General features: G+C 46.5%; 1 protein-coding gene across 2 annotated transcripts; it reads left to right on the top strand.

The window, feature by feature from the left end:
• The first annotated feature begins 2,903 nt into the window (after positions 1-2,903).
• On the top strand, positions 2,904-54,911 carry ESPL1 (extra spindle pole bodies like 1, separase). Of its 2 annotated transcripts, none has more exons than XM_066584232.1 (31): positions 2,904-2,967; positions 5,443-5,542; positions 6,333-7,409; positions 17,053-17,157; positions 19,028-19,148; positions 20,059-20,192; positions 22,308-22,501; positions 23,666-23,908; positions 24,870-25,014; positions 27,029-27,182; positions 27,262-27,401; positions 27,687-27,821; positions 28,482-28,601; positions 28,744-28,915; positions 29,502-29,630; positions 30,097-30,253; positions 30,849-30,958; positions 32,043-33,028; positions 33,156-33,534; positions 34,885-35,055; positions 35,284-35,497; positions 35,904-36,079; positions 36,154-36,281; positions 36,723-36,845; positions 37,318-37,473; positions 38,186-38,356; positions 39,516-39,620; positions 39,884-39,999; positions 44,645-44,728; positions 44,805-44,969; positions 54,263-54,911. In XM_066584232.1, exons 2-31 carry the CDS (start codon positions 5,462-5,464, stop codon positions 54,462-54,464), a joined length of 6,393 nt encoding a protein of 2,130 aa, XP_066440329.1. In that variant the 5' UTR covers positions 2,904-2,967; positions 5,443-5,461; the 3' UTR covers positions 54,465-54,911. The 2 variants fall into 2 exon arrangements, with proteins under 2 accessions (XP_066440329.1, XP_066440330.1); XM_066584233.1 differs by having other exon boundaries at positions 34,894-35,055.
• Positions 54,912-72,089: the final 17,178 nt, after the last annotated feature.

Here is a 72,089-nt window from a genome sequence, read left to right on the forward strand (position 1 = left end):
AGAGATGAGCGAGCATAATCGATAAGGCAAACTACTCAAGCGAGTAGTGCCTTATTGGAGTACCTGCCCGCTCGTCTCTAAAGATTCGGCTGCCGGTGCGGGTGACAGGTGAGTTGCGGCGGTGAGCAGGGGGGAGAGAGAGAGATCTCCCCTCCGTTCCTCCCCGCTCTCCCCCATCGCTCCCCGCCCCCTGCCGGCACCCGAATCTTTAGAGACTTATTATACTTACCTAGCAGGCTCAGTTCCAGTCCCTTCCACTGCTCTGCACAACTCCAACATGCTTTCTGCAGTCCTCAGCCGCTCATATAACATCACTTCCTAAAGTGATTCATAAATTCCGCCTCTAGGAAGCGATGCCTGTGATTGGTTCTTCGATCCCTGCTCAGCCAATCAATGCAGCACTAGATGAACCAGTCTGATGGCTGTGATTGGTTTATCCAGCACTGCATTGATTGGCTGAGCAGCGGTGGAAGAACCAATCAACAGTCATCGTGTTGTAGAGGCTTGATTTATGACTTGTCCGAGCCATGGCTAATCACAGCCATTGCACTGGTTCATCCAGCACTGCATTGATTGGCTGAGCAGTGGTCGAAGAACCAATTGCAGCCATCGCTTCCGGGAGGCAGGATTTATGAATCCAGAAATGAGTAAGTGATGTTGTATGAGCAGCTGAGGCCTGCGTGAAGCGCGCCAAACCTCTAGAGAGCAGCGGGAGGGACCTGGACCGAGCCTGCTAGGTAATGTGTTCTTTTTTTTGTAGCGTAACTAGGCCTTATTTTTGGGGAATAGCTTATGTTTCAAGTCTCCCTAAAAATTAGGCGAGGGATTTTCAGGGTAGGTCTTATTTACGAGGAAACAGGGTAATACGCAGTGCTGAAACTCCATTGGGGTATTGAAACGTGTGTTTTTCTCATGTGTAAAAAAAATTACAGCATATCCTATTTCGATTCCCATAACGGACCAAAATTGCTCATACATGAGAGCGTTAAAAATACGCAGTGAGTACGCATGACACGTGTGTACGTAGTGATTACTGTCTGTGTATGGAATCTCATCGCCGCAGCCAAGCGGACAAGGACTGGACGAGAGAAGCAGAGGGGCGGTGCTGGAGCCGGGCGGGAATCGGAGTGCTAAGAATTACATAGCTTGTTATTTTTTAACATATCCTGCCCCGTGTCAAATGTTTCTACAATTAACCCTTTTAAATTAAGTTTCATTTAGGCCGGGCTCACATGAGCGTTGGGTATAACGCTATGTGAGCTGGCATATGGCTGCGAATGGCAGCGATTTTACACTGCGCATGACTGCGTATCTCAAGCACGCGGTCATGCACAGTCTGACTTGTTTCTTTTTTTTTTTTTATTTCCCACCCTGTCGCTTCGCGATGTTGCACAAAAACACCGCACATATGCAATGTAATTGTCCATGTACACCGTTTATTACATGACCATAGAGAACAATAGCGATCTATCACGTGTAATACACGGCATAATAGGACATGCTGCGTGTTTTTACGCTCGTATTATATGTGATGTATATACACAAGTGTGAATGGATCAATGAAAATCAATGTACTTTCCATTCACCGCGTATTGTGCGTGCATACTACGCTATTAAATTACACTCGTGTGCGCCCTTAAGAAAAAATCCTCTCCTCACCCAGAAAAATAAAAAAAATAAACTTACTACTATTATTTAAAAAAAAAAATAAAGAAAAAATTTGCTATATGGTTGGTTCTGAAGGCCCTTTTACACGGAAGGATTAAATTGTTAAAGCGAGCAAAATTAGTTTGTTTTATGCAGACGTAAAAATCCTCATTGGCTCATTCACTAATCACTGAGTGAGTGAAGAACGGAACGATTTCGCATTTGAATGAGCCTACGACGATGTATCTGCCTGGATGCAGAGAGATAAACAGGATGACGCGTGAGCTGGGACGTCATTCGCTCGTTCAAACGACAAATCGCCAGGTCTAAACAGACCCTAATGGCTGCCTGTCCACAGGCGAATGTTCATTGCCCTACCCGCGGTGATAATCTGGCAGCCGCGGCATCCACGAGCGGAGAATCATAGCGTGATTCTCCGCGGTGAGATAGATTCACCACAGAGAACTGAAAGCGGACCCCCCTCCTCCCCCGCGGTGGAATATCGCTGGCGATATTCTGCAACGGCTAGGGACAGGGGGCTTTAGGGCTCCTTGAATCACGGCCCGATATCGCCCTCGCCATGCATGTGAAACCCCTGAATGAAAGGTGTTTTCATCTGAAAACAGCCTAGAGTCCCTGCAGTGCTGAAGACATCCTCCTGGCGCAGCAGCCGATCGCGGAATTCTCCCATTGTTGTCTATGGGGACGGCGCTGCTGCCGCCGGTCGCGTTGACAGCAATGGGCGATCTCGCAGAAAGATAGAACATGCCGCGATTTGTTTCCCGCATCGCAGCACCATGCATGAAAACATCGCTCATGTGAATGACCCCATTCCAAAGAATGGTGGTCATATCTCTACATCTTTCCATATCTTAGGCTAGCCATTTAAATCGCGGTGTGTTCGTCTGCCGCGTACGAATGAACATGTCCTGTGTGTGCAAAAGTATAGTAAAATACACCGATATGTGTGCAAAAATGCCTCGTTCATAGCGCTAAAACATATAGGCCCATAAGAAGGAGCCTTGTAGTTATCAGCTGTAGTCATCAGTGTGTGATAGGTGGTGAAGCATCACAATCAGTCAGCGCCTTCACCAGCCAGGGCACATAACACTATGTGCACACCATAGTCTACACATTGGCTTCCCATAACAGCTATAGCGTCTCAGACACTACAATTCCCGGCACGCCCCGGGGCTGGTCGCACAAGATGACACGCCGCCCAATAGGGCGCGCTGATTGGCTAGGGAGCGAGATTTGAAAATAGTGCAGGCGGGAGCCGGGACGGAAGTGAGCGCGGTGAAGCCTGCGGACCGGAGACCGGTATGGAGTATTGGGTTCGGCGGGGAGGGTGACATATACAATACAGATATACCGAGTGTATAGGTATTACTATGTATGTGTACACTGCTTTGTCCTAGTGCCGCGCTATACACAGTCCTGTGCCATCCGTCACTATAGTAACCGCTCGCGTGCGTGTCATCAGGGTGTCCATGTGAGACCAGTGACAGGGCCGTTACTGAGGGTCCTGAATGGGGGGAGGGGGGAAACCACGTTTAAAGGGGCCGTGTCATCAGAAACTGACCTCAGGCAGAAATGGTTCTCATGTTAAATTACTTAAATTATTTTTGGGGTTATTGTGACGTCATCAGCTTGTTCATGTTTTTACTGAGCAAAAAAACTCGGTAAAAATGCAGTAAAATGCTGCATAAAATCGGCCGTGTTTACATCAGGTCATGTGAGGGCGGCCCGCTGATGGTCTCCGGCCCCTCACACAGCGCGCTAAAACCCTGCGGCTTACAGTGACTTTGAACGTTGTTTTCAGCCGCATTCTACAGCGCTCTTTAACACACTTTATCGTGACGGTACGCATTAGAAAACGCACAAAAAAGGGCAAACGGCGCTCGGAAATTGAGCGTTGTACCGCAATTAGTGCGGCGTTTGAAACCGCTGCACTAATCGTGGTAAAAAGCATCGGTGTGAGAGCGGCCTGAAGAGAAAACGTTTCAGCAGTCGTCTCGTTACCAGAAGGCCGAGAGGAGACATAATAGCTGTCTACAAATATCTGAAGGGTTGTCACAGTGCAGAAGGATCAGCCCTATTCTCATTTGTACAAGGAAAGACTAGAAGGAATGGGGTGAAACTGAAAGGGGGGGGGGGGGGGGGGGAGAACATTAGATGTTAGACAGTGAGGGGGTCGCAGGCAGGAGGCAGACTTTTTCAGCCATGGAGCCCCAAAGCAGCACAGGGGGAATGGTTAGGGGAGGGGGGAGGGGTTAGGGGTGTGGCTTATTACATGGCCTATTACATGGCCTATTTTGGGCTAAAGGACGCAACGATTTTCGGCGGATTTTCTTCTCCATTTTTCAAAAGCCATAGCTTTTACTTTTCTATCGACGCGGCCGTGTAAGGGCTTGTTTTTTGCGTGGCGAACTGTAGTTTTTATCGGTGCTATTTTTAGGTACATAGACTATATTGTAAAACCTTTATTTATTTATTTTTTATGATAGCAGGGAGAGAAAACGGATCAATTCTGACAGATTTTTTTTTTTACAGCGCTAATCATGCAGCATAAATGACACAATAAATTTTTTCTGAAGGCCGGTACGATTAAGATACCAGAAGTCCTGTTTTTTTTTTGTTTGTTTTTTTTTAAATGTACGGAGCTCTATGTGGGCTTATTTTTTGCGAGACGAGTTGTAGTTTTATTGGTACCAATTTGGGGTACATACAGCTTTTTTGGTCACTTATTGCGTTTTTAGGGAGGCAAAATGCTAATAGCAGTTTTTTAGCTTTTTTAAACTTTTTCCGTGCGCAGTCAAAAGCATGCGCAACTTATTGTGCACGTATTTACGGATGCAACAACACCAAATATGTAGGATTTTAAATTTTTTTTTTTATGCTAATATGAGAAAAAGCATCAAAAGGTTTTTAACTTTTTTTTTTTTTTTTTTTTTTTTTTTTACACCATTTGTGTCCCTCTGGGGCACTTACAGCACTGATGATCACTGTGATAAGGCATTGCAGAGTTACTGCCCTGCAATGCCTATCGGTTATACAGCGATCAGTCTATGGCAATACAGGACGCCATATCTGCAATTATATCGCGAGAGCCCAGTGACGTCACAGAGGCAGCGCACTCCCTCTGTGAACCCCTCCCATGCCGTGATCCACATAGATCATGGCAGGGAAGGGTTAACAGCAGGGGGTGCATCTCCGATGCACCCACGCTGTTGCAGCAGGTGGCCGGCTATGACCGAGCTGGGTGGGTTATTGATATACATTATATTTAAAGTTAAAATGCTGCAGAATTAAATCCCGCATCTCATGTCAATAGCCACACGTTTTTTTTGCAGATTTTTTTTTTTCCAATTTTAAGCTGCATAAAATCCTGATCGCTCAGTATTAACAGCAGTCGTTCATTACTGAACGGCCGCAATGTTAAGTGAATGGTGAGGGGAGAGCGAGGAGTGAAATCTCCTTCAGCCGCTCCTGTGAGCACGGGCTAGTATGTGCGGGGACAAGTGTCTGCCATCGTTTGCCTGACAGTCGTCCAGTCTAAATGGGGGTTTATAGCGCAGAGGTGATAACTTGTATCCTCTTTGGGCAGCGGATGTGGAAGTTACAGCAAATGGCACTAACTTATTAGGAGGGAACTTTATAGTCAATGGTGAAAGAATAATTAGAGGAGGAAATGAATTCTGTTCCTAAATGATTTTAGTGTTTGCACGATTTATGTGTTTTCGCTCTGCACAGATTGCTGCTTGTTTTATCTACTTTGCTTTCTTTCCTTTGCAGATAACTATTTGGAGGATAGATGAAGGCCTTCAGAGCAGCAGATTTTATAAAGCTGACCTCCTCCCTGGAGGGGGTCGTCAAACTGCAAGCAGAACTAAAGGTACAGATTCAGAATATAGTTCTTCCTATTGTAGACAACGTCAAACAGTTATGGTCCTTTTACACGGGACAAGTCGTTCGGCAAACTATGCCCAGCAGCTCATCCCAGTATTGTTGGCATCACTCCCAGTGCTACCGGAATGGAGGCGTAGCAGGCTGCGGAGCGCTCCCCCCCCCCCCCCCCCCGCCTCCATTCACAGTAAGCAGACAGTCATTCAAAAGTGAACGACTGCTGTCTGCACTGAACAGCGATTCTTGATCAGTCGCTGCATGCGTTTTCATGGGGCGATTCTCAGAAATCTGCGGGAGTGCGGAAATCTGAACAGTAATCATCCCATGTAAAGGGGACTGTTAGACTTCCACTATACACTCAAGATTATCTTATCCTCTGCCTAATGTGTATGACTGCTCTCTGCTTTGTTCTATGGGAAGTCACCTTGGCATTTGGTTCTTACCTGCAGCCATCCTGCTGTTTCACTCCTCAATCCCTTATATTTAGGCGCAGTTATATTGTGAATAGAGATGAGCGAGCACACTCTGATAAGGCAGTTACTCGCGCGAGCATCGCTCTTCTCGAGTCACTGCAGGCTTAGGGGGGAGGGGGGATTGAGAGAGATGGTAATGGTCTCCAGCCTGTGGCTGTTGGGGCATTCTGGGAGTTGTAGTTTTGCAATGGCTAAAAGGCCGTAAGTCAGAAACAACATTTTTTATATATCTTTTATAGATTGTATATATTCTATTTGGTTCTTTATATGACTGGTAATACTTATACATCATGTCTTGCCTTCCAGTCATGTATGACAGATGTTCCCTGCGAGCCATCGTCTCCTGACCAGCTGTCGGATCAGCGCTTTGTCTGCGATCGTCTTCTGCGCGCGTGCAACCACTGGGCCGCTGAGTCGTCCTGCCATGAACATCTACAGAGCCTGGTGCCCTTGGTAGAGCTGACAAGTCGGGGCTTTTGTGTGTCGAGCCCCCAGCGAACGCCTTTCTATTTGGAGAAGATACTATTTCACCTTCTGAAAAATGTCTGTGCGCACGAATCTTCACATCCCATCTGTATTCAGCTCTCGGACCTCCTTTACTTCTACCTCAATGATTGCCCATCAGAGCAACAAAATAGTGGGGACTTTACAGCCGTTGCCAAGAGCAGCTTTGTGTGTCTGTGGAAGGTGGCAGGAGAATGGGAACAGAAGCAGAGTGCCAGCCCGTATAACCGGGAGTCGCTCCATCTTCGATTGCATGCAGCGCGGTTCCTCATGTTGGTGGAAATGTCGACTTCACATGCCGACTCTCCCATTACAATATTGCGGCATGTCAAGTATGCAACTTTGGCCTTTGATGCCAAAGGAAAATGTTGCAGCCAAAGTGATGGCCTTTTCCTGAGTGAATGCCTTGAGAATCTGTTAATTAAACCTTTGCAGGCACACCAGAAATTAACCCATCCGTGGACTTGTTCACTGGTGGAAATGACATTAGAGCGGTTACGAGTGCTCTGTAAAAGTAGCTGCTTCCGCCAAGCCAAAGAGGTCATCCAGCAAGCGACTAGATGTCTGAATCGGTCCACTGGGTGCTGCCAGTCTGCGCTAACTCTTTTAAACTTGACCGTAGAAATGCACGAGTGGATGAAAGCATCTCAGATTGTGAAGCACTTGATGCAGATGGCACAGAGTATTGATAAGGTCTGCTCCCTTGGTGATGGTTGGCAATGCCAGGCCCTGAGTGAATGCTGCCAGTTTACAGTTTCTTGTTTAGATGGCCACTTCAAGCACGCTTCAGATTTGGTTAAACAGGAAGCGGATGTCGTTCTTGGTCTGGCCAAGTTTTTGGAGGCGCATTTCAAACTTTTGGAGAGACAAGTTTCTGTGGTACGTAAGGGTAATAGGGAGACACTTTTACAACATTTAGCAATATGAACGCCGTGAATATGCTGATTTTTTTATATACCACCTTTTATTAACGACCCATACAGTGCCGCTTCACACATGCACACTGCCTTTCCATTCATCTCTCTGGTACTGCCAGATATAGGAGAACCTAAATACTCGGCTACCTCTAGCAGCCCCATAGAGATGAATGGAATGGTAGTACACAGGAGCAATCACAGCTTCAGCTATACATTGATACTCGGGACTCCTATTCTCATGATCAATGGGAGTCCTAGTAATTGGACCTTCACCAATCGGAGATTTTGTGCTCCTTTCCAGCCAATGCATTTAAAGGGTACTTTACATGGAGCCATTATCAGACAAATTTTTGCTGGAGGCAGGAATCCTTCCCGGTACACATGGCCGTCAGCAGGGCACTTGTTGGAGTCTCTTGGTTTTTCAAAAAACTAAAAACCCGAGCCCATAGACGCTTGCTAAGCAGGAGCTGCCTAGTGTTTGCTGCCTGTTTCCTGTGAATGGAGGCTGGCGGGGTGGAACGATCCCCGGCCCGCTCCGCCTTCATTCACTTGAATGACTAGTGCTCCTCTATAAACACAAGAGTGACGGCCGGTGCTTATGTGCCTGGCAGTCGTTCCCTTAACCCCTTCCAATCCACTGTCTGACCTCTGAAGACATTATGATTTAAGGCTGTACAGCTCCGATGTTGGAAGACATCCATCGGGGCTTCTCTTACTGTATATTGCCAGCCTCTCTGCTGTCGGAGCCAATCCACGTGTCACCTCATGCAGTACTGGCTTTAGTCAGCATATAGTGCTGTTTAACGGCAGAAAAAGAGTAAGCCCCCTAGGAAAACCAGGATACAAATTGGATTGGAAAGGGTTAAAATTAAAAAGGAAACAACTCTGCAAATATTCTCGAGTTAAAAAGTGTTAGAACTTATCCCCACGGGCGCATTTTCTGTCTGTGTATTTTATGGACAGCAAACGGATCCATTATCGCTAATGAGGGTCTACACAGGAGCCAGTTTTCACAGGGAGCCATGGTGTGTGCAGAAAAAAAATCGCTGCATGTCCTTTGCTGGTCTACATTCACAGGCAACAATAGTACATTTAATCTGTACTGTCTGTGTAGACCGGGCAGCAAACGGACAGATGTGAGTTGTGCCCAGACTGCTCAGGTGCAACTTGCACTGGCCCATGCGAGTAAGTCCTTACTCCGCTGACTGATCTGCATTCATACCCCATTCTCTATTCTCTCTCCCCTAGTTTTAACTTTTTTATTTTGGTGGGGTCATTTTACATTATTCTATTGTGATCTGATGATCAGAGAGATCGGCGCTGGTGTAACTGGCTTTCACACAAGCTGATTCTGAATGTATGATGGATGAACAATCTTGCATGCAATTGTTAATCCACCATGCAGATTGATCATTGTCACCCACACATCCCCCATTTACATGGAGAGGCATGTTGCGGATAAGGATGGCTTTTGTGGTTGCACTAAAGATTTGGTTAGCTGATGAATGATTAATCGTTTGTCATCTGTTAGTTGCCCTGCTTACATGGGACAATGATCTGATGAGAGAATAGTCTGAGCAAGGTTTGTTTACAATCACTCACTCATGTAAAGGCTCTTTGACACGGAACTATTATTGTTGGTGGTTGTTCAAAACCCTGCACTCCCGCTGGGTTTTGAACAATAGTTGTCTCGTGTAAATGCATGCAGAAACTGAACAAGAGTTGTTCAGTTTCAGCATGCCTGAAAACCGAATGACAAGCCGTTTAGTACTGGGAGAGAACGCGCCTCCAGCCGTCCCGGCACCCTGCTGGTCTCACGGAGAGCGATCCAGCAATACTCGCTCCTGTGTAATGTCTCCATATATACTTGATAACGTGCTAAGTGTCGGGTGTGGTTTGCTCGACACACGTCTCGTGTAAAGGCCCATTTACACACAATGATTATTGTTCAAAATTACTTCAAACAAGAGAAAGTGAGCGTTAATCGTTCAGTATAAAGCAAAAGCATTGCTCGCTCGCTTGCGGTTGTTTAAGCTGGCTTTTCAGTCAGTTTAAAAAACCTTGTCCGCATTCGCTGGATCGCGGGCTTCTCGTTTCGTATAAATGCTCCCCACTCAGCACTTCACATAGGAGGCGGAAGCTCTGAGCGAGCCGCCGGCGGGAAATTCAGTTTTAATGATCTGCACAAGCATGAACGACCTTAGCGGTGACGTCGGCGCCCGGGCTGTTGTCCAAACGACTGTCAGCCGAGTTAAAAGGTTATGAAATGGGAAACAGGTGTAGTATGACTAAGATAAGATTACACTTTGTAGTCAACAGATTCCAAAATGGGGCACAGTGTCCCACTCCCTAATGCCCCCTTTACACGAGCCAATTCTGGTTTGCACAAGTGAGTGGCGTCACTGATGACTCATTCACAGTTGTTTGCCCTCATGTAGCCTATTTGGACAGGCAGGTCATCACCGAGAATCGTTCAGTGCTTTACATTCCATGTGAAACACGGAGGGGGCAGCGTTTATTCAATGTAACGAGATGTGAACGAGCCGCCATCAATGTTTTTTGTTTTTTTCTGTTTAGTGTTGTTTTTTTTTTGTTTGTTTTTTATGCTGGCTGATACTGAATGACAAATGAAAACAGGACAATAGTTCACATGTAGACGTGACCATTATTGCTCACTTTCAGTTTTAACAAATTTTTAACGATAATCAGCATGTCTAAATGGACCGAAAAATGACAGAAAAAAATTCCTTTCATCCCTTCCTGCTCCACGGCGTAAGTTTACGTCCTAGCAGCGGGGTACTTCCCGCGACAGGGTGTAAACTTGCGTCCTGGGGATAGCACAAGATCATAAGAATCTGTCAGTAATAGCCGGTCTCCTGCTGCAACAGCAGGTGTGCATCGGAGATGCGCCCACCGCTGTTAACCTCTTCCCTGCAGCGATCTATGTAGATCGTGGGATGGGAAGGGTTCACAGAGGGAGCGCCAGGCTCTCGCGATATAATTGCAGAGAGCCCAGCTTGTTGCCATGGCAACAGGACGCCAGATCCCGGCGTCCTATATTGCCATAGACTGTGATCGCTATATAAGCGATAAGGCATTGCAGAGCAGTAGCCCTGCAATGCCTTATCACAGCAATCATCAGTGCTGTACTGTAAGTGCCCCAGAGGGACACAAATTGTGTAAAAACAAAAATGAAAAATGTAAAAAAAGCACATTTTCCCCATGACATCATGACAGCATACGCTGGAGGTTGCTCACCTGCTGACCTGAAGGGACAGGAAGAGGCAGAATATAAAAAGCACCTCCCCTCCACCAACACCAGTGTTTTTCCTGTCCCTTCAGGACAGCAGCGGCAGAACTCCAGCAACGCTGTCCCATGCCGGAGGAGGACTTACCGGCGAAGCGGCGGCGTGGATCTTTCGGGCAGCCCCGGCAAACCCAGTGGGAAGGACCCCATCTGGGAGCTTTCCGGGGACTGCGTGGGCCGGGGCCCAAGTACGGGTTGCCGGCACCACTGCGGCCGTCATTTCGGGCGGCGGCCGCCATCTCCGGTGGGCCGGGGTCCAAGTACGGGCTGCCGGCACCACTGCGGCCGTCATTGCGGCGGCGGCCGCCATCTCCGGGTCCAGGGCCGACAGGAGCGCTCCAGGGGCGTGGCTTCGGATACAGCGCGGTGACGTCGGACGCTCCGCAAAGGGGGCGTGGCCTGGCGCGGCCGGCGCCAAATTCAAAAATCCGCTGCCCCTGCATCAGCTGGTGGTGTTTCTCCACGCTAAGGAACGATCCTAAGCACAGGAAGCGTTCCTGCAAGGCGCAAGATGTCGACCAGAGAGGACCCAGAGACCCTCCTAACTGTAAGTGGTCCAGTGGACCAACCTACACCTGCACTACATACACTTCCCCACTAACAGAGTTTCCCTTGTCTTACAGGACAGGGATACTCAAAAACCAAGGGAGGCTAGACGCAGGAGTAAAAAATGTCCAGTATGTCTAACCAAACTTGACGACTCCTGCACCAAAACGCTATGCGCTACCTGCTCCGCGAAAATTATGCAGGAGGAAAAAACTTCCCTTATGGCCGAAATTCGGTCAGTCGTCCGAGAAGAAGTGCAGTCCTCCCTCTCGGACCTCCAACCTGGGCCTTCCGGGGTTACACGCAGGTCGGTTCCGGCGGTGTCTGAGTCTGACTCCGACATAGCGGAAAATGTGGATTTTGACGGGGAAGTGACGCAGGAGGACAAGAAATATCTTTTCTCTACCGCGGACATGGATCAACTGCTGAAAGCAGTACGCAGGACCATGCAGGTGGAGGAAGACGTGCAGCAACCCCGCACAGTCCAGGAGGATATGTTCGCGGGGTTACTCCCGCAACAAAAATCTTCATTCCCCGTAAACGCCACACTCAAGCAGCTGATCCTAAATGAGTGGGAGAGCGTGGATCAGGCTCCGCTAATCCCCAGGGAATTTAAAGAACGCCTGTTATTTCCGGGAGATGAAGTGTCCTTTTTGGACGAGATACCTAAAGTCGATACTGCAATTGCCATGGTATCCAGAAAGTCCGGGTTGCCCTTTGAGGATACATCCCACTTAAAGGACCCGTTGGACCATAAGGTGGACACATCCATGCGTAAAGCCTGGTCCACCTCCGGTCTCATCATGAAAGCGAACATCGCGGCCACTTCCGTGGCTCGTTCCATGGCAATCTGGTTGGACCAATTCGCAGCCCTAGTCGACCAAAAAGCCCCTAGGGAGGAGTTCGCAAGCGGCATCCCTCTGCTGCGAATGGCAACAGGGTTCCTGGCAGATGCTTCGATGGAAACAGTCCGCCTCGGAGCCCGCATGGCAGCCCTATCGAACACCGCCAGAAGGGCAGTGTGGGTGAAAGAGTGGTCAGGGGACGCTGCGTCCAAAAATAGGCTATGTACCCTACCGTTCCGGGGCGGGCGTATATTCGGACCAGACCTGGATCGTCTGCTGGAGAAAGCAGCTGACAAGAGTCACGGACTGCCTGCCACCAGACCACCCAAGAGACCCTTCACCCCTCATCCCTCGTCTACGTACGCCGGGAAGGGAAAGACCGGAAGATGGTCTTATCCAAAGGGCGGAAGGGGTAAGACTTTAACTTTTGTCCCTCAGCCCATACTTTCGGGCCCGGTAGGGGGTAGACTGGCTCGCTATTCCAATAGCTGGCGTAGTATTACAACTAATGAGTGGGTACTGCACCTAGTGGCGGAGGGGTACAGGATCGAGCTACTATCCCGCCCCCCGGACAGGTTTATGATAACCCCAACCCAGTCTCCAGGCCTAGAACAGGCTCTGTTGGAGGGCATACGGAACCTACAGGGTCTCGGCGCGATTATCCCAGTCCCTAAGAAGGAACAGGGAAAAGGCTTCTATTCCCCCCTCTTTCTGGTTCCCAAACCAGACGGCTCCCACCGCACCATTATCAATTTAAAACAACTGAATAAATTCATTGAATATAGGAGATTCAAAATGGAAACCATTAGAACTGCAACTCCTTTAATTGCCAGGGATAACGTAATGGCTACAATAGACCTTAAGGATGCCTATTTTCATATCCCTATTTACGCCAACTCACAAAAATTCCTGAGGTTTGCGCTGAGGGTGGAGGGGGAAATCCGCCACTTCCAGTTCGTCTGCCTACCATTTGGAATCTCCTCGGCTCCGCGAATTTTTTCCAAGGTCGTGATGGAAATGGTGGCCTTCTTACGAAACCAGGGTGTCATGATCATCCCCTACTTAGACGACTTCCTGTTGGTGGCAGATTCCCCATCTACTCTGAGATCACACTTGGAGTCCACATTGCAGTTATTTAAGGAGCTTGGCTGGATTGTTAACGAGTCAAAATCCAACATGGAGCCAGAAACCAGGAAGAAATTCCTGGGTGTCATTCTGGATTCCAGTCTACAAAATTCGTCCCTTCCTCCCCTAAGAAAACATCTTATCATAGAAGAATGTTCCAACCTATATAAAAAACATAGGGTAACGATAAGAGACGCAATGCGGATCCTGGGACTAATGACTTCGTGCATCGGCGTGGTCCCCTGGGCCCAATTCCACAGTCGCGGACTCCAGTCACTAATTCTCCGGAATTGGGACAAGTTGCAGGCTTCGCTTGATCAGACAATCCCTATTTCTGCGGAAGCCAGAGCTTCTCTCCGTTGGTGGGTGTCGTCGGACAACCTGTCTCAGGCATCCGATTGGAATTTGGACCCGGCCGTAATAATCACGACCGATGCCAGCGCCAAAGGGTGGGGGGCCCACTTTGAAGGCGGTTATGTACAGGGGGCCTGGGACGTTCACGAGAAAGCTAGCTCATCGAACTTTAGGGAGCTTAAAGCTGTATGGAAATCCCTGCGTAGCCTGCAAACACGATTAGTGGCGAAACATGTGAGGATCTTCTCAGACAATATGACAACAGTATCACTCATTCGCCACCAGGGTACCACCAGGAATCCTCCACTACAACGACTGGCGGGGCGGATCCTTCAATGGGCGGAAGGCACAACAAAGTCCCTATCGGCCTTTCATATAAGAGGAGCCGAGAACTCAGCCGCGGACTTTTTAAGCAGAAGGAAAGTGGACCCAGGAGAGTGGGAACTCCATCCAGAGGTGTTCAGCCTTCTTGTGGAGAAGTGGGGGGTACCAGAAGTAGACCTCTTTGCGTCAAGCGCAAACACCAAATGCCGGCTTTTCTTTTCCAGAGGCGCAGAGAAACAGGCCCTGGGCACGGACGCTCTCTCTCACCCCTGGGATTGGGACCTAGCGTATGCCTTTCCCCCTCTACCACTAATCCCGCTTCTGCTAAGGAAATTACTGCAGTCAACCCTAACAGTAATTTTTGTAGCACCATATTGGCCCAAAAGACCGTGGTTCCCCCTCCTGAGATCCCTGTCAGTGGGAGAGCCCTTCCACCTTCCAACAAGACCGGACCTACTGTCGCAGGGCCCTCTTCTTTACCCGGAAGTTCACAAGTTCAGGCTTACGGCCTGGAGCTTGAGCGGGTAAAGTTCCTAGGAAAGGGTCTTTCCCCTAAGGTTATTTCCACCATTAGCGAGAGCCTTAAACCCTCGACACACAAAATCTACTCCAAAGTCTGGAAAAAATTTTCGGAGTGGTTAGGCCAGGACATCCAGCAGCTGGATCAGCCAGACGTCCGGAAAATCTTAGATTTTCTCCAGGCGGGCCTGGATAAAGGTTTGAGTCCGAATACACTCAAAGTCCAAATTGCGGCCTTGGGGGCATTCTTCGATCTCGCGCTGGCGGAGCACAGGTGGATTAGGAGATTTCTTAGAGGGGCGAGCAGATTACATCCATTCACACGGCCCACGGCACCACCCTGGGATCTAACCATAGTCCTTCAGGCCTTATGCGACCCCCCCATTTGAACCGATTACGGATCTATCCATCGCCTGGCTGACATACAAGGTAGCCCTGCTTGTGGCAGTTACGTCAGCCAGACGCGTGGGGGAAATCCAGGCCCTCTCACGAAGGGCCCCATATATGACTATCCACCCGGATAAAATAGTTTTTTCTTTAGACCCATCCTTCCAGCCTAAAGTATTGTCAGATTTCCACAGGGGCCAACCAATAGTTATTCCAGCCTTTTGCCAAAATTTCAAAAATGCAAAAGAACAAAAGCTCCATAATATAGACGTCAAAAGAGCGGTACTAGCGTACCTCGAGGCAACAGAAAGTTTCAGGAAGTCTGACAAACTTTTCGTTCAATTTCAGGGGCAGGCCAAAGGAAAGGCCGCTTCTAAAGATGCGATCGCCAGGTGGCTCAGGAGAGCCATCCAGGAGGCTTACAAGGCCAAGGGCATCCCCCCTCCAGAAGGATTGAAGGCCCACTCAACGAGAGCGGTGGCATCCTCTTGGGCGGAGAGAGCGCACGCATCGATTGAGCAAATCTGTAACGCAGCCACATGGACTTCAGGCCATACTTTCATTAAACATTATAGGCTGGACTTTAAGTATAGCCAGGACGCATCCTTCGGTAGGAAGGTGCTCCAAGCCGTAATCCCTCCCTAAAAAGCCCATGCCACTTATTTGGTATTCCTCCAGCGTATGCTGTCATGATGTCATGGGGAAAAGGGGAATTTTTTCTTACCGATAATTCCCTTTCTGGAAGACATCATGACAGCATACGGGCTTTTTTCCCCCCCTTACCAACATGGTTACCCTAGTTTGTTCAACACATGAGGTAATGTGTATGCTTTAACTTTGTTTTCTGAGGTGTGTGATGTCAATAAAAACACACCTTCTGGTTAAGTAACTGGTCACTGTGGTCATTTGGAACGCACTGGTGTTGGTGGAGGGGAGGTGCTTTTTATATTCTGCCTCTTCCTGTCCCTTCAGGTCAGCAGGTGAGCAACCTCCAGCGTATGCTGTCATGATGTCTTCCAGAAAGGGAATTATCGGTAAGAAAAAATTCCCCTTTTTTGTGCTTTTTCTTATATTAGCATAAAAAGGAAAAAAAAAATTTTTAAATCCCGACATATTTGGTATTGTCGCATCTGTAACAACACGTACAAGAAGTTTCACATGATTTTGACTGTGCACGGTAAAAAACAGGCAAATTGCTAATTTTTAGCATTTTGCCTCCCTTAAAACGCAATAAGTGATCAAAAAAGCCGTATGTACTCCAAAATGGTACCAATAAAAACTACAGCTCCTTTCGCAAAAAATAAGCCCTCAGAGCTCCGTACATAGAAAAATAAGTCCTAGGACTTTGAATGAAGCAATTTAGAAAAAAAAAAAATTCCAAAAAGAGTTTTTATATTTATAAATATACCCAAAAATAGCACGAATAAAAACTCGTTTGCCACGCAAATAATAAGCCGTTATACGGCCGCGTCGACAAAAGTAAAAAAAAGTTATGGCTTTTGAAAAATGGAGATGAAAATACGCCAAAAATCGTTGTCCTTAAAGGGGTTGTCCCGCGGTAGCAAGTGGGTCTATACACTTCTGTATGGCCATAATAATGCACTTTGTAATGTACATTGTGCATTAATTATGAGCCATACAGAAGTTATAAAAAGTTTTATACTTACCTGCTCCGTTGCTAGCGTCCTCGTTCCCATGGAGCCGACTAATTTTCGCCCTCCGATGGCCAAATTAGCCGCGCTTGCGCAGTCCGGGTCTTCTGCAGTCTTCTATGGGGCCGCTCGTGTAGAATGCCGGCTCCGTGTAGCTCCGCCCCGTCACGTGCCGATTCCAGCCAATCAGGAGGCTGGAATCGGCAATGGACCGCACAGAAGCCCTGCGGTCCACGGAGACAGAGGATCCCGGCGGCCATCTTCAGCAGGTAAGTATGAAGACGCCGGACCGCCGGGATTCAGGTAAGCGCTGTGCGGGTTGTTTTTTTAACCCCTGCATCGGGGTTGTCTCGCGCCGAACGGGGGGGGGGGGGTTTAAAAAAAAAAAAAACCCGTTTCGGCGCGGGACAACCCCTTTAAGCCCCAAATAGGCCATGTCATTAAGGGGTTAAAGAGTTCTTGTTGCCCATAGCAGCCAATAATTTTTGATCGTAAAACCATAATGAATACTTAATACACTAACACATTCATATATTTCTCTCTCAGGTACCGGATGATGGATGTAGCCAACTGCGATCCTTAAAGCAGCAGCAGTTCTGTGGCCTCCAGCAATTCACAAATGTTGCATGCTCATTTCTCCAAAACTGCAAGGTACTAGAAACTGGGGTATTCATTGCTGGCTGAGTTTTTTAGTGGCGATTTAAGGATCTGTGAAGTGGAGAGGAATAGAACAAGTTGAAGCCACTCGGGGTATGAGAATGGTCGCAGTAAGGCTGGTGACAGACACCGCCATTTAAACTCTATTATGACTAAGGCCTCATCTCTACGGGCGGATTTTTGCTGTAGAATCCGGAGCGGGCGTCCGCCTCTGGATTCCGCAGCAATAACCCTCCATAGCATACAATGGAAAAACGAGTGTTCATGCACACGAGCAGGAACTAATTGTGGTTTCCGCTTGTGGATGAAAAATGCTTCATTTTACTGCAGTTCCTACACTGACGGCTGCCATTGAAGTCAATGGAAGCCGTCAGACCCGAGGGCCATCCGCATTTGACTTTGCGATGGGCTGTGGGAAAGCAGGAGATTTTTTAAAAAGTCTTTACAGCGCGATGTCCGCACACATCCGCAGTACAGAAGAAAGAAGATACTGACTGATACGCAGGGTTGCCGGGCATGGGCAGATTCCGTGCGGGAATCCACATGTGCCGTTGACATGAGGCCTTGGAGAAACTGGACCCTCGACTGTTCTACTGAACCGAATTTGGGTCATCATAGAACCTTGCAGTGATGCAAGTTCAGGAGCACTATGGGGTCTGTTCTGTGTGTAATACAGGTGCCAGAATGTATTTAAGAGCAGCTGTAAGTTACGTCCACATACTTTGTATATTGTTCTGGCGGCTGCCATATACTTTGGTGCGCCAGTCCTTTTATTGATCAGACTGGGATTTTGTGTTAGCGCTCCTATTTACTTGCACGTGTTTTGAAACAGCATTTTGTTTTAAAGGGCTATTTTGGTTTACTACGTTTTCACCTTATCCAGTGGATGGGTGGTAAATGCTGGCTAAGTGGTGGCCGGCTGCTGGCACCCCAACACTTGGCTATTTACATCAGTGCCATGGATTTTAAATGGAGCAGCAGAGTGTAACCGGACAGTCACTCCAGTCAAACTCCTCTTGCGGCCGATGGAGGAACAATGGGATTCCCACTTATCTTGCGTTTTTCACCTATCCAGTACATAGATGGAAAATGATTATTTGTACATTCACACGAAGCGTAAACTCTGCAGCGCATTCCGCATAAAAAGCAACTCTGATACAACTGATTTTAGCAGCTACATCGCTCCCTCGCCTCGGAATACGCTGTGCTGTCAGTGCACCCCGGCACAGGCATCCCTGGTATCCTCTAGTGGGCGCCGGGCCGCTGATCAGGTGATTCCACTTTTGCATCACTTGACCAGCAGGTCAGGATTCAATAGAGGCTGCCTGGTGCCCTGTCAGCATCATATAGCCCGAGGTGACAGGGAGCGATGTAGCTGCTTAAAATCAGGATATGCAGCTAATTCTTGGTCAAATCTATGGCGCAGATTTTGAAGAGGGTTTTTTTTTTTTTAATGAAAATGCTGCAATATTTGCTGTGTAGTTTTCCGTAGCGCTTCCGCCCTGTGTGAACACACCCTAAAACTGAAATATCCCTTTAAATCATCTATTGTCAATCTGCAATATGCATATAAAAACAACCAATAAGTATCATGATTATTTTTACGGTGAACATTTTACCAGCACCTCCAGATTCATGTAGATCCGTAATCCGTTTCCTGATGCGGTTATAAAGCACCGCTATACAAGTACATGGGATCATAGCTTTTATTTTACACTCTAAGCATGGAGATAATGACCTGTGAGAATGGAGTTCTGTGTTATGTGACTAGATCAGGCCAAACAGAAAGCTATGGACTAAACTTTGGAAGGAATATCCGTATACAGATGGGAAATGGAATCTGACAACTTGGTTTGCTTTGTAGGATATAAAAACCGCTGAGTTGCAGTTACTGTTGGGAGCCTGTAAGGATGTCGTGTCCAGAATGCTGATCTCTATACGGGGCCCCTCTGCCCAAGAGTCTACCGAATTCTTCAATGTAACAGGTTTGTTAATAACGTGTCTTACATGTTACTACGGAATAAAAATGCCTTGTAAACCGGGACTTTTTTCATCCTTTTCTCTTGAACTGGTGTAACTGGCTCTTTAAGGGGGGTTTCCGAGACCTTTACGATTAGAGGGGTTGTACCAAGACTGCAAGTTATCCCATATCCATAAGTTAGGCTATTTTCACACAGGCAAGTGAAACTCTGCCCAATACTGTAACTTCAGGTAAGTATCGATTCTCCGTCGCGGCTGTCACGATCAGCAAGTGTTTTCTATTTTCAATATGCTATGTTTTTGGGGTTTTTTTTTTTCTTTTTTTCCGGCCTCATTGAAAGCAATAGGCAAGGTGTGCCAGGGGAATGCGGCAAGATAGGACATGCCTTGTTTTCTTTTTTGTTTTTTTCCCCCCTGCACCGCGATGTTGGAAAAAAAATCGTTTATGTATATGACCCCATTCAAAAGGATGAGGTTTATACTCATGTGAGATTTGTGCGTCGTGCTGAGACCCCTGACTATCTTGATCGAGGGTCCCGTGTTCCCTGTCCTCCTCACTGCTAGGTTATTACATCTCCCTGCAGGGAGGAGACTAAATGGTGCGCTGGTTGTGCAAGTATGGTGCTGTGGAGATACCAGAGCAGCATCCATCTGGGTATTTCCGTCAGCCCCAATGAAATTCATGGAGTGCTGACCGCGTATGCTCAGAGAACTCCCTTCATGCCAGCATCCTTGCAGGGGGAGAAGCAACCTCCGCAGTGACTTTCTGGAGATCGATGAGGGTGTCTGTAGTGAGACCCCCACCGATCAGCAAGTTATTCCCTACCCTATGAAAGTTATTCTGTATACCAGTAACCTTAATTTTCACTATTCTGTGTAGTGGTTAATTAATGCTTGTATCTCTGCTTTCCACAGCTTCCTGTGTGCATAACATGGCTTATTGGTTCTACAGCCAGAAAAAATATAAAGAAGCATCAGATCTAGTGTCTCCGCTTTGTGAGAGACTTGCAGCCGGGCCTGGAGGTGAACCGCAGCTGGCTGTGGAAAAGGTAAGCTCTGCTTTTATCAAACAGTTTACTAATGCTGTAACATGTAATGGGGCTGAAGGCCATGAGCAGATGGAACTCCTCGCACTTAGGGCTCATGTCCACGACTGTTTTCACCACATATCGTGTGTGGTGAATGGCGTCAATGGATTTTCATTGATCCATGCCCGCCAGCATGTGGACGCTGCGTATCGATATGCATGAGCAATAAATCGCAGCATGCTCGATTTCTCTGCATATGTATGCAGCGTGAGCCCTACAATGCATTGCGTATGGGCAGCGTTTTGATACACATCTCCACTCTGAAACAGGACAGGGCATTTATTGGGTAGACCCGCAGCATTTTGTGCATACGGTCGTGGACATGAGCCTTTCAAGACAGTCACCAGGGTTATGAAGTTGGACTCAGAGCTAGCATCATGCAGACTGACGACTCTCTCCCCTTTTGTGTATATGGGGAGAGCTGTCGCTGAATGCTGTCAGCGGGCAGAGGCTGGCACAGCCGGTCTCCGTGATTCTGAGCTAAGTTCCAACTCAAACTTCATGAACGTGGTGTCTGCCAGGTTATTTTTGCCCTATTAATGCAACATACTGTCAGATGTGGGACAGGATGCTTCAACACAGGATCCCATACAGCGATGGTCTGAGAGGGGCTTTCTGCGCAATATGGTGACTAGCGGTAGAGCGTCCGACAGGCGGTTCACTTCTCCAAGAGATCCAGGCTTTGTTCCTCTGCGTCTCTCTCCCTCTTCTGTTAAGACTCCTCCTTGTTCTCTGCGTGACTCCTCCAGCTCCGTCCACTGGAGATGTTATGTGTTCCACATATGGAGCGTGCATGCATGTGACATTACAGAGCGAGAAGTAACTGCGCATGCCCCCTTACCCAGTGTGGCGCAGGTATGCTGTACATTGAACTCATATCTCAAGTGGGCAGAGCTAGAGATGCCATGCAGTAAACAAGGGGGCAATAATTTTTTAGTGGAATAAGGAGAGAGCTGACGATGAAGGTAAAGAGCCCAGACAGCGTGGAGTGGTGAACTGCCCTTCTGACGGTCCGCTGTTAGATAGCACATGACAGAGTATCCCTCCTTGGGCTGTATCTCAGAATAGGATCCTGTGGTGTTACAAAGGTACGGTTTTATTCCTCGTGAAGTCCCATATTCGACAGGATATTGCGTTTGTATGGCAAATATAATCAGAGAGACTTTCCTTAAAGGGGTATTCCAGTAGTTTGAAGTTATCCCCTGCCCACAAGTTAGACCTCCCTCATACAGGCGCTTTTTACTGCGATTTAGTGTGGCGCTTTTAGCATCGCGGTATAACACTCCCATTGTTTTCAATGAAAGCCATTCAGACAGCTGCTCGATAGCAGCGGTTTTCAAGCAGGGTCTATTCTGTTTTTGAGCGTTTAGCGTTCCTCATCGAGTGCTAAAAGCCGGCGTTGGCCACAGCAGCCGAAAACTAAGGTGCAAAGCGCTGTGAGTTAAATCGCAGTGCTTACCGCAACGCATGTGTGAATGGGGCCTTCGGGGATAACTTGCTGATTGGGGAAGGGGGGACGGGACTGAGTGCTGGGGCTCTCACTGAAAGAGATAAATTAGCCCTGGGGCGTCCCTGAATTTTGCTTATATGCACCACTTCGCCATTCTCTTCAATTAGACTGCCGAAGAAAACAAAGTTCAAGCGCTATGTGATCGTTGGCAGCCCCATTTGAAGAGAATGGGATGGGATGGGATGGGGGGGGGGGGGGGGGAGTGCATGAGCTGCTCAGTGAGACGCCAGGGGTGATTTCTCTGGAGCAGTGTGAGATCCCAGTGATCAAGCACCTCTAATCGTTAAGTTATCTCCTTTCATGTTAATTGGGAATTAACTTCACGTTTTCGGAATATCCTTTTAGAAATCTTCATAGTTATAAACCTCTGTAGCCGTAGCCGTATCTGTGTTTGGTTCCTGATATCGTAACAAGTTTTAGGAAGATCCCAGTAGAATAAAACGTTTCCTAATGTAGAATATACATTTAATCTAACCTGAGAAAACCACGCAATTTAGTTAAACCTCTGTCTAAAGCCATTCCCCTGTATAAGTGAATGTTCGTTTTTCTCTATCGTGTTTTCTCAGGTGCACCGTTGCTTCAAGCTGCACGTGGAGAGTTGCAGGAAGGCCGGGCACACCGCTCTTGGTCTGGCGGCTGTGACTCTTTGGTTACGGGCTTTGCGCTCTCAAGTCTCTCAGCACGTTGCTGAGCCTGTTGCCCAATGGGTCAGACTTAAAATTGATGGTGCAAGGAATGGAGATGAAGATCTACGACTGCAGTGAGTCAGATGATAGTAAATCTCCCCCATGTTAGAATTGCTTTTAAGGGGTTGTCCGGGAAAATACTATGGATGACCTATCCTTAGGATAGGTCATCGATAGTTGATCAGCTGAGGTTCACAGCTCGGGACCCTAACCAATCAGCTGACTGTGCTTCTGCTGGCAGCTCTGCAAATACAGAGAGGAAGCAGCAAAAGTGTCTGCTCCGACCTCTGTGAAGTGGCCGGTGCTTGTAACTGCAAGCACGGCACTAATTGAAATCAATTGCCTGCAGTTACAAGCGCCGGCCACTACAGAGGTCGGAGTAGAGACTTCCGCACTGATCGCTGTGTAATTGCGGAGATGTCAGCGGGCGCACAATCAGCTGATTGGCTCGGGTCTGTAACTCCGTACCCTGACCGATCAACTATGTGGACACAGATTAGATATTAGACAGTGAAGGTGATCAATGAGTGGAACAGGTTGCAACGGGAGGTGGTGACTTCTTTTTCAACTGTCTGGGATGATTTGGTGATCCTACATTGAGCAGGGGGTTGGACCCAATGACCCTGGAGGTCCCTTCCAACTCTACCATTTTATGAGGGGGCGTGAGTGGGAGCAGGTCCTTTTTACGCAATAGCACTGCAGGGGGGATGACACATTCTGGGTGGGAATATTATACTGTGAGGGGATTGAATGTGTATACTAGGGTGCAGCACTGTGTATATTCTGGTGGGGAGGCGACAGCTCACTCTAGATGTGTAGGAGATCTTTGGTTGACCTGCCTAATAATACATGAAGGGAAGGCAGAACCCTGTATGTGTAATTATGGTATAGTATAGCAAGGCACTTTATTTAAATTTGGTGACTAAACTTCATTTGGCTCCTAAATTTCCGTTTGGGAGCCAATAGCTCCTAGGTGCTTAACTTTTTTTGTATTTGGAGCGCTGTAGGATATGGTAAGGAAAAGTGTCTTAACATATCAAGTTAATCCAAATGTATCATTCTGTACACGTCCGGTTCTGATAAATGTGGCGCAGTTTCCCTGTCCAGTTTGATCCTGTATAACTTCACAAAGCATTGGTAACTCTGCCCCGCAGGGGTGTAATGTGTGCTCACTTTTTAGTTTTACTCACATTGATGCTCCTTTTTATAAAGCTGTTTTTTAATCCAATTCTCCGCAGTACTCTGAAGGATGGGCTTGCTGATTATCCCATGGATCCTGAATTGATGGTTTCTCTCCTGTCAGAAGAGTTAAGAGGATATAAATCTGTCCATGGAGACACAGGGCAGGAGCGTTACAATACAATCTGTGACCTCCTTGAACTTTGCGCTGAAGACAGCAGCCTCGCCCACCATCGTCCGGCCTTCCTGCTCGAGCTCGCTCAGGTTCTCTGTTATCACGACTACTCCGGACAGACTGAATGGTAATGTAATGTTACCGAAAAGGGTTGTCCGGGACTTTTACTATTGATGACTTCTCAGGAAGATTCTGCTGCTCTGGATCCCTGTGGAGCCACTGTTGGTGCAGTCAATGCTGGAAGCGGAGCACATTGTCTGTATTGCAGTGGTTCGATTTTGTATTGCATGCACAAATCCCTTTTAGTTTATGGGAGCTGTGCCTGTAGAACTAGAGCAGGCCACTGAGGGCGCCATCTGCTTCCAGCGTTATCCACACTGACAGCAGCCCAGCGACCAGCTGATTGGTAGGGATCGTAAGCAGCAGAATCCCTCTGATTAACTATTGATGACCTATCCTGAGGATAAATCGGCAATCGTGAATGCCCCAGACAACGCCTTAAAATGTTGACTACATGCATGGCTGAAGTGGAATCATGTAAGCTTGCCAAGGTCTATTAAATGTATCTTTGTTAAGCATATCTAGTGACTTAAGACTATAAGAGACGTACTAGGACTGTGGTCCCAGTAATGTAAGGGAACTGCGCTAACTCTGCTATTCTGCCACTGCAGTGTTAGGCCTGGTGCACACGGGCATATTTGCATTGCAGAATCCGGAGTGGGCGTCCACCTCCAGATTCCATAGCAAATGCTGCCCATAGACATGCTTTTGAAAATCTATTTTTCCTGTCTTTACGAGCGGAAGTCAATTGGATTGCAGAAAGGCTGTGGGATCCATGTCATCACCTAGGGATGTGCGGCATTATCTGTACTACGCATGTGTGTCAGCCGGCACATCCGCAGCACAGATAACAATCCGGACAGGTACATTGGGGGCACTGGGTCGGATTCTGCTGCGGGATCCCACATGCGGAATCCAACCTGGCTGTGTGCATTCGGCTTTGTTTGTGATAGACGACAAACCTCCACAAACACAACAAAGTGTTTGCTGAGATGCAATTGATGTCAATATGTTTGCTTTCTTTTTAGTACTGCTTTAGATGCTGTGCAGGATTGCCTCAGACTTCTTGATTCTACTTCGCAAGTTGCAGAATCCCAAGAGTGTTTGCTGGATATAAAAGCCCAGGCACTGCTATGGCAGTATATTTGCACTCTTGAAGCCAACATGCGTGAGGTAAGTGAATATTTCTAAGGTCTAGCTCCGTGTCCATCTCCAGCTGGTCCCAAGCAGGCAGGTTATTAAAGGGAACCTGTCACCAGTCTGTAGGCCAGTTAACCAACAGAGCGCAGTGTGGATCACTTCTACTACGTCCTCAATGCTAGAGGGGTAGACCCGTGAGAAGACTATCCCGGACCACTCGCCTTCATTTACATGTGGCACAGGAAATCTTTAAACGTCTATTACTCGGGTATGCCTTTATCAACATAAATGGCAAAAGTCGTGTGGGAATGTCTGCTTTAAGGCCCTTTTACACACAAAGATAATCGTGCAAACTGCCAAAAAATTGAAAGATTTAGCAATGGTTTTGCATGAAATTACATGCACAGATAATCATTCTGTTAGCTAATTAATCATCTGTATTTTCCTCCGAGTTGTTTAGTCAGCTGGACGTGTTTAGGAGATTGTTATTGCATAAGCACTTCGCCCAGCTGAGCAAACATCTGGCTGGCACATTCCATGGTTCTTCTCCCAGCTGAGTAAACATTGTGCTCATTGGATATACAAAGCTATCACTGGCTGCTGGAAACACTGAAGTAACTGCAAAAAATTTCCAGTGATCAAACTATGGATTTTATGCCAGCCTAAAAACCGTGGCTAAAGATAATTGAATGAATAAGGCACGACTGACTGCAGTTCCATTTAACGATCATCACTCCTTTTCGGACGTTTGATCAAATTTTGAGCGATAATTGTTGCGTGTCAAAGGGCCTTTAGACACGTGAATATACAATAATTGGCTACTTGGCTTCCCTGTATGGGAATTAGACCCTGCAATACAGCATAAAATCAAGTGACAAGCTTTCCATTGATCAGTTTGTGTGAATTCAATTGTAAAATGTGAAAGTCCAGCGATCTGAGCGATTTTTTTTTTTTTTTATTTTTTTTTTTTTTTTTTTTAAAAGGAGGCCTCGTCCGTGCGAAACTAGCTATGACCAGGACTTTAAAAACTGCAATTCTTGTTGGGGTTACCTTGTGTAACTGTCCAGTGCATACAGAGAATATTGTGGTCAAGATAAAATATCCATCCAAAGGGGATCCTGACGTAAACTACTGGTTGACGGAAGGGGTCAGAGGAGGATGTCAAAAATAATCATTCTGAAGAACAGACGGTACAAGGTCAAGCAAATTGCAGCTGAATATAGCGCTAATGTTCTAACAATCGTGTCCGAACTCGCAACTGATTATTTTTTACCAAAGATGGGCTATTACAGCAGACGACCAGTTACACTGCCATTAAGAGAAATAGACAGGTGTGTTCCAGTGGGCAAAATAGTGCAAGAGTTTGATGAGAGTAGTAGAAAAACATCAATTAGAAAAACATCAATTAGTTACCTAACTCCAGATTTCTGTTGCACCATGCTGATGGGAGGGTCAAAATTGGCCACAGGCGAGATGAAGCTTTCCTGGCAGGTGTCAATAGTTGAGTGTGATGGAGATGACCTAAGCGAGTACAACCATGTTCATCATACTGGGGTGTGAACATGGCCAGGTCATACTTGGACCAAGAGTATGACAAGTTGTTCTGGTCTGATTCCTGAGAATCCTACTTGGCTTGCATGCAGCTGGAGTTCAAAAGAAATCTACAGCTTAGGGCGGATTCACAGTCTTATTTGAACACGCGCAATACACAGAATAGAACCCATTGATTTCAATGCGTCCGTTCTCCTTTCCCGATTTTTGTATGTGCATTTCTTGTGTGTGCAAAAAATAGAACCTGGTCTATCCTTTGTGTAACAGGATGCATGAGGCACTGCGCAACTCTGTGGAAAAACCAAAAACCACGTGTAAATGAGCATTTCCTGCATATGCAAAAAGTACAGTCACAAGCAAAAACGCATATGACCGTGCGAAGCTGGCCTTACACCCAAATCTTGCTTCACTTGGGCAGAGGTGTAATGGGTAACTACATGAAAATTAAATGTAATGTTCTTTTCAATGAAAATTCTCAATTTTGCTCAATGTATAGGGTTTGGAGGAGCAACACAGAAAAGAAAAGCTGGCCACCCAGCCCGGGTGGACTGGTATAGATTACGAACCTAATGACCTCAATTATGAAGACAAACTTCATGATGATCAGTCTGCCAGGGATGGCATCTGCTTCACACTGGCTGGGGAAGCGGGTAAGCAGTAACTACGTTGGGTGTTAGATGTATCTTTAGTCTATTTCATACTATTTTATCTAAAACATATTTGTGATAGGACCCATGAAAGGCCTGGATGAGGCGCTGGCCTTGTGGAAGGATCTGCTTTCAAGCTCTGAAGTTCCATCCCTCAACAGCAGCGAACAGACGGTCTTCTCACTGCATCTACTGGGCTCTCTGTTTCGCCTCATGGGAAAGGTGAATTTCTCGGTTGCCTGTGTTCATTTACCCAGATATACCTAAAACTTTCAGGAGAGATGGCTCTGAAAAGGTCATGTTAAAAGCAGCTGTACTATGAACTATATGGTCTATTCTAGGACATTAGGATTTGTCATCTTGCATCATTCTTTATGTGCCATACTATGGCCCACAGTAAAAAAACAAATGCTGATCTTGGAAGTTTTGTGTAAATTTGAATGAGGGTAGATAACGGCCCTCTCCATGCCAGCTGAATATAACCTCCTCTATTATATTTCCCTGCAGCCTTTGCAGGCCATACAGAGCTTTCTGCTTGTGAGACATCTATGCAGTTCCCTTGGTGATAACATTTGGGCGGCTGGAGCCCTGTGTCATTTAACCAAAGTCCTATTTTATCTGGAGAGTCCTACGTATGCGAAGGTAAGTGCTGTGTGTGGCTTTTAGTTGTTTCTCATCTTGGTTCTAAAGCGGTAAACAAAAATAAGAACAAGTAACCTTACCCTGAACTTTAGTGTCTACATATGGACCATTGGTCCCTAAGGGCTCATGCCAACGAGCGTCACGGGGATACACCTGCGAATTTACGCTGCGGGAGTTCCACGATTAAAAACACAAGTGCCTGCTGGAGACCACCTGCGGCGTAAATGCACAGCACATAAAACATGCTGCGATTTATTTCCCGCTGCGGAAATCCGTAGTAGAATTCCGCATGTGAGCGTTGTCAGGCAGGAAGCTATTTGGTTCAGTAGAACCTAATAGAAATCCTTCCGTGGGCATTCACCCCAAGGGTGCTTTTTTTAATGGGATGATCTGGCGGGTTCAGATGCCTGACATGTCACCCCAGCATTAATTGTTGACTGAATGGAGCAGAGCCGGCTGTGGATTGTTCGGATACACCCGCCTCCATCCCCAGTAAGCAGGCAGCCGTTCATAAGTAAACTGCTTGTTTACATGGAACGATCCTTCGTTCACTTCTCCTTTTAGAGCCCCAGTCCTGCATATGTGTTTGGAGTTGCTTATCCTAGTATTTAGCTTTATACCTTCTCCTTTAACGTCTTGTATTTAATGGTACTTTCTCAGGTCACACTTCAGGAGGCAGAAGCGGCTCTGCAACGTGCTGATTCTTCCTCTGAGATCTATGTGTTGACTGACTTTTGCTGTCAGCTGCTCCAGAGTCATCTATGCCGGGTGACAAACCAGGTACTTCTATTAATGATCACCATTTGCTACGTCACTATTTGTATGGTAATCACATCTTAACATTGCATATCTTCAGCAAGAATGTCCTTCCTAAAACTAATGAATGCATTTCTGCACAATTAAACTGTGATTTTACTTGTAGATTGAAAAAGGAGTGCAGCTCCTGGTGAATCTTCTCCAACATCCGTCTCTGCAAAAGTCATCCAAGGCTTGGTATCTACTAAAAGTTCAAATTTTGCAGGAGCTTTCAATGTTTCTTAGGCTTCCACCTTCAGTTTTGCTCCCAGATCTCTACAAGCAGCTCCAATCGCATGGTAATGTCATTTACAGCTTTTGCAAACTTAATAATTTTGTAGGTATGTTTTTCACCTTGGAACTTCACATGGTGGTAAAGGAAAACTTAAAGGTGTTGTCTTGTAAACTATTGATGGCCATCAATAGTAGATCAGCAGAGGTCCGTCGCCTGGGACCCCTGCCAATCAGCTGTTTGCCAGGTTGGTGTGCTCATGCACCGATGTGATTTCTGAGAAGGATCTGTTCCCGTTGCGGTGGCCTGGCTTGGTATTACAAGCAGGTTTCCTATTGACGTGAATGGGAATCTTTGCCTGCTCACCACTGCAGCATGGACGGAACTGTAGGTTACCTGACGAAATCTGCTCAGTGTACAAGCACACAGGCGAACAGCTGACTGGCTGTGGTCCTGGGTGACAGACCCCCACTGATCGGCTATTGATGACCTGAAGATAGTTCACCAGTAGTTTACAACAAGACAACTCCTTTCAGTGATATGTTTCAGGTGTTCTTAAAGGGGCTGCTTCAGTCCTATGTATAGAAAGACTTGTTTAATGTGAGTAATTCAATTTTATGTGAAGTTAAAAAATTTTTTTTTTTTCCTTACAGGGTGGCATAACTCTGAGACTGCTCTTACAGAAGCTCACAAGTTGCTTAGGAGCATTGTACTACTTTTACTTGGAAATGATGTTCTGTCCACTTCAAAGGCCACATCTGATTCGCGCTTTGTGGACAACGGTATAAATGCTTTTTTTTACCTCGAATAATGGTTATTAGGGAGATGATGGATAAGCAATTCTATCCCCTAAATTAAAGGGATTGTCCAGTTGCCAACTACTTGATAGGCCTATCTGCAGACCTGGCTATCATACCAGTCAGCTGCTTTCTGGGTTAGTGTGCTCACACACTCAGCAGACAGCTCTGTTCCCACTGCAGTCGCCAGGTTTGCTATTGCAGGCTAAGTTGCCTGTAAAATGAATAGGAACTTTGCCAGTAATACCAAGCCTGGCCACTACAATGGGAATGGAGCTGTCTGCTTCCTGCAGAAATCAGCTCAGTGCAAGACAGTGGTAAACTGATCAGCTGGGATCCTGGGCGGTGGAGCCCCACTGATTTACTATTGATGGGCTTATCCTGAGGATAGTTTGCAACTGGACAACCCATTTTAAACAGCTGTCTTTTTTTTTTTTTTTAATCTGATTAGGGGAGAATCTCCTCCAGAAGTGGCAGGTACTCGCTGATCTGCTGAGTTGCTCCCAAGATCTCATCAGCACACTGAGCCGTCTTGGAAGTGTTTCGGAAGCAAAGTCTTTTTGCTTGGAGGGACTAAGATTAGCTAAAACTCTTCATAGCATGCGTCAGTAAGTAGTTATTCTAGTCATTCTCTGATTTCTACCCTTATTCCAGTTTGTTGCCAAGGTGTTTCTTTTCAAATCTTGTTTTAATATGGGGTCCTTTCCTTCAATTAACTTCTACTACGGCTCTCCTGAATTTCATTGGGGTTTCTTGGTATAGCTTTCCCACTTGACATTTAGAATGTACATCAAAGGAAGTCAAGGCAGGTCATTTGCTCAGGCCGCCATCTTATACTTCGCCTACAAAGCTCTTATGTAGATGAGGCTCTAGCTTCTTCTGCCATCAGTTCTAAACTTATGGTGGGAGTGCTGGCGTTCTTAGTAACTGAAGCTGTATTTTAATCAAATTGCCCCTTATGGCTATTCATTAGATTGCCGCTTTTAATGTGACCTCCCATTCACTTCTTTGATCCAAGCCATTACTACAGCTCCAGCCTTTAGATTTATTCAGAAAGCGGAAAACTGCATAACTCTTGGTCTTTATAGATACATCACTTAATGGGAAATTGCTTTATCCATGCAAGCTTTAGATTTCTTAATTGTATCTGGCAGTTTTCTATCGCAATGAAACTGACACTTATGGACTGTTTTCACCTTGCAGCTGTGCAGACTTTTTGGTGAGGAAGGCAGAACTAGAAACGTTACGTGCTGAGCCTCAACAATGTGAAGATGACTTGCAGTATGTGGTTTTCCTTATGGAGTCTTGTACAGGTAAGTTAGCCTTTACTATTGTAAACAATGGTTTTTATACATTGGTTCCCTTTAGCACAAAGCAAAACGTGTCACCGGGTTCATGCTGCCGGAACCATGGGTAGCATGAACCGGAGAGAGGTATGCCCATTGCCTCCTATATGCGATGGCCTGAAACACACTGGTGTTTCAGAATCAACACACTTTAGAAGTTTGATTCGGAATGGAGCTCCAAGTCAAAGGTGGGCTGCACCACCAGCCTTGACCTGCCCAGGACATGTTGACTGAGAGCTCTGTCCCTACACACAAGCAAGAAGTCAGTTAACATGCTGCAGCTGGGGAGAGGCCGGCACTGCTTGCCTTTTTGACTTGGTTCTGTTCCGAATCAAACTTAAGTGTGTTTATTGTGAAACCCTCAGCATTTCACATGGGAGCAATGGGCATACCTCTTCCATGTTCATGCTGCCCATGGTTCAGGCAGTATGAACCCAGTGAAAGGTTCCCTTTTTAAAGATTTGAGCAGTTCTACACTCCCTGCCAACCTTACATCGGGCGTGGAGAGGCAACCGTCTGGCAGCCAACGATTTATAGTGCATGGGTTTCATTAATTTTATTTGGACCTGTGCATGATACTGACTGGCTATTGGAATGGTTGCCTTTAAGCTGCTTTTACATGGAACGATTACCGTTAAGAAAAATCACTGGATCGTTCGAATCTCAAGTTCAGTTTGCTTATCGTTCATTTCATGCAAGCCGGAAAATCTTTGATTTGTTAATCGTTCAAACACTGATCATTGTTTACTGTACCAGTGAATGAGAGCGACTGAACGATCCTGTTTAAACGTTAAAAAATTATTTATAGTTGTGTTTGAAGTCACCACCCGAGTAAAGTCTAATCTTTTGCTCGGGTGAATGATTTCTTACACCGTGTAAAAGTAACCTTATCCGCTTGCAAGTTTGCAGTTGTATCGCACCCAATGTCAGATCGGCCAGAGAATTGTCTGCACAACCCCTTTACAGTAATATGGTTACATCGCCTTGTGTTACATGGGTCTTATGTTGTGTTTTTGCAATTTAATGGAAAATTCAATCGGTCTCTTGTTAGATTTCTCTGCAAAATCTCAACAGAAAGAAGTGAAAATAAAAGTTTCTAAAGGAAAGCGGCCAAACAAAAAAGGGAAGACTCCGGAGTTTACTCCTAGCCCAACAGATGACTTCTTGAAAGGTGTTCAATTTCAGTTTGTGGAAACCAGAGACCTAACGAAACATCCAGGATCACCTACAGTTGTACCTTCATCTGTGAAGAGCCTTCCTCAGTTTGTGTCCCATACAATAGAGTGCACATGTCCCTTATGTTCTGACCTTATTCTCTCTCTGCTAAGCGCAAGGTGGCAGGTTGCTCAAGCAGAAAATGACCCCCAATGTCAAGCCTTGTTACGATCCGCTCTGAAGCGTTGTCAGTCCATAACTGTCCGATTCACTAAACGTTTGAATGGACTCCTCAACTCAAAGGATGGAGATCTGGGAATTGCTGATGAGCTAACAGCTCAGGTGTACCAGAATATAGTATCTCTGAGTCGTCCTCCTAATCTGCCTGAGGGTGTTTTAGAAGATGGTTTACGCTTTGTTTCTTCACGTCCGGCTAATTTCCCCAAGTACTGGATGGCGAGTCTTTTACTAGTAAAAGCCCTGGACTCCATTTACAAGCTCGCAACAAAATATGGTGGATGCATTTCAGATCTATTTGTGCAAGTATGGGGATGGAAACCACAACAAGAAGGAAAAAAAGCTACTGGAGTTAAGGGTAACATAACCTGTTATAGTGCGCTCAACAGTAAGAGGAAAGGATCGAACAAGAATTCTGTAGATCTTAATGATATATTTTCCCAGGAAGAATCTGATTCCTCTCTTTCATCTGTGCTTGCGAAGGCTCAAACGCCTCTCCGAAGGGACCGTTCGACTTCACAAAGCAAGCCTGTTATCTCAACTGTTGCCAAAAAGAGTTCTGTCACAGTCTACAGTGAAGAGTTTCCTCAGCCAGAACTAGAACCAAGAGCTCCAAGAAGACGCAAGACTAGACCCGTCATCAAGGTGAGTGTAGAAGTGTCAATCATTCTGTTCACCTTTACTTATAACTATACTGCCTGTGTATATGGGGTATCAGGAGATTAGTTTTGAAAGCCTCTCTGAATTGAGATTATCTCTTCCACCTTTTTAGGTTGATTTCAGCGACAGTGATTTGGAAATGCCAGATGACACGGATAATGACCCAACCTGGAATGGTAAAAAGTCAATGGAGCATGCAAAGCCTGGTACCCGGGGAAGAGCGAGCTCGAAGAGCTCTGTAGCCCTAGTTGTTTCAGAGTCTGATGAGGATGACCTGACCACAAAAAGCCGGTCCAAGAAAGGAAGAGGAACTGCAAAAAAGGTGCCAAAACAGAGCAGCTCTCCTGCCATGCAGAGGCGCCGTCCACAAGGAAAAGTGGATAATGCTCCTGTGGAAATTTTACGCTCAATAGAGGAAGAACCTGAGTCGTTAGATCTCAGTATCGATGAACTACGGGCATCTGATACAGAGGATGCAAAACCATCAAAAGGTAAATTATTGGTTGCTATCGAACAGCTTTTAATAGGGCTTTTTTCATTTGAAATAAAGGCTATTAAAATGTGGTCTGCTGTAAAAACTTGTAAAACTAATCCTGAAGATCCCAGCTTGATACAATATTCTGTGGTAATTACACGTAGAGGTGAGTTATGCATTCTATATAGTGATCATTGGGCAGTGACTGCTGTTGGCTCTGTCCCTCCCACTTGTGGTAGATTGTACTCTGCCTCTCCCTTGACATCACTACCATTAACACCCCCTTGACAAGTGTGGTGATTGGACTTGTGGGGATTAACTTTCTGAAGGCAAACACCCCCCCTCTGAGCTCTGTGATCTGTATAAATGCACTTGGCACATGCACCTTCAGAGAGATTTTTTTTTCACAAGGGTCAGGAGAGCAGCAGAGTACTGCTGGCTAGGAGTGTGAGGGAGAGCTGACGGCAGGCACTGCCTTATACAACAGTCCTGGTTATTAGGTTTTGCATGCTCATTGCGGTGATGAATATGCCTGTGAAAAGGTGGGTCCTGATGACCTTTAGAAACCTTTTTCTAGTTCAAGGGATTGTTCCACAAACTGTTTTTATCCGCGGGATGGGTGATTGTCAATCACTTAATGGTTGTCCTGAACCTACTAGTGATGGTTTAAAGTTAATTTTGTAAATGTTTTGTTTTAAGTTTTACTTTTATTATACTTTCCTGTGAGACCTTTTTGATATGGTGTATTTAACTTGCAAAAAATTAATAAAAGATATTAAACGGTTGTCCTGATCTTCCCATTCCTCTTTACTACATGACCGCAGGGAGGATGAGCTTTGAAAGGAGTAGTTGTTGAGCATACGGAATGGCACTCCATTCAACATCTATGCGATTAACGGAAGTGGCCGAGGACTTTTACTAGGTTATCTTACAGTCCCATATATCTTGAATGGAGTGGCAGAAAACATGCTTGACCACTGCTGCATTTAAACTCCTATTCACTGTGGTTGTGCAGTGAGGTGGAACGGGAGACTCGGGCCTTCGTCCTAGTGAGCCCTGTTCTAGCTGACTTTTTACACCTATCCTCTGGAGGGGTGGTAAGTGTCCACTAATGGCACAACAGGTCTCTCAACCATATCTGACAGTGCTGATGGGAAGATTTCACATAGTGGGGGAATCATTCACTGTACTATCTGGACATTACATAAGGCTATATATTTAGGACTATGTCTGCTATACATGAACAGCTTTTTTTTTTTTTTTTTTTTAAGATCTTAAGTCTTCAGTCACGTACAGCATTAATAAGCTCTTATTTCTAAAAGACTTGCAGTATGATGAAATGTACTATAATTTATTTATAAACTAGGTTGCAAAGGACAAAAATCCTCCAAAAAGGAGAAGGTGGCAGAGTGTGAGATTCTTAGAAGAGATACCGGAGGGGACCTGCACGGCTGGGCTTCAGGAACAAGGCAGCGGGAAACTGATACAAATATCTTTAACTTTTCCAGACTCTTGTCTTCTCTACCAGATACATTCAGTAAGTAAAACTCGCAAACTCTTGAGTGGATTGGAGATGACCTGACTCATAATTCTTGGCTGAATACTATGACATCATACAATCAGCTTTATAATATTGGGAATTTTGTATTTTGGTGACATATTCCTTTTATACCTCATGTCCATCTTGTACAATGTAACAGACGTGTTCTTTTCTTTTGCGAATTATTATTTTACTTTATTGTTTTACTATTCTTTCTTTCACCAGGTGTCTCTGATCTGGACTCTGTCTTTACTCTTCTCCACGAGGCGTTGGAGTCTGTAGCCCATTTTCCTCCTTCTGCCTTATACTCCAAACTATGCCAACTTCTTGCTCTTTGCTCTGGAGGACAAGACCCCTATATGACTGCACTTTTAGTTAACGAATCCGTCGCTGTCACTTTGAGGCATCAGTTGCTCAGTGAGATTCATCGGAAGCTAAGGTAACGTGTTAGTAAATAAAGTGCTCCTTTGGATAGCTTCTGCTATGAAGATCAAATGTTCCATCACTCTTTGAGCAGTGGGTGTCAGACCCCCGTCAACCAGTTCTTCCGTAATACAGCCAGTGGCTGTATTGGGGACCTACAACACAGCGCCTTTCACTTGTGTGAAGCTGTGCTGCAGTTCAATGCGCAGCGAGTGGCCAGGAGCACAATTGTGCAGGGAAAACTAAAGTGAATGCAATACTATACCAGCGCTGTAATCCCTTCATACAGAGGGTTTCCTAGTGATTAGGCCACAAACTATAAAGTGATGGCATATCTTATGTGTAATTTTCTAACTTGATACAACCTGTTAATATAGCACGGTCTTGAGTATTCATCCCAAGATGTTTTCTTAATTTCTTAGGAAACTAAAAAAGGAGGGTTTAGGGGATCTGACTGACAAGTTACAGTACCTTTCTCTGGATGATCACAAGGACCCAAGGGTTCAATATCTCTCGCAACTTGAGGGTCTCTTCCAGTTTCCAAAACAATCCATACAAGCACATTCATTCAAGGAGCAGATCCAACAGATCCCAGCAAGTAAGTCTTACTGAGAATGATTTGTGTCCTGAAAGCTGTGATCCAGTCGCTGACCGAGCTCTGGTGTTTTACAGACACAGCGGTGTGCATACTGACTTTAGCTGACTCCCAGACAAGGAACCCCGGAGATGCACTACTACTTTGTAGGCTTGAATCGGGAAATGCTCCTGTTACAGTGCAAATACCTACTGCACAGCTGAAGGTAATGCCCAATTAACCGTAGCATCTTCTCCCTGTTCTATTGGCCAAGATTGGTGTTAACGTCCAACCATTTTAACCCCTCAGATGCCACGATCAGCGATATCTACTGCACCTAAGTAGTTGTACAAAGGGAGATCCCTTTCACATGAGGCCCCTTGTACAATTTTTAATGGTTTCCTTCACATTTGCAATGTTTTCACTCATGCAATGTTGTGAGGGGGGGGGGGGGGGGGACGCAGCATGTCCTATCATGCTGAGACTCAATCGCAGAAAAAACTTCCCTTTTTTGGGGCCCTTGTTTTTCTCAATCACCAGTGTGAAGGAGCCCTAAGGGTTGTGGTAAGGATTTATAAAAAAGGATAGTTTGCTGGCATAATGCTCAGAAAAGTAGGTTTTATTTCCCTACCTCCATGTATAAAATACTCCTAATGGTTTTTGATAGATGCCTCTGAGCTCAGCACTACAAGAGTTTGATGAAATACAGAAACAGCAAAAAGCTGTCAACAATCTGACCGATAAGAAGGAATGGTGGGAAGGCCGCACTGCCCTGGACAACCGCATGAAGGTACGCACCTCAGTAGTCTGTGTATTGTATGCTGACTCGTGAAGAATACTATAGAATATTCCGTCTTGGCAAGTTCTTCCCTGCCCACAGAATAAGTGGTAACTTGCTGATCAGTGAGGGTCCAACCATCGGGACCACAATCGATCCCAAGATTTTAGCCCCAGTGTGCCCTGAAGTTCTGGCAGTGGTGGCCGTGCATGTGCACCTCTGCTGCGCTCTAGTGAGACTTCTGGAGATAACCTTGTGTTTTGAACGGTTATCTCTGGCAGTCTCATTTGAAGTAGAGGTGTGCCACTGTTGCTGGAACTTTGGAATTGGTGGGGGTCTCGGTGGTCAGACCCTCACCACATTATCCCCTATTCTGTGGCTAACTTTCTGAGATGGGAATAACCCCTTGAAGGAATCTTGCACTCTAACAACATAGAGCATGCAGGAAATATGTAGGAATAACTTGTACTTCTTTCACATGTAGGCTTTAATCCAGTCCTTAGATGAACAGGTACTAGGATGCTGGAAGGGTCTGCTATCTCCACCGTGTTCCACATCTGCTTTAGAAGAAGAAGCTAAAGGACTTTCTAAGGCACTGACACTGTATGGCTGGAGAAGAACCGAAACTGCACTTCTGAAGGTGAGTTCTGGTTAAGATGATGTGAGATCAATGAAAACCTCTACAAAACTAAAGTTTTTTTGGGGGGGCTTCTTAAGCCAATTTCAAGTTGTTGAAGTGTGAGATGTATAAAGTATTTATAACACTACCTGGAAAGAATGACAGGGGTAACGGGCTGCTTTTTCCATGGACACTCCCGTTTTAAACTCAAGCTACTCATGTATAGTTGGTTGGTAAATCGGAGGGTAGCACTGCTTTAAGATATGGTTTAGTTAGGCAACGGTTACTCTAAGAGGTTTTATGTTCTCTAACTTTTGGATTTATTTTGTTTCAATTCTTCACAATTTTCAGGGTGCGTTTGTTGTCTCTGAAATGTATTCCAGCCGTCTAATTCACGGACTGCAACCACCTCCATAACTAGTCGTCTTCCCATACGGGAAGTGGATACAGTTATTGCTCCATGAGCTACACGGCATCTGTACAAATCTCTGCAGTGGTTTGCTACCATGTGCCAGTCTGGCTGCTACACTATAGCAGGTCTGGGTCTGGACGGGTTTACAGTCTCTGAATGTAGTCTAATTCTCTGACAGCAGACATTGATAAAGAGCAAATGAGAAACTGTATATTAGAAAAAGCATGTTTTCTCTTACACTGTCTCAAGCTGGCGTTCCACGGTAATACTACGAGCTATGAGTGTGTACTATAAATGCATTAATGCATTTTTGTTTTGCAGGCAATTTTAGGAGGCTGCCGCCATTTAACCCAACAGCATATTCATTTCTTGGTCCAAGGATTTTGTACCTCAAAGACTGAACAGGCGGAGGAGCTGCTTCAGAAAGCTGTGGATAGGCTGAAATTGAAGATGGAACCTACAGAAGGGCATCTAGTTCTAATATTGGATAAGGTGAGCTGCAGCATTTTTATGCTACTGTCTTTTTTTTTTCTTCAGGTGTCTAAAAAAAAAAAGGAATAGGATGGGCTCCCATCAATATAAGCTGGGGTTTTTTCTCACAGAAACCATTCCACTCTTATCTGTGGGTTGACTTTGGTATTGCATTTAAAATGAGTGGTGCGAATCTGCAATACCATACACAACCTCTGGAGGGGGTATAGCATAGTTCTTGCGTCAAAGCAGCTATTTTTTCATTTTTCTGGAGAACCCCTTTTAAAGGGGTTGTCTGAAGTAAAATCCCATATGACAAAAAAAGCCGACAGCTCAGTCACAGAATTCATTAATTGCTGTGCTCTGATTGGATGCTGCAGCTTGAGATGTCTCATACAAACTGCTGCAGCCTATAAACAGTGTCACAGCGACGACCTGAAACAATCAACGTGGGAATTTTTTATTTTTTTAAAGCCTAAATTTTGGACTGATAAGTTAATCTTTATAATGACTGGAGCTTTGGTTCTCGGATGCAAAGCTCTAAATTCTCTATAGTTAAAGAGGTATTTCAATCTTTGATAGGACATATCCACAGTACATGGGGTGTGTGTGTGTGTGTGTGTGTGTGTGTGTTCCATCGGTCTTCAAAATAAGGTCCTCTGCCCCCGATCACTCCTGGTGGGAAATGATTCCCTCATTCATAGCATATCTGTTGGATAACTTTCTTAAAAGATTGTTCCAAGATTGCAAGAATAAGGAATAACTCGCTGATCAGTGAGGGGTCTCCCGTGATCCGTTGTGCTGGTCAATGATGTCCGCATGAAGGGAGCGCTGGCTGAGCATGAGTGGTCAGCAACGCCATTCATTTCAATGGGGCGTGGTTATTTCTGCATCCTCATTGAAAGTGAATGGTGTGCTTGCATGACCATACTTCATTCAGTCATCTCCTTAATGCAGGGGGGAGGGTGTAGTAAACCTGCAGTGGGAAGGATAGGGGGGAGGGGCTCCTATTGATCAGCACATTATTCCCTATCCTATGGGGATAGGGGGTAACTTTATTATTAGTACAATCCCATTAATGAAACCTTTTTTTTTTTTTCTCATTTATTTTTAAACCTGCTTGGGAATTACAGTGTGATCTATTGATTATGTTTTAACCTCTTTTATAACCCTCCAAAAGCATCTTCAGAAGTTGCCTTGGGAGAGTATGCCGTGCCTGCTAACCAGATCAGTGACTCGTCTTCCATCCCTGCATTTTCTGCTCAACTATGGTCTGCTGAAAAAGGTACATTGCTGCTCTGTCCCTCCTCGTTTAGAGTGAATAGGTTTTAAAGTATGGAAAGCTGGCAGTGCGTCTTGGTGTCGCGCACATTGGCAGCACATTAAGGACACAATGTCTTCTGTTTTCAGCCATGCTTTGTTTTATTACAAGAACATATTTGTGACTCCTATAAAGTATAAGTTGGCATCCTTGACTCTTAATGAGAGATGGGTGGGTTTTGGTTGGATGCCTTTGCTTCTGTTTAGCAGTTTTTGTTCTTCCTGCAGCACCAGCCTCAGAGCACCCTTGTTCATGGGGTTGATCCCAAGAAAACCTTCTATGTCCTCAATCCTCAGTCCAATCTGCCTGGCACAGAGGAGCGTTTCAGGGACTGGTTCAAAAAGTAAGTTGTTTTTTTTTGACTTGTCTGTTCTACCATATTCACTAACTTGCCACCCACTGCTTATAAATAACTATATACACAAAATGCTTTTTATAGCAAGTAGTAAGTCGTTCAGATTCAGTTAAAAGTTCTTGTTCTATCTAGCGCACTCAAGAGGATTTGGAGTATTGGAGGTTTGTGGCTAACGCAATTATTGAGATAGTGTTACAAATAAAGTAGGAGCAATTGTGGGAGAGCTTGAAGGGGGTGTGTCATGTTTATCCCCTATCTGATTGGTGGGAGTTCAACTGCTGTGACCCTTGTCAATTGCGAGAATGGGGGTTCTAAATAGGCCTGAATAAATTGGTGCCAGTGGTCACACGTGTGTCATGGCTCCATTCCTTTTATTGGGATCACCAGAGATGGCAGAGCTCAAGTGCTTGACTATCTTGGAAGTCCTATTGAAATAAATGGCGTGACAGGGCATATACTCAACCACCCCTATTCTTGTGATAGATGGGGGCTTGGCAGAAGGACCCACATCGATCAGATAGTTATCAACTGACCTATGAATAAGGAGATACTACTTTTTTTCTTTTGGATAACCCAATTTTAAAGCTGAGCATAATTTTATTTTATCTCCATACAATGGCCTTAATGTATGGTACAGTCAGTTGTATAAGGTAATACAATCCCCTGGGGAATAGAGAAAACTCAGATCAATGCCTATGATTCCATCATATGTTGCATTTGTTCGGCCAAGGGTTGAACAGAGCAGGAAAACGGAAACCCCTAGCACTGTGAACTAGGCGTAAAGCAGACTTCTCCCTTATACTTGGTATACATATATCCTTAGCTCAGTAGGGATGGTGTGTAGCGTTTTTAATGTGTAGCGTTTTTAATGTGTAGCGTTTTTGTCTTAAAAAAAAAATATATATATATAGCATTATATAAATATTTAAAGGGAACCTGTCAGCTGGAAAATGTTATCCAAACTGTAGGCAGCATGTTATAGAGGAGGAAGAACTGAGCAGAATATACAGTTTTATGGGGAAAGATTCTCTATAACTTGTATTTTATTCATTTAACAACTTAGTGATGGCCCCATCGGGAAATTACGTCCTCAGTAAGTGGTCTTTAATCCTAGAGGACGTAGTTTTATGCATCCTTTTAGGATTAATGCCCACTTGCCTGAGGACGTGACAGCTCCATGCTGTCGGTGCCCGCAGGTAGCCGACAGCATGGAGCGGTCATCCCAGGATGCGGGCAGTCACCCCCGGCATTGCGATCTGCGCTATCAATGGATAGCGCCGATCACAATAAAGTAATTAAAAGTGCGTAAAAAGTTAGATATTCAGCTGCCCTGATGTGTAGCCAGGAGCAGAGAGATTATACCGGGGACATGATCACTGTTATCCAATGGATAACAGTGATCATGTAAAGTAAAAAAAAGTGTAAAAAGTAAAAAAAAAAAGTTTTAAAAAAAGTTAAAGTTTACGTTTCATCTCCCCCCCCCCCCCCCCCCAACGTGAGGGAGGATGAAATGATTTACCTAAGACCCTCGGATTTATCCGCGGACCTTACCCCAGCTTCTGCGCACGCGCCCGTCGCCACAATGTCAGGCACAGCGCAAAAGCTGTGGATTGCCAGGATAATTTTAAATCTCCCTGCTCCTGGCTACAAAATTTAGCCGAGAGCCTGGAGATTTCACAGGGGGGCCGCGGTGAGCGGTTCCTAATCACGTAAAAGTAAAAAAAAGGTGACGGTTCATCTCCCCTCACCAATGCGATCGGTGAGGTGAGATGAAACTTTTTACCGGAGGCCTCCGTATTTGCACCCTGACGCGATCTTCCTCCGTGAACTTTCCCGGATTCTGCACATGCGACCGCCGGCAAAACACCGAACACCTGCGCAGGAGTCGGGGAGCCGAGGAAATTTAAAATCTCCTTGCTCATCGCTAAGCGACAGTGCGGGAAATACAAACAAAAAAAAGTACTGTGCATGACCGCCTGTGTGAGTAGGCAGTTATGCACAGTACATTACGCGGCCGTACGCAGGGTCACGGCCGGATCACAGCTGGGATCCGCTGCGGGCCTCCGCAAGCGGATTCCACCTACGGCTGCGTGAGCCCGGCGTTATTCAGACCGCTACCTGTGATACGTAATTTACAAGAAGCCGCGGGAACGTTCGCCTTCCTGCAGTTCCAGGAGCACCTTGTTGAGCGTCTTCTGTTCGAGACCGCCGCACCTCATCAAGCTTATGGAGACTCAGAGTGCCACTTTTTACACCCCATACCCGCCACTGAGGTCACGAAATACCCCCAAAAATCATGAGAGGAGGGGGGATACACTGTTTTATTGCCCCATGTGCCCAACCTAACCAGCCTCCGTAATTACCCCTGTCTTCGGAAATACTACACAGTTCACATTATTACTTTTATCTAAGAGGAACACCGAAAAGGGTGCAGGGGGGGGGGATTTTTTTAAGGTGTCAATTTTTATTCCGCACAAGTGAGCAATGGGGCGTGGGATTTATTCAGTTGTGCCCTGCAATCCAACGGGTGTTCCCTGCATTACAGTCCTTGCCATGTGTCCTTTAAGTAGATTAGGGCCACAAGGGGTATGTCTTTGAACACGGGACAAACGGGGGTATCCATTTTGGGGTGAAGGTCTTCATTCCTATGTACACTGTACAAAAAAACCTGTTTTTAAATTGACAAAATTGCCCAAAAAATGAAAATCGAATTTTTTTTCCTTCTGCATTGCTTAGATTTATTCAAATACTGTGGCGTCAAAATACGCAATACACCCCTAGATTAATTCATTAAGAGGTCTAGTTTTTAAAATGGGGTCATTTGTGGGGGTTCTTTATCGTTTTGGACGCTCAATGGCTCTACAAGTGGGTAATGGGGCCTAAATCACCTTCATGCTAAATTTATTGTCTGAAAACCACCGACTACTCCTTTCATTTTGGGCCCCGTTGTGCATCCAGACATAAGATTAGGGCCACAATGGGTATGTCTCTGAACACGGGACAAACAGGTATCCATTTTGGGGTTCAAGTCTTCATTCATGTGTGCGCTGTACAAAAAAAGCTGTTTTTAAAATGACAATTTCCAAAAAGACGAAAATCACGATTTTTTTTTTTTTCCTTTTGCTTTGCTTGAATTCATTCAAAAACTGAGGGGTCAAAATGGGCAGTACACCCCTAGATAAATTCGTTAAGAGGTCTAGTTTTTAAAATGGGGTCATTTGTGGGGGTTCTCTTTGGTTTTGGACGCTCAAGAGCCCTACAAAAGTGCTATGGGGCCTAAAACGCCTTCAAGCAAAATTTATGTTCTGAAAGACACTGACTACTCCTTTCATTTTGGGTCCCGTTGTGCATCCAGACATAAGATTAGGGCCACAATGGGCATGTTTCTGAACACGGGAGAAACAGGGGTATCCATTTTGGGGTGTAAATCCTCATTTTCATGGGCACTATAGGAAAAAAATTTCTTTAAAATGACATATTTGCAAAAATATGAAATTTTATTTTTTCTCCTCTAAATTTGAATACTCATGACACCCCTCAGTGAATACATTAAGGGGTGTAGTTTTTAAAATGGGGTCATTTGGGGGGGGATCTATTATTCTGACACTCATGAGCCTTTGCAAACTTGGCTTGGTGCAGGAAAACAAAGTGTTCCTCAAAATGCTGAAAAGTAATGTTAAATTTTTCAAGTGTGCATTCAGAATAAAGTAAACAGATGGAAATCTATATCATCAAAAATTTGTACAGTATGTTTGGACATATTTGAGATATTATAGTTAAAAATGTGGAAAAAAAATGACAATTTTTTTCAAAATTTTTCCAATATTGGTACTTTTAATAAATATACACAAATTATGTTGGTCTCTTTTTACAACCAAAATGAAGTACAACATGTGGCGAAATAACAGTGTCAGAATCACTTGGATATGTAAAGCCTTTACGGAGTTATGCTTAGTTGAACTACGCATGTCAGACTTCCAAAACTTGGCTACGTCACTAAGGCGCAAACAGGCTTCGTCACTAAGGGGTTAAACCTTTGCTTATTCTGAACAGTCCAGTGGGCGGTCCCATCAGTGATTGACAGCTACCCCTGAATGTATGGTCATTTTTAAATGGCTATCATTCACGGATAGGGCTGCGCATTGGACTGTTCAGCTCAAAATTCAGAGATCGAAATGAATAAAACACAAGTTTAAGGACTCTCTTTCTTTTTTTACGGCCGTGAAAATCGTGTGAGATTGGTGTGTTGAAAGACGCACATCTTCACGCATATGACGCACAAACTCCTCGCAGCCGCGGGGACATTGCAAGAGCGCAATATTGGGCTACATTTCATAGCCCAATATCTCGCTCAGCCGTGTAGTAGCCATAGTGAATCTTTCCCCAACTTACTGCATATCAATCTCTGTTCCTCCTGTTCTATAAGATGATACCTGCAGTTTGGACATTATGTACGAGCCTCCCTTTAAATGACTATTGCACTTTGATAACCTAGCTGAAAGATTGTCCTTCAATGTTTAGCTTTGAAAAACACCTTTAAGGGCTTATAAAGAGATCTGGCTTCTAGTATAGAATATATATTTTTTTTAATGTAACATACAGCTGAACATTAGTGTTGTGAATTGTTTTGCAGTGAACCTGGATGGAAAGGGGTGATCAGATCTGCACCAAAGTCTGACGAGGTCCAGTATGCCCTGACTAAGCAGGATCTCTATATGTAAGTATAGGATCTTGCATCTTCTATATAACTTCATACCAAAAAGACCCTTGTCTACAATGTGTCCTCTCTACAGTTACGTGGGGCATGGAGCCGGTGCACACTTCTTGGATGCTCAGACACTGCAGCGATTGGACTGTAATGCAGTAGTCTTGCTTTTCGGATGTAGCAGTGCCGCCTTGGCAGTTCGAGGAGACCTGGAAGGGGCTGGCATAGTGTTAAAATACTTAATGGCTGGCTGGTAAGTCTATTTTCCATCAAAGTCTGAATAAGTGTAGTGTTTGTGTTGCTGTATATAACTTGTAATACACAGCTCTGGTTCATTTCAATACATGGTAAATTACATTGTAAGTACCAGCTATAATTTGAACAGTACTGAACCAGAATACTGGGGGGCATTTCAGAATTCTAACTGTTTTGAACGGAGCCTTTTCTTTTACATAAAGTAGTCGCCCACCATAGCCAGTGATGGTTATTGTTAGGATATGCCATCACTGCTTTTGATCAGTATCTGTCTGAAAGGGCGTTAGCGATCCTCAGAATGAAGGGGCTGCAGTGCTAGTTGAATACTGTGGCCCCTTCAGAGTTTTGACCTGTACAGTGGTGCAGCTGTCCAACCTATAGTGATATGCAAAAATGTTATACCATGAAAGGGGGGACGGACATTTTTCTTTTTTTTTTTTTCTTCTTTTACAAATAACACTGCACAATTATTTTGTTTTCTTACTTTTTGGATTTGGATATTCCTTTAACGTTTTTTTTTTAGATTTTACTATGTACCTGTAACAATGTCCATCTAGTTCAGCCTGTTCCACCCCCTTCTTCCCACCCACCCTTGGCTTCTGCCTCATTGGATTTTTTTGCCCTCCTCTGCATCAACAAGTTAGCCCGTGTGGGGGGAGGGGGGGGAATTGCTTCCCGACTCCATAATGGTAGTCAGAATAATCTCTGGATCAATGTTTTAGGGGACTTGAACCTGTGATCTCATGGTTGCTCAGATAATACACTGCAGTACTTCTGCAGTGTATTATCTCTTTTCTTTGCCATCACAAGCCATGGCAGACCCGGAGGCTTCTGGCAAGTGTCTGGTTGCTATTGCTACCCATTGGCCTTCACAATTGGATGGCAGATGGCCAGTGACTTCACAGAGGGATCTCACTCCCACTGTTAACTGCTTACAACATTGTGGCATGTAAGGGGTTAACAGTGAGGATTGGAGTGCTCTCTTCCCCACCATTGCAGTGGGACCCTAGCTATCAGTTACCCCCAGCTTCCTCCGCGGATGGGAACGGAGTTCATACAGTACATGCAGTGCAGACAGCATTATGCATGAACTGCTACCCTCCCATGACATGTACATCATCAGATAGAAAGGGGTTAAAGGGTTGACTTTACTGATGTAAAATTACTAGATTTCTATACAGCCAATTTAGAAGCCTATAGACCAAGAAAATTGGTCTCAATGTCAGTAAGTTCCTGCACTGTGACTTTATACCTTACCACACGTTGAAGGAGCGGTGATTCAGGGAGAAGAAAAAAACATTTCGGCCCGGTCTGGAGTGGTGAAATAAACCCTTCCCAGTTCTGCCAGTGGCCTGTTACCTGCTGCAGGGAACCAGCAATGTAGTCACTGACACCAGGGACATGTGACGCTGTTCCAATCGCAGCCCACTTTGGCTGGTGATGCGCTTCAGTGGTCACAAGGTCTTTGCGGACATCGTCATTGCTGCAGCCGCAAGTGAAGATCAGTGAAATATTGAGTGATGAGCTTGTTTAAAATTCTTTTTTCCTGGCTAACCCCTAATAAAAAGTGACTGCTTTACTGAAAGGGTAAAAATAAGTCTGGTTCCCTCCATCTTCAGCTAGACCATACTTTTAGGATGCAACTTGGCGAAGGCTGCAGAAACTGACTTGCCTCATCTGCTGTCCAGTGCAAACAGAGGTGTTGGTGGGGCTCTTCATCCAGAGACTACACAGCTTCCTGTGATATATGTAGAAAATCACCTATTTTTGTGTTCTCACATTTTTTGATTGCGTTATGTAAGAGAAAGAAGGATGATGATGATGTTACTAGTTTCTCTTTAAGTTAACTGTTGGGCCTTAGCCATTGGGAATCCTTAGTTAACCCCTTAGTGACGGCCCTACAGTGTTTTTACATCCTGCAGGACGTGTATCGAGAGACATCGCGGGGCGACCTCCCTTCATACATTCTCTGTCAACTATTTCTTAGAGCCAACACCTCGTGGCAACAGCTGAGATGAGCCATGCGGCTCATTGGGGCTGTTAAACCTTTAAATGCTGCTGTTCTGACAGCGGCATTTAAATCACCCAAACTATATTCGGGGGTCCCGTACGGACCCCGCGATGAGATCGTGTGGATATTGTGGCAGCTGGGGGCCCTCTGAAAAGCCCAAGGGCTGTCACGGCCGAATGCCCATCAAGCCATCCTCTTGGGGTGGCTTGATAAACTGCTTGTCAGATCGCAGTATGATGTAATGCTATAGCATTACATCATACTGCAGGAGCGATCAAAGCATCGCAAATTGTAGTCCTCTAGGGGGACTAAACAAAAAGTAAAAACAAAATCAATAAAGTTTTACTAATTGCAAAAATGTAATAGTTTATAAACCCCATTTTTGCCATATTTATAATAAGATTCCAAATCCTAAAATAAAAATACATATTTGGTATCGCCGCATCTGTAAAAGTTCAGTCTAGCAAAATAATGTATTATTTACCCCACACGGTGATGAGGGGAAAAAACGCCGGAAGTGTACTTTTTTGGTCACCCTGTTTTCAAGGAAAAATGCAATCAAAAAGCCATATGTATTCCAAAATTGTACCAATGCAAACTACAAGATGTCTCTCAAAAAATGAGCCCTTGCACAATTATGTCAACGGAAAACTAAAAAATGTATTTCACACAAAGATGGCGGCAGAAAATGTAAAAAAAAATCTTTGAAAAAAAAATACAAGTAGCACCGCCAAAAAGTTTAGTATCTTAGTAATCGTAACGACCCATAGAATAAAGTTAGCAGGTAATTTTCCCTCCGACATCATGACAGCATAAACTTGGAGATTGCTCACCTGCTGACCTGATGGGACAGGAAAAGGCAGAGCATAAAAGGCACCTCCCCCTCCACCAACACCAGTGCTTTTCCTGTCCCTCACAGGACGGCAGAGCTCCAGCGATGCTGTTACATGCCGGAGGACTTACCAGGCACGGCGGCATCTACTTTTGGCAGCCCCGGTTACCCCAGTGGGAAGGACCTCATCAAGGTGTTACCCAAGGACTGCGTGGGTCGGGGTCCAAGGATGGACTTCTCGGTTCCACAGTGGCCGTCATCCAGGCAGCGTCCGCCATCTCTAGGTCTCCCGACGGCGCGGTGACAGCAGCCGCTCTGCAGGGAGCGTAGCCTCAGATGGGGGCGTGGCCTGGCCCAGCGCCAAACTCAAAATTTTAAAGCTCCCTGCACCAGGGCAAGACGCCGGTGCTTCTCTACACGTGGAGATTGATCCTAAGGACAGGACTCCATCTTACAAGCGCAGGATGTTGGCCAGAGAGGACCCAGAGAATCTTCCAACTGTAAGTGGTCCTGTGAGCCAACCTACAGACAACTGCACTACATACACTTCCTTACTAACAGAGTTCTTCCTTGTTATTTCAGGACAGGGATACTCAAAAACTAGGCTAGGAGAAGAACTAGAAAGTGTCCAGTATGCTTAGCAAAACTGGACGACTCCTATACCAAAACATTATGCACTTCCTGTTCAGCGGAAATCCTGCAGGAAGAAAAAACTTCCCAAATGTTTGAGATTCGGTCAGTCATCTGGAAAAGTGCAGTCCTCCTTTTCAGACCTCCACGCAGGACCCTCGGGGGTTAAAAGAAGGTCTGCTCCGGCAGTGTCAGAGTCCGACTCTGATATGGCGGATGAATTTCAGTTCGAAGATCTTGAAGTGTCGCAGGGGGAGAAAAAATACTTTTTTTTCCCCACCACTAACATGGATCAACTACTAAAAGCAGTACGCAGAACCATGCAAGTGGAGGAAGAAGTTCAGCAACCCCACACAGCACAAGATGACATGTTTGCGGGTTTGCTTCCACAATGGAAATCTACATTTCCCGTAAACGCCACACTAAAACAACTAATCCTGAATGAGTGGTGTTGCATGGATCGGGCTCCGCTGATCTCCAAGGCATTTAAGGATTGCTTTTTACTTTCGGTCGATGAGGTGGCCATCTTTGAGGAGACGCCTAAAGTGGATACAGCTATCTCCATGGTGTCTAAGAAGTCTGGACTTCCCTTTGATGATACGTCCCATTTAAAAGAGTCTATGGATAACAAAGTGGATACGACCATACGCAAGGCTTGGTCCACGTCCAGCCTCATCATAAAGTCTAACATTGCGGCCACTTTGGTGGCTCGCTGCATAGTGGTGTGGGCGGCATCCCTCTGCTCCAGATAGCAACGGGATTTTTGGCGGATGCTTCTATGCAGACGATCCGCTTTGGAGCCCACATGGCAGCCCTATCCAATACTGCGAGAGGAGCGGTTTGGGTAAAGGAGTGGTCTGGAGACATAACCTCCAAGAACAAGTTGTGCGCCTTACCCTTTCAGGGTTCACGCATCTTTGGACCAGACCTGGATCGCCTGCTAGAGAAGGTAGCGGACAAAAACCAGGGACTGCCAGCCATCAGACCACCTAAAAAGACCCTTCACTCCACGTCCCTCGTCTACAACCTACGCTGGAAAAGGAAAGACCGAAAGGTGGCCTTATCCGAAGGGAGGAAGGGGTAAGACTCTTACCGTTGTCCCTCAACCCGCATTTTCGTGTGCGGTAGGGAGAAGATTAGCTCATTTTTCTGCTAGCTGGCAAAACATAACCACTAATGAATGGGTTTTACATCTGGTGGCGGAGGGGTACAACATTGAACTAGAATCTCGCCCCCCTCATAGATTTACTTTAACCTCAACACAGTCTCCAATCCTGGAACAGGCTCTACTGAAGGGCGTACAAAGCCTGGTAGATCTTGGCGCGGTTATCCCGGTCCCCAAAAGCAAATGGGGGAAAGGCTTTTATTCCCTCCTTTTTCTGGTTCCCAAACCAGACTGCTCCCACCGCACAATTAACCTCAAAGACCTGAACAAATTTATTCAGTATAGAAAATTTAAAATGGAAACTATTAAAACCGCAACACCCCTGATTGCCAGGGATAATGTAATGGCCACGATCGCAAAGATTCCTGAGATTTGGGCTGAGAGTGGAAGGGGAAATCCGTCACCTCCAGTTTATCTGCCTCCCATTTGGAATCTCCTCAGCCCCTCGAATCTTTTCCAAAGTGGTGATCGAGATGGTAGCCTTTTTACGCAATTACGGGATCATTATCGGCCCTTAACTGGATGACTTTCTGCTAGTGGCGGATTCCCCAACTATTCTGAGATAACACTTGGGTTCCACGCTTCAGCTTTTTAAGGACCTGGGTTGGATCATCAATGATCTGAAATCCAACATGGAACCAGAAACCCGGAAGAAATTCCTGGGAGTCATTTTGGATTCCCATCTCCAAAGTTCATCCCTTCCTCCTCTAAGGAAACAGCTCGTTTTAGAGGAATGTTCTGCTCTATATAAAAAATCTAAAGTAACAATAAGAGAAGCAATGCGGATCCTGGGGCTAGTGACTTCGTGTATTGGTGTAGTTCCCTGGGCCCAATTCCACAGCCGTGATTTCCAGGCACTTATCCTTCAAAATTGGGATAAGCGTCAGTCCTCACTAGACCAGACAATCTCTCTATTTCCGCTAAAGCCAGATCCTCACTCCTCTGGTGGTTGTCCTCAGATAACCTTTCACGGGCATCTGAATGGAACCTGGAACCCGCGATAACGGACGCCAGCGCCAAAGGGTGGGGGGCCCACTTTGAAGGCGGTCATTTACAGGGTACTTGGGACCCTCATGCGAGATCCAGTTCCTCTAACTTTAGAGAGCTTAACGTGGTATGGAAATCCCTGCATAGCCTGCAATCACTTTTAGGGATGAAGCATGTGAGTATCTTTTCCGATAACATGACGGCAGTGTCACTCATTCGCCCACAATGTACCACCAGGAATCCTCCAGCACCTGGCGGGAAGGATCCTTCAGTGGGTGGAACTCACAACCAGGTCACGGTCGGCCTTCCACATAAAAGGAACCGAAAATTCAGCCGCAGACTTTCTGAGCAGGAAGAAAGTGGACCCAGGAGAGTGGGAACTCCGTCCTGAGGTGTTCAACCTTCTTATGACAAAATGGGAGGGTACCCGAAATCGACCTGTTTGCATCAAGCACAAACGCTAAGTGCTGTCTTTTCTTTGCCTGAGGCTCGGAGAAACAAACCTAAGGGCTTCTTCACACGGACGGATTTCCGCCGCGTTGCCCGCAGCTATTAGGTTCTATTGAACCTAATAGCTCAGTGCTCGCGGTGCGACCTCACCCGCGTCGTGCTCTATTTGCCGCGGGTGTATGCACGGACGGCTTCCATTGCAGTCAATGGAAGCCGTCCGTCATGCTATCTTCCGCTGTAGCACAGCGGAAGATAGCGTGAAACCGCTTCCCCGCCTACTGCGTCATGACGCGTCCAGCCACGTCATGTGACACGGTGGGCGTGTCATGTGACGTGGCCAACGTGTCACATGACGCTGCGGCGCGTCACGACGAAGCGTCATGCAGGAGCGAGGACGCCGGATCCGCAGGTAAGTTTGGGGGTCTCTGAGGGGCGCCGTGACGGGCTCCGCCGCGGAGTTCCGTGGCGGAGCCCGTCACGGCCGTGTGCAGCTGGCCTTAGGCACAGACGCCCTCTCACCCCTGGGGCTGGGATTTGGCGTACGCTTTTCCCTTTACCGCTAATCCCGCTCCTTCTAAAGAAATTGCTACGGTCAGACCTGTTAGTAATTTTAGTAGCGCCTTATTGGCCCAAAAGACCTTGGTTTCCTCTCCTGAGATCTGTCAGTGGGAGAGCCTTTCCATCTTCCGCCAAGACCGGACCTCCTGTTGCAGGGTCCGCTCCTCTACCCTGAAGTTCACAAGTTCAGGCTTACGGCCTGGATCTTGATCGAGTAAAATTCTTAGGAAAGGGTCTATCATCCAATGTGATTGCTACTATTTGCGAGAGCCTTAAGCCCTCAGCAAAAAAGATTTATTCCAAAGTCAGGAGAAAGTTTTTGGAATGGATAGGTCGGGACATCCAGCAGTTAGACCAGCCAGACATCCGTAAAATTTTAGATATCTTCCAGGTGGGCTGAGTCCAAATACCCTCAAAGTCCAAGTGGCAGCTCTGGGGGCATTCTTTGATCTTGCGCTTGCCGAGCATAGGTGGATTAGAAGGTTTGTTAGAGGGGTGACTAGATTGCATCCATTTACAAGGCTTACGGCGCCCCCCCCCCCTGGGATCTGACCATAGTCCTTCAGGCCTTCTGTGATTTCCCCCGTTCAAACCAATTAGCAACCTATCCATCGCCTTGCTGACTTATAAGGTTGCCCTCCTTGTGGCGGTCACGTCAGCTAGGCGCGTGGGTGAAACCCAGGCTCTTTCAAAGAGACCCCCATATATCACTATTCACCCAACAAGATTGTATTCTCTTTAGACCCTTCCTTTCAACCTAAAGTCTTGTCAGATTTCCACAGAGGCCAGCCAATAGTCATTTCAGCCTTCTGCCAAAATTTTAAAAACGAAAAGGAGCAGAGGCTCTATAATCTTGACGTTAAAAGAGCAGTACTAGCATACCTCGAAGCGATGGAAAGTTTCAGGAAAACTGAAACTTTTCGTTCAATTTCAAAGGCAGGCCAAAGGAAGGGCCGCTTCTAGAGATGCAATTGCTTGGTGGCTCAGGAGAGCCTTTTAGGAGGCTTACAAGGCCAAGGGCATCCCTCCCCCAGAAGGATTGCTCTACGCGAGCAGTAGCATCTTCCTGGGCAGAAAGAGCGCACGCATCGATCGAACAGATCTGTAACGCGGCCACATAGACTTCTAGTCACACGTTTATTAGACACTACAGGCTGGACTTTAAATCTAGTCAGGATGCAACCTTCGGGAGAAAGGTGCTTCAAGCAGTAATCCCTCCCTAAAAAAGCCCATGCCAGTTATCTGGTATCCCTACAAGTGTATGCTGTCATGTCTGAGGGAAAACGGGAATTGTTTCTTACCGATAATTCCCTTTCTTGAAGACATCATGACAGCATACGGGCTCCCCCCCCCCTCACCAACATGGTTATCCTTGTTTTGTTTAACACGAGGTAATGTGTATGCTTATGATTTCCCTGTCTGAGGTGTGTGATCCCAATAAAACACACCTTCTGGTTAAGTATTCTGTCACTGTGGTTATTTGGAACGCACTGGTGTTGGTGGAGGAGAGGTGCCTTTTATGCTCTGCCTTTTCCTGTCCCATCAGGTCAGCAGGTGCTGACAGCTTGATGCCTTCATGAAAGGAAATTATCGGTAAAAAAATTCCCGTTTTTGTTGCGGTTTGTGTGCCGTAGGAAGATGCACCGAAAGATGGTGGAATTTTTTTTTCTCTTTACTTAAAATTTTAAGTTTTTTTTCAGTACATTTTATGGTACATTAAATGGTACCATTGAAAAAATGCAACTTGTCCCGCAAAAAACAAGGCCTCAGACAGCTACGTCAATGGATAAATAAAGGAGTTATGATTTTTGAAAAGGGGAGAGGAAAAAACAAATAGAAATAAACAAAAAAGCTCCATCACTAAGCGGTTACAGGGGTATTCTGGCCTTTTTAATGAATGTGGATCCACACATTCAGGATCCCTGTCAATCAGTTGATCGTCTATTGTCAGTGCAGAGGGCTGGATGTGGTCCTCAGCGGAGAAAGTGGGAACGCAGTCCTCGCTCACATTGAATTTTTGGTAGCGCTGTGCTTTTATTACACTCCGTTAGACAGGAATGAACTTTGTGTCTAACAAGGAGCAGGAAGTGGAATAGAAGTGTGGTGCCCCTACAGTGGGAGTGAGGCCAGCACTCCAACTTCTCCCCTGTCTGGTGATGACTATGTCCAGCTCCCTGCATGGACAGTGGGCCAAACGATAAGCTGACAGACAGATCCTGAGAGCTGGATCCCCATCTAACTACTGATGGCCAGACGCTGGCCACGCCCAGTTATGGCGGCGCCCAGCGCGAGCATGTAGTTGTTTGATATAAGTGACAGTTACAATTTTCTATATAAATGTTTTGTTCACTTAATGTTTATGCTTGATAAAGGCTCTATGGTGATGAGCCGAAACGCATTGCATTTCAATAAAGAAAGATCGACACATGACGGAAGATTCTTGGCAGTCTATCCTCAGAAGCACTAGGTGATTTTTTTTTTTTTTCCTCCCCTGTTCCTCTTTGACCTACTGATGACCAGAGGGTATGTCATCAGTTAAAAAAAGGCCAAAATACCTCTTTAAATAGTTTGGGGAAAAGGCAGGCTGCTCAGAATTCTTGCATATTCAGCTGTTTGCATACATGCATATATATTTTTATTTTCTCTTTTTAAACGCAGCCCCCTGGTGGTCGGGAACTTGTGGGACGTCACAGACCGAGAGATTGACCGTTACACGGTGGCTTTCCTGCAAGGATGGTTGAAAGCAGGACCCGGAGCATCACTGCTGAAATACTTATCTGAGTCTCGCCAGGCTCCGAAACTAAAATACATTATTGGTGCAGCTCCTGTGGCTTTCGGCTTACCTGTGGCCCTGCAATGACATGCTGCCAGTCTTATGTGGCATTTAGTGCATTGTACAGAAATGTGTACAGCTCTGATAACGTGAATGCTATTTTTATAACTACAGAACTCTAACATACCATTTTCATAGATGATAATCTGCTGCTTCATGCCATAGGGACAGAGGGAAATCTATTGTGGCATTATGTACAATGCACAGGTCTTGCCTGTGGGCAATTGGCCACTGGTTTTATGTAGTTATGTTATACCAGAAACCGTGTGTATATTAAAGTTTGGATATTTATTACTTTGCAGGACTTGGCGTTTACCACTTTGTACGGTCTCACTGGGGCTGTTTTATATATTGAAATCTATTTATATGTGGTTACATTTTAGAGAGTGAAGTTTAAGTGACTTCTAATGCATGAGCATGTTCAGGGAAATATATAAACTTGTGTAATAAAGACGACATTTGTTTTATTTCTGATGCTTGCCTTTCAGTTTCTGTATATTTCAAAATGGGAGAGGACAAGGGGCTTCTGAGGAGATTATGTCTGGTATAACGGACCTAAGCAGTGCTGGAGAACCCTTGAGTCTGCTTACACATGTTCCCGCTCAAGTTGTTTTCACACCTCAAGCAGCCGTCTCCACAACAGCACCACCTGAGAGCCTCCTCCTGGTTAGGCAGAAACACTGAGTGGTTAACCCCTCTCTCCCACCTTCCTCAGTATTCTTCCTGTCCTGCCAGGAGGCAGGATCACTGAGAGGTGCTGGTGGAGACACTAGCATGAAGGAAAACTTACGTGCAATGGATCGGAGGGCAGAGGTCTTCAGCCTCGGTTTCCTCCTCCATCCGGGGACGCAAGCTGCCTTTGTCTGCTGTCGACATAGGGCTAGGTGCTGCGCTCTCCAGCTCCCATATGCGTGGCGCTGAGGGTCGTCGTCATGTGACCACGGTGACGTTAGCACATCGGCGTCTCGGGACGTGGGGAGGGGCGGGGCTCGGCCCGGAGGGCGCCAAATTTAAAAGGCGCATATATAGGAATCTGAGAGAAGACTACCCGGACACCTAAGGTAAGCCATTGCTATAGCTGGCTTATTGTTCCAAGGTGCCTGCAGTGCCACTTATCAATGAGTACTCCAGCACTGGACATCGCTGAATCGGCGGCCACAGCGGGGGTCTTAAGTAGCCCATTGGGCAAAACAATGCAAATGTCCATTATTTTGACCTGGAATATTGCATGCTTATCCGCATACCTCTGTTGGTCTGCCAGGGGGATAAGGATGCCCCTCCCAGAACAAAAGTTAAAAAATGTGCAGAGTGCAGAAGAAGGTTACCTTCCACGTATGATAGGCCACTATGCAAGGTATGCGTAGCCAGGCTAGTTAAGGAGGAGTCTGGTTGTTTTTTAGAGGACGTCAGAAAGCTGGTTAAGGAAGAGGTACGGTCAGCTCTGACATCACAAGCTGTGCCGCCCACTGGGGCATCCAGGTCTAGGTGCCACCAGAGACCGTATAGTCCAGAAAAAAACTAGGACTCTGAAAAAAGTTCAGTCTGGTCAGAACTTGAAGAGCCAGCTCCTAAGGAATTCTCGGACAGGGACGACTATAAGCAATACTTGTTTCACCACGAGGATCTAGCGGAGCTCATAAAATCAGTGAGGGGGGGCGTGGCTAGCGGATGGCGGGATAAGTCGCACCTTAAGCGAGCTCCCGCGTCTCTAACCCTACCAGCAGCTTAAGAGGCACCATTAAGCAGCGGAGAACGGATTCCGGACGCCACATGGGGAAGAAGAAGCTGCCGCGATCTTTGTCCTGCACTCCGGTCGGCAGAAGGGGCGCGCTGGAGAGGTTTCTCGGCAGCGGAGGTGAAGCCGCCGCCGCGTCCAAGATGGCGCCGGCTCCCGCGGGACCGCAGGCACAGGCGAGCAATGCAGAGCTGGCACAGCCGCCCGGAGGGCACCTGGAGGAAGCAGAGAGCGGGGACAGACCGGCCAGCAACCAGCACAGTTCGGGGGGAAGCCCTAAGAACCACCACGCTACAGAGCAGACATCACAGGAGGAGGAAGCAGGATATAAAGGAACTGGGAGTACAACAGAGAGCAGCCCCTGCCCCAAATATGGCTCCCCCCAACCCACAATGCAGTCTCCCATAGCTGATGAAGGTAGTAGCACAGCATGGCAACACTCCCCTGCATACAGCACCACAAGCAGCCCACCTCAAAAAAGATCTAGCAACTCCCCTGACAAAATAAGTGAAGAAGCCTGGAAGAGTCGTATTATGGCCATACCAACAAAAAATGAGCTAGACGAGTTCTTCAAGAGATTAGAGGCATCTAACAAAAAAGCGCTAGAAAATATCCACAACGATATACAGCATCTAGGACACAGAATAGTACAAGTTGAGGAGGCGCAGGAGGGTGCGTCAGCTATTTTAGAAACCCACAGACAGGCCATCCAAGCACAAGCAGACCAAATTGCCGGCATTATTACACACCTTGATGACCTAGAAAACCGAAACCGGCGCAACAACCTGCGAATAAGGGGTCTCCCGGAGGAAATAGAAGGGCAGCATTTAGAACTTTGGGCGCAATCCTTCTTCCGGCAACTACTAAATCGCAAAGCGGAAGATATGATCGAAATAGATCGGATCCACAGGGCCCTCGGACCAAAAAATGCTGATCCCAAAAGACCAAGAGATGTAATATGCAGAGTGCATTTCTTCAGAGATAAAGATGCAATCTTGAGAAAAGCTAGAGACAAAGGGGACCTACAACACGATGGTAGACCCATAATTCTTCTGCAGGACCTGGCACGCCACACACTGCGGATGAGAGGTGCCCTAAGACCCCTGCTGACGGCCCTGAAAGATAAGGGGATACCCTACAGATGGGGGTTCCCCTTTTCTTTAACAGCCAGAAAAGATGGGAAATCTGCCATATTCAGATCAATCGGAGACTTGCCCAACTTTCTGGGTACTTTACAACTACCCATGATAGCGCTGCCGGACTGGCCTATGGTACCGACGGTACTGGCCCCCACAGCACAGGAGCAGTGGCAGAGCGCACACCCCAAACCAAGACGGGAAAAGCAAAAGGCAATGGACAGAAACACCTGATCTTACTGCGGGACCCCGCCACGCATTATGCAGTAGTGTATGATCCACCAAATATATCTGGCATACAAGCATAGTCGCATACCTGACTCATACAGGAAATAGTACAACATACTGCACGACCTTCTACTTCACCCAAGTTGTTTATGTTTGGGGAAGAAAACGAACTAGACCAGAAGATACCCACTTGGCGTCCGGAGGAGCAGAATGACCCGCTCCTCAGAGATCGGGAAACGGGCGTTATCCGAGACTCTAATATAGTATATCATTCCAAGTTATACAATGATATAGTACTAGTTAAATTGTTTTCTCTTTCAGATTGCAAATGATGATTGGTGCCTCAAGAGCTTTAGACCAGGGCCCAACGAGGGGCTGCAGCACTATCGTAAGGATCGCGTTGTGGGGGGAGGCGCGGGGGTTCGGCGCATGTCCTAGCCGGTACCTACACGTCCCTCACACAGGGCGACCAATCACATTTAGTGTGAATGCGGGCATTGTATATGCCAGCAGTTCTCCCTGAAACCAAACGCAGTAGCTGGATACTGCGCAAGGTTCTACCTGATGAACCTTTTTCTCTCTCTTCTTGCTCAATTCTATCTTTCTTCTCCCTACCCAAACCACCCCACCACCCTCACCCCGACCTGACTGACCTACAACCATTAGCAGAGCTAATTTATCTTATGCCCACGGTGACCAATGGCTGACATCACATTTTGCACCTTTAATGTGAGAGGACTGAACGGACCTACTAAGAGGGGGCAGATCATGGACCACCTCCACCGGAAGGGGATCATGGTTGTTTTCTTCCAGGAGACCCATTTCCAGGATACCAAGATACCTAAGTGTAAATATCGCCACTATACTACCTGGCATAACAGCCCACACCCAGACAAAAAAGCAGGCGGCACGTCCACAGTAATCCATAAAAATTTTCCGCACAGATTACTCTCTTTAGAAATGGACGAAAACGGGAGATATGTGTTCTTAAAAATTCAAGTGAATAACGACATAATAACACTTGCTAATGTGTACTTTCCCAACCAGGACCAGAAGAAGTTCGGTATCCGAGTGCTGGGGGCCCTGGCGGCTTTCGCAGGCGGCTCCTCCATCATCCTCGGTGGAGATTTCAACTTAATCATGGATCCGGCAAAAGACTCCTCGGGGGGTAAGTCGGGGGTTTCCCCCTCAACGACACGTAGAATTCGCACGGAATTAGCAAAGCTCAAGTTAGTTGACTTATGGCGAACATTACATCCCAGAGAAAGGGACTTTAGTTTTCACTCGCCCGCACACAATAGTTATCACAGGCTAGACCATCTGTTTATTTCACACGGGTTGTTGGACAGAAGGCCGTCGGCCTCTATGGGCCCCTTCCTTTGGTCAGACCATGCTCCAGTCTGGGGGTCCTTGGTGGGGGGAAACACTGAAAGAACAAACCTTACGTGGCGACTTAATGATAACTTGCTAGAGGACGGAGCTTGCCTGCAGGACATTCAACAATCAATAGAATCATTCATAGAAACTCACAAAAACGATCCTACATCCACGCCCTTTAAGTGGGAGGCACTAAAATGCGTCCTTAGAGGGATCTTTATATCGCACGGGGCACGATTAAAAAAGATGAGGACAGCTAGGCTAGAAGAGCTGTTGATACAGCTCGACGGCCTGGAAACGTCAAATAAAAATTCACCCGCAGACAGTATAGCAGCAGAAATCTCCACAACTAGAATTAAAATCCTGCGTATACTAGATCAGGCGTCACTATGCCGTAGGGACAAATTCAAGGGACTGCACTATGAGCACGGAAATAAATGCGGTAAGGGGTTAGCGAGGGCCCTCAATCCTAGAGAAGCACAGACATATGTGTTTGAGGTCCATAAACCCGGGAAGGGGATGGTCCACAGCAACACGGAGATCTTAGAGAGCTTCCACACTTATTACCAGGAACTCTACAACCTGGAGGGGAACCTAGGGGACCCCAAGAATAACCTTGATGCAGAGAAGAACACATACATAACTGAAAACTCCCTCACCCACATAACAAGCGAGGAAGCGGGGGCACTAGAAGAGGACTTCACTCTGCAAGAGTTAAAGGAAGCAATCACTACATTAAAAATCGGAAAGAGTCCGGGACCCGACGGTCTAACCCCCCGCTTTTACAAAATATGCATGGAGAAACTAGCTCCTCTGATGCTGGAAACATTCAATGCAATCTCGAGATCATGTCCCTTCCCGGCGCAGGCCCTACAGGCGATAATCACGGTCCTCCCTAAGCCGGGCAAGGACCCGTCATGCTGTGGGAGTTACAGACCGATTTCACTACTCAATATAGATACCAAACTATTTGCTAAATTATTAGCGAGTAGATTAAAAACTCATATACCTAGCCTGATACATGGCGACCAGGTGGGCTTTGTGCCGGGAAGGGAAGCAGGAGATAGCACAATTAGGACCTTGGCCCTGATCTTGAGAGCGACAGAGACTGGTGCACCATTGTGCTTGCTGTCCGTCGACGCCGAGAAGGCGTTTGACAGGGTCGATTGGGGATTCCTGGAGATGACCCTAAAGCAGTCGGGGTTGGGCCCTAGATTCTTGGGGTGGATCAAAGCATTATACAGCAACCCGACAGCGAGGGTAAGGGTGAACGGTAGACTCTCTCAGCAAGTGAAGATCAGAAACGGCACAAGACAGGGCTGTCCATTGTCACCATACCTGTACATCCTGGTAATGGAGACATTGGCAAATGCACTCAGGGCCAATCCCAGCATCAGAGGGGTACAGGTGGCAAAAAGTGAACAAACAGTAGCCCTATACGCAGATGATTTATTATTATACCTCACAAATCCAAGGGTGGTGCTCCCCTGCGTACTCGAAGAATTCCGCAAATTTGGCAAGGTGTCCAACTTTAAGGTAAATCTGAACAAATCAGAAATCCTAAATGTCAATATCCAAGAAAGTGAAGAGGCAGCCCTGAAGGCATCTTTTCCATTCAGATGGAAGAAAGAGGGGATTAAATATTTGGGCATAAACATTACCCCTAAAATGGAAGACCTGTTCCAAAAAAATTACCAACCGTTAATAACAAAATTAGAAGAAGACCTGGACAGGTGGCGCAGCGCGCCCCTCTCCTGGTTCGGTAGGATTAGTTCAATAAAAATGAACGTCCTCCCCAGGTTCCTGTATATGTTACAGACGGTGCCCATTCGTCTCCCAGGGACATACATGCATAGAATCAGGAGAATAATGATGAGATTTATTTGGGGCGGTAGGAGGCCGAGGCGCAGCTGGAGGGCCCTTACAGGGCCAAGAGACAAAGGGGGTATGGGGGTCCCAAATATCTCACTCTACCACAAAGCAACCCTGACCCGACGTATACTAGAGCTGACACATAACAAGACACAGAAAAGATGGGTAACTATGGAACAAGAATCGATACCATATAGGGGAGCAGGCCTTATCTGGATTCCAGGTAACGGACAACACAAAAAGCTGGGGCTATCCCCATTCATAGAGGAGTTGATCTCGGTGTGGCTGGGAGTGGCCTCCAGGTTGGAATTAATCAAGAAGCCAGGACCACTAACCCCGCTAGTGGGTAACACAAACATCCCGACATTCCTTAAGGGCTCACCTCTTGTTAATATGTTAACAGAAAACCGACCAGGGGATATACCAAGAGTAAAAGATATGATCACTGGAGAAGGCCTAAAAACACTGGAGGAAATTTTGGGGGACCGGGGACCCCCAGCTGGAGCATGGTATCAGTACCTCCAACTATGCCACTATGTCAGATCCCAAGGAAGTATAAGGTTGTTGGGTTCAGCTCCCACAACGTTCGAAAGCCAATTTGTCCTCAACCCAAAAACAAAAAGTAAAATCTCTGATCTATATCGCTACATGGTAGAAACAGACACTGGGAGGTGCGGGATAGCTTTAGAGAGAGAGTGGGCAAGGGAGCTGGGCCACTTGCCCCCCGAGGAGGACTGGAAAAAAGCCTATATTCTAACACATAAATTGAATATCTCAAGCAAATTTCAAGAACTGAACTATAAAATTTTGACGAGATGGTATAAAACACCAGAGCGGTTGGCCAAAATCTTCCCGCAGCACTCGGATACCTGTTGGAGATGTCTCACGGAGAGGGGCACATATACACACATCTGGTGGTCGTGCTCGATGATCGGCCCCCTATGGCGGGATGTAGGAGCATTATATTCCTGGATCAGCGGGAAAACTGTCCGGCTGACACCAGAAATAGCGTTACTGTCAATGTTTCAGGGGTCACTGGCGGGGGCCAAGAGATCACTGTTGAGGTTCTTTGTATTGGCGACTAGACAAGTGATCCCACTAAAGTGGAAGGTACCGTTGGCCCCCACCAGGTTGATGTGGATAGAAAAATTGGATGAGATCGGATATATGGAGGAACTGTGTGCAAGAGATGAAATGCGTCTCAAGAAACACCTGACGACATGGTATGCCTGGTCCTCGCAACGAGAAACGGGTGAGATCTCCAATTGGGTCACAAGTGGAATGATTCCCGCCCCCAGGATCCAACCGTCTCTTGACGACTAGAGGCATATAAAACGGACTTGAAGGGAAAGGAACACCAGGTCAGTCTATCCCCCCCCCCCCCCCCCACACTCACCCCTCCCCTTCATACTATTCTTCTAACTTTACTCTGTTTCTCTCTTTTCTACACTCTAGATTCTGCTAGAGCTATATCTGACAAATCGTACCAACTATTGTATTAAGTTAACAATATTAAATGGTTTATAAAATACCTTAAAGGAGATGTCCCGCGCCGAAACGGGTTTTTTTTTTTTTTAAACCCCCCCCCCCGTTCGGCGCGAGACAACCCCGATGCAGGGGTTAAAAAAACCACCCGCACAGCGCTTACCTGAATCCCGGCGGTCCGGCGTCTTCATACTCACCTGCTGAAGATGGCCGCCGGGATCCTCTGTCTTCATGGACCGCAGGGCTTCTGTGCGGTCCATTGCCGATTCCAGCCTCCTGATTGGCTGGAATCGGCACGTGACGGGGCGGAGCTACACGGAGCCCCATAGAGAAGAGGAGAAGACCCGGACTGCGCAAGCGCGGCTAATTTGGCCATCGGAGGGCGAAAATTAGTCGGCACCATGGAGACGAGGACGCCAGCAACGGAGCAGGTAAGTATAAAACTTTTTATAACTTCTGTATGGCTCATAATTAATGCACAATGTACATTACAAAGTGCATTATTATGGCCATGCAGAAGTGTATAGACCCACTTGCTGCCTCGGGACAACCCCTTTAAGGTATAATGTTCCAGATTACAACTAAGAACCAGACAGGAGGTAGTTGGTAATAGTTTACTGTTAACAACATAAAATTGTTTGATGATGCAATATGGCCAGAATTACTGGCCCCGGATGATCTATGTTTTATTTCTGTTAAAAGACAAAATTGAATAAAAATATTTTGAACCATAAAATCAGTGAGGGCCACCCTCAAGATAGAGGAGCCTGCGCACAATCCAGGATGAGATTTTCGGTGGATTGGGAGAAAGGCGTCCTTTTCCATCAGGGGTGTTAAGAGGCGCTACCCATTTGAGGGGGTGTGCGCAAACGGGGAAGAAATACCCAGAGTGGACATCCTGGTGGCGAAGAGAACAACACTGCTCTTTGAGGACGCCACATAATTGAGGGACCCGATGGAATGAAAGACCGAGGGTCTCCTGAACCAGCATCCTCAGGCCCGGGGTAGCAGCCACTTGTGTGGCTAGAATCCTAAGCGTATGGCTGGAGCAATTGGAACTCCACATATCCAACAAAACTCCAAGAGAAGAGATCCTAAATTCACTCTCAATTTCTTAAAACGGCCACAAATTTCTCGGCAGACGCATTGGCAGAATTTGTGAAACTCTCAGCACGGGCAACAGCACTATCCAACTCTGCCAGAAGAGTGCTGTGGCTAAAAGGCTGGTCAGGCGACCTAGCCTCTAAAAATAACTTATGCTCATTCCCGTTTCACGGCCAATTCCTTTTCAGCCCAGACCTTGACAAGATTCTCGAAGGCGGCCAACAAGAAAAGGGGTTTTCCGGAAGAAAAACTGCAAAAAAGGAAGACCTTTTTTCGGGCCCCAAGACAGCATTCCGAACCGTACAGGGGCAAGGGCAAGACTGGCACATGGAGCTACCCTGAGGGGGGATGGGGGGGGGAGGGAGGAACTTCCTCTTTAACCCTCACCAGGGGGACCTGGTCAAGCAAAAACCCTCACGCCATCCCGGTCGGAGCAAGGATGGGGAACTTTGTGCATCGGTGGGCACCAATCTGCGAGGGCTCATGGATCTACAGCAGGGATACCGAATAGAACTAGTGTCCCTCCCCAAAAGAAAATTTGTAACTATGGGAGGCTCAGCCCAACAATTGCGCCTACTCCAAGAAGGAGTTTGGGACTCACTACATTTAAAAGCAGTATCTTCTGTACCACTGAACGAAGAAACCAAGGGTCACTATTCCAGACTCTTCTTAATAAGAAAACCCTGCGGGAAGTTGCGTATGATCGACCTAAAACCCCTGAACGCATACATCAGGTATCGGAAGTTCAAGATGTAGTCTATTTCCTCAACGGTGAAGCTGATGGCAAAGGGGGCATATGTGGCATTCATAGATTTAAAAGATGCGTACTTCCACATGCCGATCCATAGGGTTTGTTAGAAATTCCTAAGATTCTTGCTAAAAATGGGCAGAGGAACGAGACGCCTTCAGTTCAGATGCCTTACTTTCGGGATTTCATCAGCACCCCGAATCTTTACGAGGATCATGGCAAAGTTAGCGGCCTACCAAAGACAAAGGTTCATCTCAATTGTGCTCTACCTTGACATCCTGATCATGGTGGAATCCAGAGAACTTTTAGTTGAACACCTGGCAACGGTCCTCATCTCTAATGTCTGGGATGGATAGTAAACTGGGAAAAATCCATCTTAAATCCCAGCAGAGAAAACGTATTTCTGGGAATCTTGCTCAACTCAAAGATTCAATGCTCCCTCCTCCTTGAGTCAAAGGTGCAGAAAATTCAACAGCTGTTCAAGAAGTTTTTAGGGAGGACATGTACAATCCGGGAGGCAATGTCTCTTAGGGAGTCTAACCTTGTATCTCAAGGGTAGCATGGGCGCAAGTGCACACCAGACCCCTTCAGAACACAATTCTTTCAGCCTGGAACAGGAGGCAAGAGGTAAGGATGCAAATAGAAAACTCTGTAAAGATATGCCTGCGCTGGTGGACGTCATCCACGAACCTATCAAAAGGAGTCCACTGGATTCAGAATCCAGCGATATGCGTCACAACAGACTCAAGTGCCTAGGGGTGGGGGGCACACGTAGGAGATCAGTTTGTACACGGTATTGAAAAAAGGTTTATCCCACAAACCGTTTCGATCTATTTACATGGAAAAAAGACATTGCACTATTTCTAAGAAAGCTTAGATGGCGCAATTTTTTTGTTATTGATAATCACAAAAAAGGTGCAGAATCAAGTCTCGATCCCAGCGACATGGATGCTTTGAATGATCTTGATGAATGCTCCAGGGAGAGCAAACGCGCGCCTGGCAAGGGTCCATTTACTACTTTAAAACTCAAATACACCACCAGTTTATGACTGCCCCCACAGCCATCTTTGAAACGCTGGTTAACGACAAATTGACATCTCTGTCCCAAAAAAAGAATTACTATCATCAAAATCTATCATTGTGGCCGGGATATACCCCTATTAAAGGGTCTTTTGGGTGTGCTGGCTGTAAAGCCTGCAAATTTATGGAAAAAGATTTGTTTACAAGTGCGGCTACTGGCAAGACCTATGAAATTAGGGATTTTATTAATTGTAGATCCTCAGCAGTGATCTATCTATCCACGTGTCCCTGTCCCAGGGACATTGGAAAAACCATCCAACAACTACAAAGGCGTATTTTAGCCCACATAGCTAATATCAACCGAGGAAAATATACTAGCTTTGGGAATCCTCTACGGGACGTACATCAAAAGAACCAAGATTGTGTTAAATCTAAGGGTATAGAAATCCTGAGACCAATAGGACATAGAGGGAATATTGATCGCAAACTCCTCCAGAAAGAGGCAGCCTGGATCCATCGGCTACAGTCCTGCACCCATAAGGTGTTAAATGAATGCCTGTCATACGCGGCTTTTATTTAGGATAGGGTATAGGATTCACATACACGGAATTGTAAGAAGTCTATACAGAGAATATTGTGATTATGTCTCTGTATGGAACGACCTAAAGTAGTATACGATTTTTAAGTAGGAGGGGTATGTATCAACGGCGCACTATTTTTATCAAAGTGTGCTCTACAATATTTTGACACCATCCCCCTATTATGTATTTATAGTATGACTACTGAAGTGGCAATTTCCTTCCCTATTCCATATAGCTAGGCCTGATTGGACATATGACACGTAGCATTTCATCTCCATCCAGAAGTCACTATATCAGTTACTTTTATATTGATTTAATCAGAAGGCCACATTATGACAAATGACAAACTGTAGAGATATGGTCAGACACTAAAAAACAATAATTGTCCTCTAAATGCATGGCTTTTAAATTAATAATAAACGTTATTTGTATAGCGCCAGCATATTCCGCAGCGCTTACATAGACAGGGGATACAGAAAGACAAAAGTACAAACTTTACAGAACCATGGTTACAAAGTAATCAATTGATGGAAACAATAGGGGTCCTGCTCCAACGAGCTTACATACTACAAGTAATGGGGTGATACAGAAGGTAAAGGGGCTGGAGATGTGCATTGTATGGCGAGGTGGAGAGTGAGGGGTGATATACACATAGACAATGGTCAGACATTTAGCCGTGTGACGGCAGAAACAGTATGACTGCAGGAGCGGTTTATGATGGCTAGCAGGGATTGCAGTCAGTAGGTCAGGGAGCATGTTATCAGGCGGAGTACAGAGGGGTTTGTTTAGGGAATTCGGTATGCCTCCCTGAAGAGGTGCGTTTTTAGAGCACGCCTGAAGTTCTGCGAGTCCCGGATTGCTCGGGTAGCCTTTGGTAGTGCGTTCCAGAGGACCGGTGCTGTTCTGGAGAAGTCTTGGAGGCGGGAATGAGAAGTTCGAATTAAAGGGGCGCTCAATCTGGTTTCGTTAGCAGAGCGGAGAGCCCGGGCTGGTTGATGGATTGAGATGAGGGAGGCGATATAGGGGGGCGCTGCACTGTGGAGGGCTTTGTGGATGAAGGTGGCGAGTTTAAATTGAATTCTGCATTTAATGGGCAGCCAGTGCAGTGACCGGCACAGGACTGAGGCGTCCGAGTAGCGGATGGACAGGAAGATGAGCCTGGCTGCCGCATTCAGGATGGATTGGAGAGGGTAGAGTCTGGTGCAGGGGAGGCTGATCAGCAACGAGTTGCAATAATCGAGCCGGGAGTGGATGAGGGCAACAGTAAGCGTTTTTAGTGTGTCCACAGTGAGAAAAGAGCGGATTCTTGCGATGTTCTTGAGGTGCAGCTGACATGTTCGGGCCAGAGATTGGATGTAGGGGGTAAAAGAGAGATCAGAATCAAATATGACTCCAAGGCAGCGGGCATGTTGTCTAGGAGTTATGGTGGCGCCACACACTGAGATGGAGATGTCAGGAGGAGGTCGGTTAGTGGAGGGTGGAAATACCAGCAGGTCAGTTTTAGAGAGGTTTAGTTTTAGGTAGAGAGAGGACATGGTGTTAGAGACAGCGGACAGACAGTTAGTGATGTTTTGGAGTAAAGGTGCAGAGATGTCACGGGAAGAGGTATATAGCTGGGTGTCATCAGCATACAGGTGGTATTGGAGGCCAAATCTCCTGATGGTTTGTCCAATAGGGGCTGTGTAGATAGAGAAAAGAAGGGGGCCGAGGACAGAGCCCTGGGGGACTCCAACAGCAAGGGGAAGAGGAGGGGAGGTAGAGCCAGCAAAGAAGACACTGAAAGAGCGGTCAGATTGGTAGGAAGAGAACCAGGAGAGGGCAGTATCCTTTAGGCCAATGGAGCGTAGCATACTGAGGAGGAGTTTGTGGTCAACAGTGTCAAATGCTGCGGAGAGGTCGAGGAGGATCAGTAGGCTGTCAGTAGGTCATTGGATACCCTTGTAAGGGCAGTTTCTGTCGAGTGTTGAGGTCGAAAGCCAGACTGTAGGGGGTCTAGGAGAGAGTGCTCTGATAGGTAGCTTACAAGGCGGGAGTAAACCAGCCGTTCTAGTAGTTTGAAGATGAAGGGGAGGTTTGAGATGGGTCGGTAGTTGGCAGCATCAGTCGCGTCCAGAGTCGGCTTCTTTAGCAGTGGGGATATGATGGCGTGTTTGAAAGAAGAGGGAAAGATGCCAGAGGTCAAAGAGAGGTTGAATATAGTGGTGAGATGGGAGATGACCACTGGGGAGAAGGAACGGAGGAGGTGTGAGGGGAGGGGGTCGCTAGCGCAGGTGGTGGGGCGAGCAGAGAAGAGCAATTTGGAGACTTCTTCCTCTGTCGCTGGTCTGAGTACAGACAGTGAGCAGGAGCTAGATGCAGTGCTGACAAGACTAGGGTCAGGTCTAGTCTGGGGTTGGGAAGTTGTTTCCTGACGGATGTCATCAATTTTCTTTTTGAAGTAAGCAGCCAGCTCTTCGGCACTGAGATCCGTCAACGGGGGCTGTGGTTTAGGGCTGAGAAGAGAGTGAAAAGTATCAAAGAGCCATTTAGGGTTGTGGGATAGTGAGACTAGAGAGGTGAAATAGACTTGTTTGGCATGGTGGAGGGCAAGGCTGTAGGTTCTGAGCATGAATTTGTAGTGGAGGAAGTCTGCGGACGTTTGCCTCCACAGACATTTCCTCCACAGCCGTTCAGCACTTCTAGAGCACCGCCGGATGAAGCGCGTTTGAGGCGTGAGCTAGGGTTGCCGTGGTCTACATCGGATGGCTCAGGTCCTGGGGGGCGCCGCTTCATCCAGGGCATGTTTGAGAGCGGTGTTGTAGTGAGCGGCAGCCAGGTTGGGGCAGGTGAGGAGAGAGATGGGGGACAGAGAGGACTGTAGGGATTCAGCAAAGTTCTGGGTGTGAATGGCCTTAAGGTTCCTGTAGGTAGGTGGGTCTGGAGATATGTTAGGGAGCGTGACCGAGAAAGAGAGGAGGTTATGATCCGAGAGCGGGAGAGGGGAGTTAGTGAAGTTGGCAGCAGAGCAGAGCCGGAGGAAGACCAGATCCAGAGTATTGCCATCCCTGTGAGTTGAGAGAGACCAAGGGAGGAGGTGAGTGAAAGAAGCTGAGAGGCAGATGGGGAGTTGGGGTCATTAGTGGGGATGTTAAAATCACCTAAGATGAGGGTTGGAATTTCACAGGATAGGAAGGGGGAGAGCCAGGAAGCAAAGTGGTCCAAAAACAGGCGAGCAGCACCTGGGGAGCGATAGATAACTGCTACTCGCATGGACAGCGGGTGGAAAAGCCGTAGCATATGTACTTCAAATGATGGAAAAGTGAGTGAGGGTACAGGGGGGATGACCTGGTAGGTGCATTTCGGGGAGAGAAGAGCATCTACTCCTCCGCCACGCCTGTCATCTGGTCTCGGGGTATGGGAGAACTGCAGGCCAGTGTAGGACAGTGCAGCAGGGGAGGCCGTGTCAGACTGCTGTATCCACGTTTCTGTGAGAGCTAGCAGATTTAAAGATTTAGCAGTAAAAAAGTCGTGGATAGTGGGGAGTTTATTACATGCTGACTGGCAGTTCCAGAGTGCACATTTAAAGGAGTCAGGGGAGGATGCACAAATGAAAAGAACTACAACCCCCAGCATGAGCAGCGCCCTAACAAGCAAAAAAAGTACGGCCCAAGCAGCAGCCCAGGGGGAGACCCCCACCTGAAAAAGACAAACAGACCCACGTACCAGCTCTCTGGGCAGCGGAGAACATAACCCCACAGATGTCGACTGGGACTGGAAAGCTCACCTGAAGGCAATCCCTACGAAAACTGAGATGAACTCACTTCTACAAAAACTAGACGCAGCCCACAAACAAGATATCGCAACCCTACAAGGAGATATCAAACATATCGGACAAAGGGTGGAAGAAGTTGAAGAGAATCAAGACACTATCCAGAACTCCCTAAAAGAACATGCGCAATTATTGGAAATGCAAGCGCACCAGATCGCGGAACTGACTAATCACATTGACGACATTGAAAACCGTCACAGACGGAATAATCTCCGCATAAGAGGCCTCCCTGAAGAGGTTGACAATAGCCAACTGGAAGAATGGACCATCGAATTCTTCAACCATATTTTAGGTAGACCCTTGGAGAGTCATCTGGAACTTGACAGTTCACCTGGGCCCGAAACCGACCGACCCAACCAGACCCAGAGACGTCATATGCCGGGTACACTTCTTCAGGGAAAAAGACCAAATCCTCCCAAAAACTCGAACAGCAGAAGATCTTAAGTTCAAAGGTCACACGGTCGAGGTGTTCCCGGACTTATCTAGGCGCACGCTGCAACTACGGCGAGCCTTGAAACCTTTACTCAACGCTATGCGGGAAAGAAACATCCCGTATAGGTGGGGATTCCCGCTTCAACTACAAGCTAGGAGAGGAGGGAAGACGGCGACCTTCAAGAACCTGGGAGACCTGCCGGGGTTCCTGGGGACCCTGGAACTGCCACATATTGCGATTCCAGACTGGCCCTCTTTCAGAGGCCCCCAGTCCCTCCACCAAGGTCAGAATGGCTAAAGGTGGGAAAAGGTGGACGCAAAACACAAAGTAACGGAACAAAGGACAAGTACAGCAACGGAATTTAAAGAGCTATCCTTCCTAAGGTCTCGAGCCTCATGGACACATGAAAATCCGGAGTTAAAATGGAACCTCCTCCTTCCTCATTACACACCGACTGGACATGGTCACCTTACAGACCCCAGTCAATGAGATGGCCCTGCGGCGGGCTGGAATTACGTCTCCAGAAAAGCAACTTCCCTCTATTCTCCTCTGCTCTCCACCTTCCTGTTTCTCTTTTCTTTTTTACCATTCCCCCTCTACCTCTCTCTCCTATCCCCCCCCCCCTTCACTCTCCTCCCTCTCCTTAACCCTTCTTCTCTTTCACTCCTGACTTCTTCGGCCTCTCGCCAATCCTATAGCTCTTCTCCCCCCTCTAAGATGGAGCCACGGCGATGGTAAAGGTGAGGGCAGACCTCCGTTCTTGGTCTCCCCTTCCCCCCCCACATAGGACAAGCAGCCCCGAGCTGCATTAAAAGTTAAATCTACATTCCCAAGTTGTACTCTGATGGGCAATCATACCCTGCCCATTGTTTTTCTTTGTTTTGGTTTGTGTTTTTATCTCCCCCCTTTTTTGGGAACTTTTCAATTTCCCCCTTTTTTTGTGTGTGTGCCTTATTTCCATTACTATTTCCAGGTTTTTGCCATAAAAAGGCATGCTCCTGCTCCTTCTAGGTTTCCTCCCCCCTCTGACTTCCCTAACACCAAGACCCCCTCCCCCACCTCACTCCCGGGGCCAGATGTACATGTGCGTAGAAGGACACCCCCTTATAGAACATGGCTAGTCTAAAGATTTGCACCTATAACACTAAGAGGCTGAATATCCGAACTAAAAGAGGCCAAATCTTATACCATATGCAGAAGAAGGGGGTAAAGGTGCTCTTGCTCCAAGAGATACATTTCAAGGCAGGAGAGATCCCAGCATGTTCCACCAAACTATTCCCCACATGGTATCATAGCCCCGACCCTAGCCACAAAGCAGGAGGCGTATCTATTGCCTTCCATAGCACCTTACAAATTCAGCCCCTTGATGTGTTAAATGACCCGGAGGGACGCTTCCTGTTTATCAAAGCAGAAGTACTGGGCAAGATTATCTCATTTGCCAACATTTATTTTCCAAACCAGGGACAGACATCCTTCGGATTAGCCACGCTGGAGAAACTGACGAGGTTCGCAGAGGACTCAACCATCATATTGGGAGGAGACTTCAATCTCGCATTCGATTCAGAACACGACACTTCCTCAGGTAAATCCTCTGTCTCGCGGGCAGCTACACGTGCCCTCCTCAAGGAATTGGGAAGGTTGCGTCTGGTAGACCTATGGCGGGTTATACACCCTGGTCTCAGGGATTACACCCACCACTCGTCTGCGCACAACAGCTACGGTAGAATAGACTACGTATGGGTCTCCCACTCGCTCCTTGACACACAACCCTCGAGTTCGATAGGGCCTCTCATCTGGTCAGACCACGCGCCAGTTTACGCAGAATTTACAGACACGCAGGGCGACACGACTTAAAAACTGGAGACTGAATGACAACTTATTAAAAGACCCCATATGCGTTCAGGAGGTTAGAACCACCATAACGAACTTCATAAAAGACCACCAAAATGACGAGCCCCGAGCCCCGCTGAAGTGGGAAGCGCTAAAATGTGTCACCAGAGGGATACTAATATCACATGGGGCAAGGCTGAAAAAAGAGCGGGCGCGCGAACTGGGAGACCTACTGTCAGCTTTACAGAAACAAGAAACGGCGAATAAAAGAACACCAAACAACAGGTCGCAGGCA

Source organism: Eleutherodactylus coqui, chromosome 1 (assembly GCF_035609145.1).
Source record: "Eleutherodactylus coqui strain aEleCoq1 chromosome 1, aEleCoq1.hap1, whole genome shotgun sequence".
Classification (NCBI taxonomy): domain Eukaryota; kingdom Metazoa; phylum Chordata; class Amphibia; order Anura; family Eleutherodactylidae; genus Eleutherodactylus; species Eleutherodactylus coqui.

Bases quoted from the DNA above. Each gene is read 5' to 3' on its own strand.
- ESPL1 (XM_066584232.1), top strand. From the start codon at position 5,462: ATGAAGGCCTTCAGAGCAGCAGATTTTATAAAGCTGACCTCCTCCCTG. The intron at 36,080-36,153 runs GTAAGTCTTACT...GGTGTTTTACAG, and splicing joins GATCCAACAGATCCCAGCAA to ACACAGCGGTGTGCATACTG. The intron at 38,357-39,515 runs GTGAGCTGCAGC...ACCCTCCAAAAG, and splicing joins TAGTTCTAATATTGGATAAG to CATCTTCAGAAGTTGCCTTG.